At 45.2% G+C, this 60,948-nt stretch overlaps 1 protein-coding gene across 1 annotated transcript; it reads left to right on the top strand.

The window, feature by feature from the left end:
- Window positions 1–41,263: 41,263 nt before the first annotated feature.
- On the top strand, window positions 41,264–46,101 carry LOC146174354 (uncharacterized). Its single transcript, XM_084585383.1, is given in 6 exon segments — window positions 41,264–41,282; window positions 41,738–41,975; window positions 42,353–42,515; window positions 42,696–42,821; window positions 44,412–45,217; window positions 45,219–46,101. Coding segments are annotated over 6 exon segments (2,235 nt in total).
- The last annotated feature ends 14,847 nt before the right edge of the window (window positions 46,102–60,948 follow it).

Consider the following 60,948-nt stretch of genomic DNA (forward strand, 5'->3'; position numbering starts at 1 on the left):
TTTTTAAGAAAACAAAGGCTGTATCTTTTTTCTAGAGTTTCCATGTTTCGATAGCTCGTTTCGAGCGTTTCGCGAGAGAGAACGACTGCCGCGCCTCGATCTCATGACACACTGGCGATTAACGCACAACTAAAGCGGGAATTGAATAATGTGGGCTACCTTGCCTAACCAACTTCACAGCTGATCTTAAGGGCACTCTAACACAATGATTACTGCCAAAATGTTCAATGCGGGCTCAATCGCAGGCGAGCGTAGCCTGCACCACGGCCCAGTATAAACAGCAGAAAGAAAAACTAAAACCAGGAAGAGAGTAGTTTACCGAGCGATGGGTCCATGAGGGAAATAGCAACAACATACAGCGCTTGTAATACATAATATTTGGCGTGTTTCTCAAGCTTTTGCGTTTTTTCTTACTCTGCGTATCAAGCATCCGAGCTCTCGGTCATCGCAACGCTTCCCGCAATGTTTACATACAAGTAAGGTTTAGTTACACGCAATTAGGGTCTTCGCTGCGGCGCTTGCCGTTATTGAAGCTTGGTCGCACTTTTTTCCTTGAAGGCTTCTACTAAAGCTCCATGCTCAGCGAAAATTACGTCCACGGTAGCAGAACACCACCCAAGAGCCGGCGTTGGTAAATTTGCCAGCGATGTCAAACTCCACATGTTAAAATGATTTCAGTGCACAAAATAGCGCGCATAGGCACCCAGAACATTAGTTGCAAGTCGTGAGAGCAGACAACAAGCTAAAATGATCAAGTTGCAATTGTTAGAGCGGTAGCAATGGACTGTAGACTGCAAAACGTGAAGTCCCAATCTTACAAATGCGGGTCATGACATAAAATGCAGAAATTTTTAAAGAAAAACCCAGTTCTCGGCGTGGCCGAGTTGTTTACTGAGCGTGGCGTACTGAGCTAGTGATTGATATGTGCCTAGGGACTGAGTTCGAGGCGCGCTTGGTGCACAGTTTTTTTTTATTTTTTTTTTACTTTTTAAAGTTTTTTTATGTACCTTACTTGTTTCGTTACTTTTTACTTTTTAGTTTTTATCCCACGCCTTTTTTTCTCCGGGCGAATAGTGCCGCCAGTGCAGAGTGTCCCAGTATGCCGCATCCCAGTGCGCCCAGTTTCCAGCGTCATACTGGGACCATAATCAGATATGGCGCTGGGGCGCTGGCACCCAGTGGCACTGGCTTTTGCAATAGGGTTCAAAGCATCGTAGAAGCACGTGTAAAAGTCAAGGCATTCATACATGTCGAAGAGAGTAGTCCAGGGATGCTGATGTCATCTGTGAAGAAGCCAAATGTAACCAATATACAAAGGCGCGTCGCCGATGAATTCTTGCCAGCAGAAACGCACACTTCGGCGGCGCCATGCAGCGACGTTATCACCAACGCAAATAACAGAATCATGAATCCTACCTTCGCAGGCAGACAGCTACAATATAAATGATTAGGGAAAAACGAAAGTGCACTGCCCGCTCCGCTGCATGCATGCAGCTAGCTGTTATCTGACACTAACCAAAGGAAAAAAGAAAAACGCAAAGGGGGAGGCTGTTTGAATCATGTGGAAGATGAACAATACGACACAGAGCCTACCACTCACGCAGTTGTGCAGGTGGTGCCATCTAGAAAGTATAAATGAATGGAGTTACGCAGTTTTCGGGGTTTTTATTGCAAAATCACCTTTATAATCTTGTGCCAAATTCAAGAGGGAGAACAGCGCTTTCACTAGCGACGCAAAAATAATATATACAAATGAAAAGCAGTTCCATATCGAGTTGTTAGCCAAAGCTTCGATATTTTCTACATTACTGTCGTTTACTGCTGCATGCTAGCCTAAGAAAAGGTGACTAAAAATATTAAGTTGATGAAACAAATGTCACTTTCAGCACGATACTGTGCATGAACGCGGAATTCACCAACACTAGCGAAATAAGATATTGTCTGTTATAAAAAAAGGTGAAAAATGGAAAAGGAAGCACTCAATGCACATTAACATAAAAGAACGAAAAAAGGTTATATTGAAAACGATAACAAAGATACCTTGATTACTCACTTTTCGTCCTGCATTTTTATACATTTTCTTCAACCGTCCGCTCTAGTTGACGCCGCACTGCGCTCTCTCCCGCATTTTTTTTTTCAAGTATTCGCGCTAACTGACGACGCACCGCGCACTCTTCGCACATTTCCTCAACGTCTGCCCTCATTGACGAAGCACCGCGAACTGCTGTTCGGAGTCCCGTACTAGAACTATCTCGCACCAAAACATGCCGTATTCGCTGCGCACCCCGCACATTCGAAAAGAAAACACCACAACAAAACTGAGGTAAACACGAACGGCACGGCGCCAGAAACCGAGGCGCCGACTCGTCGGAGGCATGCAAGCGGGGGATTGTCGGTTTACATATTCAAGACGCACAGACGTGGTTCAAGGTAAAGACAGCTGCCGCCCAGGCGGGAATTCCCGGAGCAATAAGTCACCTGATAATAGATCAAATTTTTCTCGTCCAGTTTGGGTTTTAGTCTCAGCCGCTGAGTGATGGTTTTGATATCTTAGTCGCATTTTCTTCATGTGAGAGATAAAGAAAGCTGAAGTAGAAACGCTTTTTAATCATTTTTTTTGTGAGCATTGCCAACTCGGGCTTGTGTTTATCTTGAATGGCCGAAAGGCCCGGGAGCCGTGAAATCCTAGCCAGACCTTTCACATGAATAATGTGGCAATAGTTTACACTTAGTTTAACTTCTGACTGTGTTCTGATGGGTATTTATCAAATAATGGAGCCGCAAATTAAGGAAATTACGGATTTGGTCAGCTCGTCTACGATCGCGAGGTTTCTGAAGAAAAGACCACTGACGGGATGCTTTAACGCTGCCATAAAACTTAATAATTAAAGGCTTTGTGCCCCCCCCCCCACCCCGCCTCCAGATTTTCTCTAATTTTCGATGCTATTTTGCTGAGGTTTTGTTATTTGTCAAGAATGGAAATGAAACCATTTCTCTTGTAGCTTCTACAGGTGCGAAAACAAATCCCTAAGCTAGTAAAAGCGCTGAAAGCTGCTCTGTGACTTCGACAGCTAGGGCGCTCGAATGCCGCTAACGTATCCTGCTTTTCGGTTTTTGTCTACCGTCCACTTTAGTGAGACAAAACTTGAAAAAAAACAACAGTAGTTTCTATATAATTATATGGGCCATAGTACCTGGCCTGTGTATTATTTACTTCTCGAAACAGTAGACCAAATCGATTTTTGAAATTTGGCTCTTCTGAACAAGCAAATGCATCGAAGTTCTCGAGCTGCGTGGTAATTGCCTCTGATACATAGCATTTTATTTAGGCAGATCTACGTGATCGTGGATTAACTGCAAAATTCTTTGCAAAGGTTTTGTGTTTTGTGGTTACCGAATGCACACTAGTTGTATTATAGGTCGCAGGACATTAACTCGCTCATGGCGGCCTCGTTATGATGGAGCTGAAATTTAGAAATTGTGCGGCGCTAGGATAGGTTATAAAACAAGAGGTTATCAAAATAATCTAAAGCTTTTCAGTCGACCATTCCTTAGCAGCTCACTGAAGGCCTGCGCGCGCAGCCGAAAGTCAACTATAGTTGGAAGACTGAGGCGTACGCCTCTTGGTGTGAGGACGTTGCTTTTTTCGACACCGTTCATGCTCTTGTTTCTACTCAAGTCCACTAGACGTCTCGGTTGGGATGTCGTTTGTGGGTTGCTGAAGTTGAAAAAATAAATACACATGCGAAGGCTAATAACTAGAAACATTAGGCGAAATACGTTTGCCTCTCGGGTAATTTAAAGAAACAAGCCCGTAAGCTACACCTACCTTAGCAAAGCTTTGCTATAGTGATCTGTCCGACAGACAAGGAGAAAACCAAATATGGCCGAGGAACATATACCGCACGTCTCAATGGAGGCATTCGTAGCTACTACCGCGTCTTCACAGTTGGCAGTATGCCCAAGAAATAAAAAAATGGAGATCAAAACGAATGCTAAGAATAATAAAATAAACACCTCTTCTCGATGGAATTGCCGCAGATCGATACCGTATATGTATCTAGAACGTTGCATTAATGTTTTTTCCGCCTGGTCATCTCGTCGGTGCTTTTCAATCTCGTGATGATAGGAGTGGCCGAAATGCTCAGGAACATCAAGGAAGTCCGACATACGATATACGCGGACGACATAATGCTGTGGGTGGAAGGGGGCAGCGATTCCCACATCGAATCCACCCTACAGGCGGCCGTTGATGCGATCGAAGACCAACTTGACGGAATGGGGCTCAGATGCTCGCCGAGCAAGTCGGAGCTCATCGTCTACCCGCCCGTCAGGCACCGCAAACCCAAGAGCAGCCCGAGAGAGTACGAGACAATCAAAGTCAAGACCAAAGAGGGAAACGCGATCCCAAGAGTCAACAAGATCAGAGTGTTGGGAATGACGATCGAGACATACGGCAGAAAGGGCGAGGCCGTCACCCGGCTCATTGCGAAAGCGGCGAACGCCACGAGACTACTCAAACGAGTCACCAACAAGAAAAGTGGAATGAGGGAAGAGAGCCTGATCAGACCGATTCACTCGTTCGTCATATGGCCCGTAGCGTACGTGGCGGCCGACCACAAGTGGAAGAAGAGCGAGAGAAACAAGATAGATATACTCATCCGCAGAGCCTACAAGACTGCACTGGGACTGTTCGAAACAACGAGTACCAAACGCCTCCTGCAGATGGGGGTGCACAACACGCTGGAGGAGATAGCGCAGGCTCAACGCCCCGCACAACTCGAAAGACTGTCTACGACTAAGGCCCGCCGGAAAATCCTGAACAGCCTGGGAATTGGATATCAAGGCCTTGAGCAGACGCAGCTCCCCGTCCCAGATGAGATCAGGCGCAACATCAGAGTGGACTCGGTACCGAAGAACATGCACCCGGAGTATAACAAAGGGAGGAGAGCAGCGAGAGCCAAGGCGCTGATAGACCAGCACTCGGCCGACACACACGCACGCTACGTTGACGCGGCTGAGTACGCCAAGGTACACGGCTTCACAACGGTCGTCGTCGACGCGACCGGCAGCGTTCGCACGACCGCCAGCGCGTGATACACCAAGGCAGAGCAAGCGGAGGAGGTGGCCATCGCCCTGGCCATCGCCGACCGCGACTGCCACACAGTGCTATGCGACTCGAGGCAGGCGGTGAGAAATTACGCCAAAGGCAGGATAGCGAAGGAAGCGGTGCGCATATTGCAGGCAACCAAGAACGACGATGGCAGCAGACAAGTGAGAATCAAGTGGTTCCCGGCGCATGCGGGCGAAGCGTCAGACCGCAACGCCAACCACAACGAGACGGCACACGCCGAGGCGCGGTCCGCGCGCCTCGGTCGACTGATCGCTGTGGTTCAGCACCAAAGACCGAATGACCGACTACAGCGAAATAACCAAGGCGTTCCGCCTAGCTCGCAGAACTCTTCCACCGCCTTGCTCGGGGCTCAGTCGAGAGCAAGCCGTTTTATTCAGACAGCTACAGACGGGCTCAATTCCCAGCCCGTCGCTGATGCACAGAATGTATCCCGAGACGCACCCGACAGGCAAATGCAGAGTCTGCCGAACGGAGACGGCCGGCTTCGCACACATTTTGAGGAATTGCAACAAGTACCAGGATGGAGCTAAGTCTGGGAGGATCCCGTCGCGACTGGAAGCAGCCGCAGGGTGCGACAATCAAGAGGAACAACTCTGGGCCGTCCAGCAGGTCATCAAGGCGCTGGCCCGGCAGGGAACCAGCGAGCAGGCTACGGCGAGCGGGGACACAGGCCGCGCGGCTTGTGCCCAGAAGACGACGTAGGCCCCATCCGGAGCGCGCGTTCTACTGCTGGCCCCAAATAAACGTTTTACCAATCCAACAATCTCCGCCTGGCTAGCAGGCACGATAATTCCTTCTGTTTCACAACATATTTGTCACTGCTGGATGAATCCTGCAGCATACCTCAACTGAGCATAAATTTACTTACCCTGATGTTCATAATTGATTGCTTATCGCAAAACTTGTTCTTCAACGTTTTATTTGAGCAACTTGCTGACTATAAACACTGTCAAAGCTGTATTTCAGCCAGTCTAAACACACTCAGAGAAATTGTGTAAGAGGAAAAGCTTGAACCACTCCATCCTCTCCTATACAATTTAGATATCTTTTATATCACAGCTGACATCGGACGTGGATGTATGAACACATCTATCCGATATCAGGTCACAGATTATCATAACGGCTGAATTGGGAAACTGCTCGAACCAGAGAGTAGGGCTGCGGCCAGCGCAGCCGGTAACACACCGAAAATCTTAAGTGCTCGTATTTTTCCTTGGAGCCCCTATTTTATCGTGTGTTAATCATGACATCACACCGTAAGGGTTTTGTGATTGTTCGTCGCTTTTTCTCAAAATGCCGAAATGAATTAGGATTTCAAAGACGTCGTAGTGGAAGACTCCGAAAGTTTCTGCCCCATGGGATTCCATTCAACAGTAGGCGGGCGCCTTAAACTCTTTGCGTCCTCCGTCACAAAAACGGCCTCGGCGGTAGTGATTGAACCTTCGTACTTGTACTCAGCACGCGAGCAGGCTAATCACTGAGCCATCACGCTGTCCACGTTTCAATATCGAACACCAATTTTGAATGCAAATCACGGAATCCTTGTGGATTGTTGGGTAATGTTCTACTTATGATGGGTCCCGAAAGCTATAGCGCGCATGCATATGCTAAAATTCTCGCCGTTCTTCCTAAGGCTCAATAGGCCTCACTCAGTAAGCGATGATACTAGACTCCCATCAACTGAGCATAGGCAGTATAAAAGTTTGGCAGGGGCAATTTACAAGTCTTTTGTGGTCATAGGCCGACAACAACGACTTTTCTTTTGGGAAGTCTATTGGCGAGGTGCGCACAACTCTGAGCAAAGAGAGAGACCACGTGGTCTGAAAAATCTGCACGTCCGTTTTTTCTGACGGTGAAGCGGTCATTTCTGCTTAGGGTACCTTCTTAAATATACTTACGATCTTGCCAAAACAATTTTGTCTGGCAAATTGATTTTATAGAACAGAAACAATTGTAACGGTTAGCGTGGTCTCTCGACTTTTGCTCGAAGATATACGTGTTGGTTCAATGCTGCGTACTGAAGCTGAACGTGAAACCGAAGGACGTTCTTGCTGCTATCAGCTTTTCTCGCCTCCTTGGCGTCCACCTGCCGTCTACGCACAGCGTACGCAAGCCGATAGCGTATGTGAGAAGCGTCAGCACAGTCAGTGGGCCACAGGCAGAGGACGAGTGTGGATGTTGCCTTTGCGGCCACGTCGGGAAAGAATTACAGGCTTCGAGGAGCGCGTTTCATTGTACTGGGCATGCAGCATTCGCGCTCGCAAGATGTCGACGATCACCGAACCTTTTATCGTAGTCCCTGTATGTTGACTCTCCGCGTGCGTTTTTTTTTTTAATTTCATTGCGAAAGCAATACTACTTGCACTTTCAGCATTTGCCGTGGCGCGGTGGTGCCACCATTGACCTTAGTTAACCTCTGTGTGACGTCATGCGTGACATCACGCTGAAGAGAAGGGCGACCGACTCGCGCCATCGCAAGCCGTGGCGGTACCACCACCGGCGTCTAACTTCTTCGCTCTCCGCTAGGACCGCAACAGGTGTTGTGACGTCACACTGAAGAGAAGGGCAACCGACTCGCGCCGTCGCAAGCCGCGGCGGTGCCACCACCAGCGCCTAACTCCTGCGCTCTCCGCTAGGAGCGCGATTGTGGCATTACGCTGAAGAGATTAGGCTCGACTCACGTCGCTAGAAAGCAGTAGCTGTGCCAACCACCAGCGGCTTAAAATTTCTGTCGATGCCGCCTACCCCTAGGGAAGCTCGTCGTAATGCGCTTAAAAGAGAGCGGCGAGCTACAGAGAAAGGGGAAGAGCGTGAAACAATACTCGCTAAGCGACGGGCCCAGTATGCGGCTCGGCGAGAACGTGCGTGCTCTTCAGTGGATGATGGGACTGATTCAATCAGTGTGGTCGACAGTAAAGATGGAGCCAGCTGTAGTCTTAGCAGTAACGAACGTTGGAACTTGACTAAACGGCTGCGACGAGTGTCTCTTGTTTCACTAGTATGTACCTTGGATTTACCAGGACACTTACCATGAGTGCCGAGCATGCCGTTGTAGCCAGTACAGGAACAGCAGTTCTACAGTCTGCATTTCCATCGCCAGCAACCAAGTATATCCTCACAGCCGCAGCGATTATAGTTTCACTACTAGTTGTACATAGAATAGCCAAGTGATCATCACAGCAGCACTAGGTATACAACAAGTTTCACACAAGCACCACAACAGCACGGCTATCACGTAAGCGAGGGCGTAGACTTGGGTATTGCTTTCGCTATTTCCCGGCTTAAGCAACTTGAATCACAGCCATTTTTTTGTCTAGATATATATTCTTGCACACTACTGCCTGTAATATATAAATAGCGATGCTTATTCACTTAATTGGTAGAGTTTGTATTTTTTTCACCTTTTCGGGTTTCGGAGTTTGAACGTTTGTGACATATTACCTATGTAGATTGCGTCACGCATGGTACTTTTTACCTTGTGCTTCTTCTGAAAAGCAGTTAAAAGCATTTTATCACACTCATTGAGTTTTTCTCACTGGCCAACGCACCGCCAAACGTGTACCTTGCGCCCCGCCAAGGGGCGCAGCGATTACGGCGCTCGACTACTGTGCCCAAGGAAGCGGGCTCGTATCCCGGCCACGGCGGCTGCGTTTCGATGGAGGCGAAACGGAGTGGCGTCCATGTGCTGTACGATGTTAGTGCACGTTAAAGAACTACAGGTGGTCGGAGTTTCCGGAGCCCTCCACTACGGCGTCTTTCATAGTCTGAGTCACTCTGGGACGTTAAACGTCAAAAAACCAACTAAACCATTCATGTACCTTGCACGGGCTCACCGACCTTAACGAAGTGAGTATTGCGTAACGCTGACTAAGGTCAGTTGGAAAAATAACCCACATTTTTTTTAGGCCGGAGACGAACCCAAGCGTTATAAGTTCCGAGGTATTCAGCTTAGCCCACTTAGAGTAATAAATACAGCAAGGCTGCATTATTCAATGTCACTGACCCTTTCTTTTCTCGCGACATGGCAGCAAAGCAGGCATTGTTAGCCAGCCTATTTATTGTTCGGCCCAAGCCTAATGACTTTGGGGCTTAGAGCTGAGCACTCTATGCGGGGAATCGTGGGTTAGGCACGGGCATCCTACCTTTTGCCCGAATTGGCTGCTGTTGGTCTGCTCTAGGCTAGACGGGCCATCAAGAGGGCGGGGGGGGGGGGGGGGGATTGCAGAGGTGACGTGTCGCTGCGGCTCATCATATGCGCGCATCAACTTTTCGGGTGGTTGTCTGACGAATATCATGGCGTCTTTGGCATTCATGTCAAGTTTCAAATAAAGTGGAAGGTTGGGAGACGAAGTGACACACGGCGACCAGCCAAAGCAAAGGGTTTGCATATCAGTTCCTTTGCAAATTTCTGCTTTCGGCGGCAGGCCTGAAAATTGACATTTTCTTATTTGATGCCCCGGTGGGTGGCCAGTCTTGATGAAGGGAGAGGTGTGGGGCTCCTACGCTTTTAATATCCATCTAAGCATTGCATGCGAATTTCTACCGGTCATGGTGAGCGTGGAAGCTTTTAAGCTAAGCATGTGCGAAGTGTATAACCATGCGTGTCATGTGGACCTCGAAGCAGTGGTCTTCCGGGAATTCCAGCTGTAATCCTGACATGGGGCTGTCACTGACCCCACTCACACCCCACGTGTTTTCTCTTCTAGGTTGAAGCACTCACACCCTTAATTTCTAATCATAATGGTACGTTGCAGGGAAAATTGATCCTTTATTTAGCTTTGCAGCGGCGTCCGATGTGTCATTTCAAATTGATTTCACATGACCCAAAATAAACCGGCGTTTCTCCACCTTGAATTGTCACGTTCGCAGAGCGGCCATAGCTCTCACGCCAATTCTCTAGGTTAGCAGCCTTCACTCTGCATCCGGGGGGACCCTGCACGTGTGCGCCGTCGCGGAGAGCTCACTGAAAGAGGTGCGCAAGCGTCTGCCGGCATCGCATGCAGAGGATATTGAAGTGAATTTCGCATGTAAAGCCAGTGAATATGACGCCTTCAACAGAGCGCTCTTGTGCTAGAGTGCAAAGCTCGGTACCCACCGCCAAAGCTTTCGTTTCACATTTTGTTCAACAAGTTTGAATCCCTCTATTCTTTTTAAACCAAAATCTTTCTCTACTTTCGTTCAAGCTTAGCCATGTCCATGTGTCTGACTTTGAGTTGAGGGAAACCACAGCAGCAATGGCGTCTCTGAAAATGAGGTAACCGAGCGCGCGCGCATCCCCCTAGTCATGTGACGATGCAACCGGAGCTATGCTTTAACGTTGGTGATTACTCTATCCAGATATTTTCCAATCCTGTTGAAGATGATGAAGCACCGCCATACCAGAGCTAGAGCGCGCATGATTTCGGACAGATACTTCCACTTGTGGCATAAAACAGATTTTTTTTTGGTTCTGCAGCATCTTTTCGTACCGAACCCGGGACGAAACCAGGGATTTTTCATGTTAGTTTAATGCTCTTAGCCGGTGCTAACCGAACGCAAAAGCTGTCGATAATTTAATGGTAGCAGTGTTTATGAATAATCCAAGCGAAACGCCTTGTTACTAACTGCATCTGAGAGGTTGCGAAGGCGGCTGGCCTAATCCGATTATCCAGTGCACAAGCTGCTCACAAGGCTGCCACAGAGAGAACCAAGCCTACAAAGGCGTTGAACTGATAATCTGCGCCCAATCTCCCTTACCTAATGTTTTCGGAAGCTTATGGAGATAATAATACGCGGCCGTCTTTCCCTGCAATTTAAGAATAATGAGTCTTTCGCAGACACAATCTATGTCTTTAGACCACATGTATCAGCCCTGACACCTTGCTCCAACTTCAAAAGTCACCCTCGCCACTTGTAAGGACATTGCGCTGGACTTGAGTGAGGCATTCGACAATGTGAAACGAGGCTTTATCCTCTCCAGAATTAGTCGTATCAACTGGTGGCCGAGGCCGATGTCGGAGACATTTTCACACTGCAATGAACCCTCTACCAGATCGAAAATCTCGGGCATGTTTCTTGCCGTATGGGAACCGAATGTACGCTCCAGAATGCTTTACTGTCGCCTTGTATATCATAGCCATGACGGACCTCAACAAACCCCTGAAGCACGTGGGGGCACCGTACACATTATTCTGATGACATGCACTCTCGGAGGCAACACATAAATCATGAGCGCCATGAAGCAGAGTTACTGTAGATAGCCACTATAGTCGAGGCATATGCTAACGCCTGTGGGCTCCCCTGTTCTCCCTCCAATAAGAACTAATATGTTTTTGGGTCATCGACATCGGTGCCACCTCAATAAAATCCTCCTTGCCTGAAGAACTTGTGCGGGGCTGAATGCGGTCCTTGTCCTGGGCCTCCTTATTCAATCAGTCAATCAATTTTTATTTTCCCGGAAATAAAATATGCCTGGCGAAAAAAGGGGGTGGGAGAAAAATCTGCACAAAAGCAGCTTTACAAAGCTCCAACCATCCCGACAACAATGACAGCACTCAGATTTCAGATTTTTGTTCAGTGTACCAGGAATTATACAAAACGAAAGTAAACAGAAACATATAGTTACACTTATGCCAGTTTATAAATATCTGCGCTATGTCCCCTTTGTAAATGTCGTAATGTATACGTCCTGCTTCGCAAAGCCATTGAGTGTGTGGTGGAGTGTGTATTCAATGCGTTAGCGGCCATAACGAAAGCGATGTTCAATAACCTGTAGTCTTCTCGAGCAAAGATCCAGTCTTTTTATATTGGGGCATTGATTCGTTAGTTTCGTGGTAGCGTAGCTCTCTGTGCAGCAGAAACCCGAATTCAGTGTTGTTCTTGGTTGAAGATGATGAAGATAAACTGGTTGTCTCTTTACTTCGGAGTTTGACGAAGGCTGTGTGACCTAAACGCTTAGATTAAATTAAAGAAAAATTACCCTTCTGAAGAGCATGCGTGAATTCCTGAGCTATCCTTTATTTAGCATCACTCAATCTGTCCTGGAGTTTCTCAGCCCATGTTGTCGATTCAGCCAACACCGCTTGCGAAGTCAGGCTTTAACTATCGCCTCGCCATATACAAAACGCCTCCTTCGGAGGCTGCGTGACCAGACAACCCCAGCGCGTGATGAAGAGCCATTGCTTGCTCCGGGGGGGGGGGGGGGGGGTGCTTGCTGTTGTGCTTAGGCAAGCAACCTGGATTTCAGCCTTCTCCGGCTAGCACCACATATGCAAGCCACAATGCTACATCGCACGACGGAGGCACAATGAGAGAAAGAGTCGGCGAGTTCGTTGTTCAGTCATGCCACAGAATTGCCACACAGTGAGGCAAGCACTGCTTCATTCGCGACAGCAAGCCATAGCACCGCGGCAATTTGAAGCGGATGACGAACGCGCTAGCTGATTTTACTTCTCGGGTCTCCGATAGTGCTGCCACAGGACTTGATAATTTCAGGTGCAATGGTTTCCCGTCATGTTTCTCATTGATGTTTTACAATGTGATGTGGGCCTGATGCCAGGCATCGAATTCGTCCGCTTCTCGTCTGAAGTGTTGTGCGATGTGCATGACGTTAGTTTTCATTAACTTTGGAAAACGGGGCATAAGTGAGGTGTTGTTTCTCGAAACGGTGTTTTTTTTTTTTTTTTTTTTGCACCAACAGCGGAGAAATACACGTGCCAGACCGGCGTTGCGTCAGCGCACGCGCGAGTGTCGAGAACGTTGCAGTGCAGGCCGGCACGAAAGGCGGAGACGTGGCGTGTCAGGAAGCCGAGGTATCGGGAATAGAGAAGAAAGGAACGTCATTCAAGCGTAGAGCATATCACAGTGCGGATAACTGGAGTCAGTTTCGCTTAGAGAAACGTCCAATTAATTACTCATGCAATGCGGAGTGTGTGTAAAGACATCTACAACGTAACGGGAATCGAGCATTGAGGTGGGTAGTTGACGAATACCTGGTCCACGCACCCACTAAAGACCTCTCTTGGATCAAAAACGCAAAGCGGGCTTGATTAGGCTTTCAGCGTGATAGGGCGTCATGGACGGGCCCGGCGCAGGTCTCGAACTTGGTTACGCTGCCACTACAAAGTCCCATGGGCTGCTGACGCAACTTCATCGGCGTCTCCTTCAGGTCTCTCATGCTCATCCTCCCTACTGGCTCTTCGTAGTGCATTCTTGAACGAAGCACCGCCGACTCGACGCAGCTCAGCCAACCATGTTCGCCCTTGTTAGAAGAATACCTACTTTTTTCTGGACATTCTCTATCTAGTGAACATTTTCAATTAACTTTCATTGTTCAGGGCGTTTTTGGTTTGGTTTGCTTTTGGTTTGCGGGGTTTAACGTCTCAAAGTGACTCAGGCTATGAGAGACGCTGTAATGTAGGACTCCGGAAATTTCGACCACCTGGGGTTCTTTAACGTTCACTGACATCGCACAGCATACGGGCGCCTTGCTTTTCGCCTCCATCGAAAAGCTGCCGTGATTTTCTTTAGGTGTACATCTTTTAATGTGATCTTTGCTTTAAATTATAAAAACAACTTTTTTATTTGTTTGTTTGTGATCTTGTTCGCGCCTGAACAGCGTTCCCCTTTGCATGTGCGGACGCGTTCACTAATTTGCGATACCAAGTTGCCAGCGCAGGTTTGTACGATTTATCGAAATCGGTGGCTTTACCAAAATGTTTTTAGTGTTTTGTAAAGTTCAATAAAGGCCTCTAACAGATAGCATTGCAACAAAGCTCACAATGAAAGAATATTGAGTTGAGATTGAGACGCTTAAATTATGTGCCCCATTAAAGCTTTATATTAATCAGCCCAACACCCTTAAGAGCAGAATGCTGGACACTTCAGGAGAAAATATAAAATATTTAACGAGAAAGCCACGGATATCTACAAAATGCCACAGAAATCGGTTTTATTCTTGGACTTCACTAATGACAGTACCCGGAACACCAGAAATTCCGGCCTCTGCACTGACAGTTTTCATTGCACCGGCCAGCCCAGCCACAGCGCTGCAAAAGAAAAGGTGAAACTGTATATAACAGCTTAAATTCGATTGCGTTTTTTCACAGTATCATGTACTTACTGCCATATACCAGACAATATTTGTCCCTAAAAGTGGCTAATAATATATTTTCCAGATAGCTAGACCTTGCAGCAGACAAGGCCGGCCTGATCTCCGGATAGCGGCCTCTGGGCTTTTCAAAATTCGTCCTCAGATGCAAAGCTAACAGGGTGAATTGCGCTTCGTTGAGCAGGACAGCTCGACGGTCTTTGAACTCTCACAAGTGCTAACCTAAACCTTTTCCACGGTAGAGCACACAATAGATTCGAAATCCTTAGACAAGATTCTAAATTTAGACACTCTGTCATAATCCTACAGAGGGCAGCTTCGCGCCACTGGTCTCTGGACCAAGCACGTGAAAGAACTATTTGCTGCTCTCGTACAAAACAGTTACGGTCAAAACGACCATTCACTTCCTAGGTAAAACAAACATGCTTCAGAAATGTTGCAAAAAGTTACGAATCAGCAACTTCTATATTAAGATTTCTAGGGAAATTGTTATTCATTCATCATGGTGTTATTCATTCATCATCAATTGTTATTCAAGCCTCATTCGAATTTGACATTCAACTGCCCTCCAGTTAATCGCCACATAAATATCGAAGCGATCATCGTGGAGCTTTGTCCTATACAGAAAATTTCGAAGCTACGCCTTAGCTTTGAGGTTCCCAGTTTAGAAATCTGCATCGAAATATTTTATTCTCTATTCTTCTGTATAACAGCCGCAAGCTTGCATACTTATCACTTTCCTTCCAAAGCACAGTGATTATTCTGGCAATGAAGCAAACGATGTTTTTTTTGCTTGGTCACAGCAGAAGCCATGGAGCACTGCTCAATCATATTCGTTGTTGCAAAAGATGGGCCCACATGTATATTGTATAATTGTAGCGGCTACAGTCTGCCGCACATTGTTGCAGTTTGTTTTAGTTACTTCTGCACCTCTTTCTTCATATTCGGCGACTTCAAAGTGCGTGCTTACGAGTACGACGGATGTACGAACATCTGTCACACTCGTTAGCATTCATGGTTAAGCCACTGAATCGACCTGGAAACATGGATATGTCAAATACGAATTTGAACACCCGAAGAGCAGGTTTGGTGCTTGTAGCGCCGACTTCCTTTATTTGATAGCAGACACAATACCCCTGTAAAGGTTTCCATTCACTGCAAGGCTAGTGTCTGTTGCCTTTCGCATTGCCACCACGAAGTAAATGTTTCAAATACTTGGTACTGCTTTGTCATATTGAAAAAAATGTTACTTCCAACAAAAACCAAATATTACAATCCCAAAAAAATTTCACCGTCAGCGAGTGCTCGATTAAGCTTTACAGTGCTGAGCTTGTCGTTATGAGAAAAACAAAACATTTCAGGTAAACTGCGGACTACAGAGGACCGAATTTCAATGCCATCTCTTTTAGGATAAAAGTAATTGCTGAGGTGACAGCAGACTGATGTTAACAATTTATCAAGGATAAATAGTTATAACTATTGACTCAAGGAGCGCTTTGTAGTATCTACTAGCCGCAGGTGCTGAGAATTGCGCTTTTGGCTGTAAACAAGCCATCATTAATAAGTAGCAAAGAAGTTTGTACAAGAGGAAAACACGCAAAAAGCATTTTCGTGCTATGTTTTCTATTTGGCAAGACTCTGCTAGCTAGCAGCATATTGAAAGTGCCATATACAGGTACTTGTTTAGAGTACTTGTTCAGATAACGTGCCACAATAGACGGCCATAGATGTTTTGCAGTCATAATACTTAAAAAAAAGATGTTTTCTTGTTTTATCGTTAGAAAACAGAACCGCTGCTGAACTGAGCACTGGCCTGTTGGAGAAAAATTAAAAAGGAACCTTACAGATGATTGAAACAAGTGTGAAAGTGGAGGAAATAAAATAGGTGTGCCTAAAGAACAATAAGCTCTAATTATTGGTAAAAAAAAGTGCTATCTAAAATGAACAAATCTCAACCTGCTAGACAAAGGGGCTGTTGTAGCGCGCATATAAGTGCACCTTGTGTTGGACTCATTGACCTGATAACATGGATATGCGTGATGTAACAATGTAGATGTGGATCCAAAGAACTTACACTTCTCTATGTATAGCTGTCATAGCTGTAATTATTTCGATTGAAATTGCATGTTTTAGTTGCTCTAAATTCATCACTTATCACTTACAAAATTTTATATTGCTTACTGTCTCAACTCAAAATGTCCCTTAGACTGGCACCACGCAATATTTAACAACGTGTCTGCTACTGCCCTATATTCTAGTGCCGCCCAATTATGCAGCCAATGTGTTCTCGGCGTAATATACGGCATAATATTGCAACACACCAGGAATGTTTTCAGAAAAATAGTTCTGACTGGGCCAGAGATTAGCAAACTCAATATTTTTGCATTTTTCGCCCATAAACTAGTGTACCTAATCGGTTGGGTTTGCTAAGGCTAAACCTGGTCTTAATCCTCGAAAGAAACATTAAAACATCAGGTTTTGTAAGGAACACTCTCAAACGGTCTCATTTTTGATCAACCAAACCGAACTGGGCTTAGTATATTGTTGAAAAATAGGTTAGTTGATCACGTCTACGAATACGGTGTCATACTGGAGATACATGGTCCACGTTTTCTTGTCTTACACAACCGGTTTCCTTAGTTATTGGTGCAAGGAGGACTGCCATTCGTGGTAACACAATCATAGAGAGAAAACCCGCATTAATGTGCCTAAAGTGGCACAATCGGGACACCACTTGGAATAATACGCCATACATTATGCGACGTACTCTGAGCTGACTTCGCGTTTAGTACACAGAAACAAGCATAGCTTCCTCAATGCCACATGAACTGATTTCTATCATGTGTTCAAAATATGCCGTGTTTCCTCCGGCTGCACAACTTTGCATGTGCTCTATTTCTTATTGCCTAAAGCCGAAACTAAAATACCTCGCCCATGATTTAGGTATCTCTATAAGCAGAAGCTTCACCCTGCATGCGAAATGCTATATATAAAAGGAATTGGGCAGAACATTTTACGCAAAATATTTTAAAATAAGTGACGGGTGTCTCAGGGCCATGAAAGACGGCTTATTGTTTTTCTCTACTGAGATGTTTATTCTGAAATTCCTGACAGTGTTGGCGCAAACGCTGTCTTATGGTGTCACTAGTCAACTGCCACTTTGCTAACGGTTTCGCCGATCTGCGCGAACCATTTTTGCCATTTGGGCGCACGTGAAATCCTGAACCATAGAGTGACGATGTTATTGGGCAACACAGAAACTAAACATCTATGAAAATTCCAGCTTGCTACTCACTTGTCCGACACAATAGCTGTCATGGGCACCCCGTTGTGGAACATTTGAAAAGCAGCCGTTCACGCTATGTCAGAAAAAAAAAAAACATCAATTCAGTGGCCGTTGTAATGCTCTGAGCAAAGGCAGCTACCGAAATCACGCAGAATTTGAAAACGGTGCGGCGCAGCATGCCGCCTTGAAGAGATGTAAATAAGTTGTGAACTTGTGTGATTCAACGGTAGATTCTAACAGGTGCCACATCCACTACTCTTGGGAAAGATGGAGACCGACTAGCGAGAAGGGTATCCAATGTTTCACAAGGTAACAGCGAGCCTGTCCAATGAACCAATACGACTCAGCGGAAGGGGGAGGAAATGTTTACAGTGGGAGAGTCACAAACGCGGTACTTTATTTTGGTGCTGCAACAAAGTACGTAGCGGGCCATGCATGTCACACGGTATCAGCAATTCACTCTTGCCCTTAGGTACCTTCTGTAGAGGGGCAACCTCACGGCTCCTAGTACAAGCCCGTCACCTACCAGCAACATGTCTCCGAGAAAACATGTGCCAGCCTCTACGACGCCCATGTATTACACTGTAGCCGTGGAGACTTTGAGGGCCAGTCAGTGAAAAGTTTATAATTGCTATTCATAGTTCTTGCTGCAGTGTTGAACATTTATGTATGCTAAGCGAGCGCCGCCAAGCTGTTGAGCAAAAAGAGCAATTTGGCATTTGCGCTCTTCTCTAGAAATCTCAAACTAGAGTACATATTACGCCTACTTTGCATGCTTTGATGAAGTCATAAAGCATGACAGATTCATAGGATGCGTTAATTGATATATCGGAAAAAATTACTTATGAAATCAGTCGCTTTTCTAACTGCCACCACACACCACAAATATATTGTTGCTATATAAATCTGGTGAACTTTGTACTTTTTTGATCCTGCGTTGATTTTCAGGCATTTATATTTTTTATTAGCAGCCAATTTGGAGTAAATTAATTTATTTCCTTAAAACTGCAAAAAAGATTTCAATACTATAGTATTCATCTTTTCACTGACACTTGTTAGTTCACTAGTATAATGCTTCAAGCATTTCCTGTTTAAGAACTTGTATTTTAGAAATAATGACAGATATCTTCTTGTATTCGGTGCTGGTGGGTTCTGTACCAAAGGCCCCATTTAATATAATATAAAGCCCATTGATTCGTTAGTATATTATTTAAAATACCGAAATTTTATACTTGATTTCAAGATTAGATAGGAAAGTCAGTAACAAAATGCTGTCAACAATAAAAGCTAGCGCGAGGTATTTAACTAATGGGAGAAGTCACTTATAAGGAAAGAAGATATTGTTGTGATCGCTATTCCTCAATTCATAGTGCCGTTGTAAGTAGAGAAATATTACCAATCTTGGGCTGAATAGTTAAAAGACATCATCATTGTGGATTTTAAAAGTGCAATATACGTCATTTTAATATTGTGTAATTCCAAAAAGCCAACTCAGCACATTTTACATGCTTTGAGGTTTAATTTAAACCATATTTTTGATTAGAAGATTAAAACGTGGCTTAACTTGACATCGATTGCGTTCACATGCCTGCTATCAGTTGTACCACAAAAGCCAGGCAGTAGATTTTACTGAGGCGTATGGCATAAGAGAGGGTTTCAGCGGCGTATTTGTTTGAATGTCGGCTGATATTGCACACCTCACAAAACGGGCGAGTTATGGTGAATCATAAACTATCAAATTCCTTCTGTTAACACTGTTAAATACAGCACTTTTGGATTTTTTACAGTCCCATATTAATAGTTGGCGGTTGACAATGCTCACATGACATCTTTTTTTTTTAATCCTCAGCTAACACCGCTGCATTGGATATAAAGTTTTTGCCATCTTGCTTCAAATTTGTAGTCATTAATTAGTTTCGCGACTACCACTCAGCTTGTCTGTGCCGTCCTGCTCTTCCTTGCTCTGAGAGAAAAGGTGTGCGAGTTGCGTCTCTGACTGACAGCACTGTTTAGATCTCTCTGTAAGCGGAGTTTCCTACATTGTCCATTTATAGGCAAGCGTTATCCAGAATGTATGAACGACAGCGCCGATGGCACTCGCAGATTCGAATTCTGAAAACTCTGATGTCCACTATAGACTGTACAATTGTGTCTCTGCTGCAGCATATCACGATTCCGAACGCCCATATTTAAAACTTAGTTATCTGCTATTCTAAAACACCTTTTATATTATATCCGTTTTTGATTAAATTCTTTGTTTTGAATTCAAATTGTTGCAAATAAACATGTCATAACTAAGAATTGTCACATACATCTACCTTGCTATAAATCCCGGTAGGTATACCACTTAAACAAGCCTAAAATGTTTTCAAAAACAGAAATGTTAACTCGAATACATATTCTCCATCCATATTCACAAAGCATCATGTGTTCTATTTGGAGACCTGTTCAGGAAGTTGCACATCATGGTCCTATACCCCCAATAAATTATCTGAATACAATCGGTTGTCTCTGATTTAAAGAAACGTTAATAATGTTTCGAGTCGCGAAATTGTGCACGTACCTTACCATTATGCTTTGCGTATAAAGAAGTAAGACAACAGCGTACACCAAATGAGCCTGCATTGCGAACCTTTTTATTGGCACCTTTGTAGTACTCGTGCTGAAACGACAGAAAACAAACGGAAGGCGTAGGTCTCAATTTAAGGGAGTTCGCACCCGGTCAGAGGAAGCCAATATTGTATGCTCAGATTACCAATAGCGAATCCGTAAAATGACTCTCGCTTCCTACTGCGCCGCCAAGGTTTCTCTAGAGGTTCTACTCGGAGAGGAGCGCAAAAGCTTTCCGGATAGTCTGCGCCACGAACCTACATTTTATAAGAGGTAGACATGATGTGATATCCACGGCGTTTTACATAAATTGAAGCTGCTAGTTCCGAAGTGTTTTAAATGGCTATTGTCAAACACTTACCGACAAGTGTAATATTTTCAAATGGTAATTAAGTGTAATTACGTTTACATGGTGTCGACATCAACGTTCGCGATAAAAACACTTGTCGTGATGTTTATGATGTTTTACTTTTCTAGCCCGATGCCTTGCGGCGTGAAACGTAGATCCTTAATAATGGCGCAAAACTGTTCGGGCAAAGTTACTAAATAACAGCACTTACTTTTTTCCAAGGGAAGGAAAGCGTAGCAGGGGGCGGCAGAAAGTTAGGTGGGCGGATGAGATTAAGAAGTTCGCAGGGGTCAAGTGGATGCAGCTAGCACAGAACCGGGTTAAGTGGAGAAATATGGGAGAGGCCTTCGCCCTGCAGTGGGTATAATCAGGCTGATGATGATGATGACTTTTTTCGCTACCTCAGTCGTTGCCCCTTTCACTTTAAAAGCTCTATAGAGATATTTGTCTTAATTGTGCGGCTCGTGGTTTTTATTGCCTGCCCGTGGTCGTTAGATAGGTATTTTTTCATTGGAGTTCCATTACGTAAATTATTTCAGCATCTGTGCACAAGTGTAAACGAAGAATGCCTCTAAAATTGATGTGAATTGTTTGGTGTCGGCTAGAAAGTAAAATAACGTTGGAATTGAGGAAGTGGCTGAATTCATCGCCACTGTTAAGGTAAGCATGAAAAAGGTAATAAAAGAGCACCGTACTTTCACAGACAAGTGATATCAGTAAACATTTGACCTGTGGTATTATATCACAAGGTGAGCAGAAAGCTTTCGTGAGATCTAAACAGGCTTTGAAGATGACCGCTATAAGTAAGGCATGACTGGAAGTGACCATTCCCCATGGTATTGTTAATTAAAGGTATATCGGGATGTTTTAATTTAATACTGTAGTTTTGTTTTGTGCAGTGTTATATTAGCGTGGGGTCATTCATGATTGAGCTCTCTTTGAATTGTACATGTATTGACACCATATAATAGTCGTCTCTAGTATGTGGGTTTCAAAGGTATTTACTGCAAAATAAAAATGCAATACTTAATACAACTGACCTATATTTTTTAACATGCTCGTCCTGCGTCGTTGTTGTGGCTGTGAATATCGGCATCTCATTAGGTGCCCTCCGAATATTTGTTACAGCTATGAACATACCTAACGATCAGTCATGTCTAAATATGGATGTCTTAATGGGCGAGTTACGGTATTTTTTGAACTAGTATTTAATAATTGCGCGTGATTTGTGATGGTGGGTGGTGTAATGACGTCCACACTTATTGTGACAATGTTTGGGATCTCCTCCTATATCTAGTTAGTGCGGCTCGACGGCGCATCGAGGCAACAAGACAGCTGAAATCAGCACCATCTCTGTGTCGCTCTTTATTTTGCTGGGACAGGTTGGAAATAATGGCACGTCGGAGCGAGCGGACACCTTCTCTCGTAATGGGAATGCCCTAAATGGGGATGATCTTGCACAGGCACAAATAGGCATCAACAATCTACTATTCCATGTCCAAAGTCATCCTGGGAAGACGTCGAGTGGCAAGTACCGCTCAAGAATAATATTTAGAATACTCTTTGACGTAGTCGGAGTGTCATGCTACGTTTTGTCGCGCGCGTGTGTACTTTGCCTAAATCTCGCTAGTGTCTTCCAAAAGCTTGAACATTTTTTTGTAATCCTACAGGAGTCTGTTCCCTGGCTGATGCCATATTCTTAATTTTGATGACTACAACTTTTCAAATACGGAACGACCACCAGCACCATATAAGAATTATCACTGGAGGGTGTATATTTACACATAAGCATAGACCATCAAAATGTACAGCAACTAGCGAAGCAGTAAACTTCATCTCGGTCCTTAAAAAAAGGTGGAAAAGGCACATGATGATTTAAGTGAAAACTAAGCAGAACTTTATCGTGACTTTATTATTTATCCGGCAGTATTCGCCTTGCTGGGGACGTCACTCTACTTAGTGGGCCCATAGTGAAAAGATAACGGCTTCCTGTTCCAAAGGCTAAATGATTTGCTACGTTCCAGTAACTCAGGTGGCTAGCTCTTTGGGCTCAAGTATTTACTTAACTCAACAGCCCATCCTATCATTATTTTCGGCAGCAACAGTTGTATAACTTTCTTAAGCATGCAACCTATTGGCCGAACGGAAAACGCTATGCGACCTACACGACCAAAACTGACGTGACCACAAACAAGTTTAATGAACCTTCATTTGCAGCATCCGCTAAAGTTCGATAACACCCCAAACAAACATGAGGTACTGTCATATCAAAACATGCACCTTTTGTAATTTCGATGCTGCCACACTGTTATGGCTCTCCCCAACATGAGCAACTAATGCTTGGATTCAACCTCTCATTGCGCTATCCATAATTATTTATTTATTGTTCACCTTAAAGGGCTCTGTACAGGGGTATTGTATGAGGAAAACAGAATACACAAAATAAACTGAAACTAAAGATATTCATTGACAGAATAATACTTCCGATAGCGTGCGGCCTTGGCAATCAGGCCTTTCCAGTCGGCTGCAGTCTGGTCTAATGAAGGGTGCCGGTGCGCTGTGGTATGTGCGCGACGAGGTAAACGGCTTTGGGATGGCTAGTGCGACGTAGAAATTGGAAGCTGTTTTTTAATCTGTGAGAGGTATAAAACTTGTGGAAGCCGGTCTGAAACTTCTTCGTCGCAGCTCGAGGTAAGCAAGATTATCTTTTGATTTCGTGGTAGTCGCACTGGAGTAATATGAGTAATCTGAGTAGATCAATCTACCAGCGCTGTTTTGGACAGATTCAAGTGCTTTCATCAGATAAGAAATGCGAGGATGCCAAACTGCGCATGCATATTCAAGCTTATGACGAAACAAAGTTATATAGGCGAAAAATGTATTAGACGAAAAGGATAACTGCAAACTATGTTGTAAGCCAAGCCATGGTTAGCTTCGTTCGTAATAACTGTGACATCGGCATATCAGAAAAATTCATGCGAGATTTTAATTCTTAGGTACTTACATGATGATTTGGGATTAATAACTGAACCGCAAAACACATAGACAGGTGGTGGGTAAGAACGTCACCGGTGGAGAGAAAAGAACGAATTTTTTTTTATATTAAAAGTTATTAAGTACTTTTTGCACCAAGATTGAATATTTACAAGGTCGATTTAAAGGGTACGAATATTAAAAATATTGTTAATAGTACGCTAAGTGACACAATCATCTGCCAATAGGCGAATTGTAGATGAAATATTTGAAGTGAAGTCATTTATATAAATTTAAAGTAGTGGGGAACCGGGGAACTGGAAAACGCAGTATTGTTAGCATACTCGAATTCCTGATGGCTAGTTGAAAAGTCAAAGTTTCTGAAGGTTAGTTGCTGAAGATAAGTGAAGTCATAGAACTAAGCATATATGTGCAGATCAAGGTTGATTAAGACGCAAAAGTTTCAACAGCCGTATCTGAAGAACTTTATCGAACGTTTTTTCGAAGTCTAAAATAGGGTTTCAACAGGAATGTTATTATCAAGGCTAAAACTGAGGTTGTTATTGAATAATGCTAGTTGTGTGTCAAACAACCAGCCATTATGAAATTCAAATTGGTTGGTATAAAAGAAGTTATTGGCTGATGGAGATTTTACAATATGCAAGTGTATAATATGTTCCCTGAATTTGAGCAAACACAAGTGAGAGATATAGGTCGATAGTTACAAGGTGATTGCGGGCGGCATTCTTTCGGCACTAGAATGATCTGGTCTACCTTCCAATACTGAGGAACTAAACCTGATGAAAGGACTGTTGGGAAAAACTGGGTGCCAATTGCTATGACAAAAAGGCTAAACTGCCATCAGACACTTTGATCTAGCGTTATATTCTATAAAGGGAAATTTTTCCTAGGAGTGTCTGCGTTCAGGAGGAAGGAAGGCGAAGGATAAGCAGTAAGCAGGAGGAAGGCAGGCAGGTTAACCGGTAAAAGAAACCTGTTTACTATCCTGCACTGGGGCAAGGGGGTTAGTGGATATGAAATTGCTGGGCAAGCGAGGGATGGGTGAAGTTAGTATAGTCAATTCAGCACATCATGTCACATCACATCCTGTCACCGTCATATCACGTAACATAACAGCAAAATCACAGCCTATCGATCAGGCTCGTGCTTTTAATGAAGCGGAGCAGTGCATAGGAGGCCATAACCGCCACCGATCGACGCAGCCACTGACCTAGAATTTTGATTTCAGTCAGTGGCCGTCCATCAGACGCTCCAGCGTACGCAAGAGACACTCTTTCCGCACTGTATTTAGGACACTCACAAAGAATGTGGCCTATAGACTCGTCGCACCCGCAGTTTGCACAACACGAATGGCTATTTGGCATACCTTTCACAAAAGAATAAGAGTGAATGCTACACCAGCCCACAGGCGGCACAGAAAAGTTTCGTCACGTCGGGGTAGTCCAGGTGGAAGCCAGAGCTTCAGGTCAGGGTCCAGGGATTTTAAGCGGAGGTTCGCAAACTGGCCAGAATTCTGCAAGGCGAGCGTGGTCTCCCGCCAAATGCGCGAAGCCCGCCCGCTACGTCTGCCCTGGAAAGGGGGATCAACTCACAAACGCCGTCTTGGCGGGCTGTTCGTGCAACCTCGTCCGCCCGGAGATTGCCCGCTATGCCGCTGTGTCCTAGTAGACATTGGTAGATGATGTCATGTCCTCGATTTATAGCATGATGTTCTCGTATTTCCGCGACTAGTTGCTTATGGGCTCCATTGTAAGGAGCCACTTTTAAGGCTTGCAGGGCTGCTTTTGAATCAATAAAAATAGACCATCGCTAAAAGCTCTGCTGACTGATATGCCTTATTGCGACACGAAAAGTGGTTATCTCTGTGGCTGTTGAAGAAGTCCGGAGAATCGTCCTTTTATGTCTACAGTAGTTCCGGGCAAGGCCATGGAGCCTGAAGAACTCTTAGCATTTGCTTAACCGCCGGTGTAGATGTACAAACTATATGCATGGTGGTCATGGAAGTATTCGAGAGTTACTTGTTTTATTGTGTCGGTAATATCTCGACCTTCTTTCTGATGCAGGGTATTGAAAGAATCACGTGGGGTTGATGCAAGTCGCATTTTGAAGAGAACGGTCTAGATGCGGGTGTAAACTGGGACGGAAGAATAGAGCGACATGCACCAACGGTATCTGTAAACGAGATACACTGCCTGGGAATTGGAAGACCGGCCAAATGATGAGGGGGAACCAGGGAGATGTGTCGGAACTGTGGCCTTAGGGCGTATACTGTTTGGTAGGTAGTTATGTGATGCTCCTGCGCAATTAATATGGTAGCAGCCGTAGAGGTATATTTCTGCAATCCCGTGCAGATTCGCAGAGCTTGAGCTTGAACGCTCTGTAGAATTCTTAGTTGGTTTATCTGACATTTCCAAGTGCAGGTAAGATGTGCAGAAGGAATCCCATAAATAATGCATTGTAAAGCTGGAGCATCGACCGCACTGACGCTCCCCATGACTTTCTATAAATAAAGGCAAGTACGTGAGCAATCGCAGTCAGCCTCTTTTTCATAAATGAAATATGGGGAGTTCATGAAAAATTTCGATCGATGATCACTCCTAGAAAGCAATAACTGCTTTCGTAGGGTCTACTTTACCAATCAATGCGTATGGTGTAAAGTGACATGTTCTTGCGTGTAAATGCAACTAGCGAACACTTTCCGATTGATATCTGTAGACATTAGATGTGGAGGTAGACTGTGACTATACTTGCGCATTTTGAAGCCTCGCGCTAACGTTTTGACGCGTAACTCCTGATGGCCAGATACAGAGGGCGTTTGCATACATCGAAAGTCTCGCCGACTGTGGTATTAAGTCGACAAGGCAGGCAAGAGTAAGATAGAAGAGCGTTGGTCTTAGTACTTCACCCTGCAGAACTCCACGGGAAATGAAACGAGAAGACATTGTGCCATCCTCCGTATGCATAAAGTGAAATCTGTTTGATAAATAACTGCGTATCCAGCAAAAAACGTGACCCCCAAACTCGGCAGCATAAAGAGCTTAAAAATGGCCTAGTGAGTGGTGTTATAATATGCGCCCTTATATCCAGAAACAACGCCGCGGGTAAACGCTTCAAAATTCTTTGACGTTGTACAGATGATAGTCTACCACGTCGTCAATTGAGAGCATCCAAGTCGAAACCCGCACAATATCTCCTGATATACGCGGTGGCGCTCTAGATGCCATTCAAAATATGTAAGCAGCATCCTTTCCAGTACTTTACCGACGCACCTAGCCAGTGTATTTGGACGGTGTGATGTCAAGACCAACGGCGATTTGCCAGGTTTCAGGAGCGCAACTAAACGACTGCACTTCCACTCTTCTGGAACTGTACCCTAACTCCATAACTTGTAATATTCTAAAAGAATGTGTCTAGCGTCTTCTACAAGATTTCCAAGCTCATAGTATTTCACATCGCCTGAACCCGGCGATGATGACCGTCTGCAAGAAGCCAGCGAAGCATCAATTTCCTCCTCATAGGAAGGATGGTCCATCCAATAATTCCGAGAAGCTACAACATCGTTGAAATGTAGCTTTGCCGTTGGGGTCGATTATCCTGCTACTCTAGCGTGGAAATCTTCAGCTACCTCGACCTCACCACGTCTTTTGTAGAGTGTTAGAGATTTGAATGGGTAGAGCTGTTGAGGGGGTGTTCCGAGACCACGAACGACATTTGAGATGCGTGAGAAAGGCTTCGGTGGATCAAGCGTTTCAAAAAATGACCGCCAGCGTTTTTCCTGGTGGGTGCATTCTGCGTTCAGGTACAGTAAACTAGAATACTGCCATTCAGGAACTTAGTACACCAAAACATAATTTCAAGCGCTCTCCGTGTCTCATATGCAAAAAGTAATTTAATCATACAAGAAACCTTTTCGGCAGCCAACACTGTTAGAACAGCTGCCTTCAGACAGCTTTTGATACAAATATGTTCTTAAAATAAAGGCATTCCTAATAACACGCAGCGCAGGTCTCATCTATCTAGTTTTGTCCTAATAACACATCTTATATAGCGTGTTACTGACATCGTTTTAAGTGATCGGTATGGTGTCACCTTGGTGCGCATGGTTTGTCCAGTATTTTTGAGTGAACGTCCAATCCCTGAGACAAATGTTCTGTTTAATATAACTTACCCTCAGACGAATTCTCACGGAGGGTTTTATTATCAAACAAAGAGAAACCTGGTCATGCTTCGTCCGTCTATTTCCTTTCTCTTCGTCAGGAAACGTGTCGTTTCTGCATTTCCGTTAGGCACTTGAAATACTTATCACTCTCGCTGTTCTGCCGCTATGTGGGGCCTCTAATTGCAGAGGGTGCATGGGGCCTCATGTTGCTTTATCAATGCAGCCACTCTGCTCTCCTTCCTGCTACAAATTACAAATGCTCCTTGTCCATTCAACATTTTCTAACTATTTCAAGGAAGTACAGTTACAGGTCCGGTAGACCAAATCACGTAATAGGCGTGGGCGTTAAGGGCGCTGGCATTGCGAGCGAAAGCCAAGAACATGCATTTAGGTCGTTGCAGTTGGTAAGTATAACGCCCACGCACTTCATGGTCGTCGGTTTGCACTACGCCATGGCACCACATCGCGTGGCACAAGCTGTCATATAGGGTATTTCCTTTCAGATGGCAAGATGAGAGAATTACAAAGTCGAAAATTGCTTCCTCTGGTGGCAGGGACAAAACAAATTGTTCTGCGTGGTGCTTTTCTTGCTGAAGTCTTCAGTTGCATCGCGCGTCCTTCGTTAATGTACCTAATAAAGGCCTTGGCCAAGTGCCAGTACAGTGGTAATACTTTCACGTTATTTTAGCTGTCCTAGTAACATTCATTTTCAGCTAATTGGTAAACAGCGTAATGTAATACATAAGAAAGCTTCGCCTGAGAATGCCTAAGGGAACTACCTTATATCACTAGAATCTCAGCACAAGGCTGTTGTTACATGGAGATAGACGACTTATTGTTCTGTACAGCTTACGCTTCTGCTTAAATGTCAGAAGAGACACTGCATATTCGGGGTTGCTTGCCCCTGTCGCAGTAGATGCTTTTATGCTGAGAACGAAGCAATCTTAAGTAGCTAATGCTTTTTTCCGAAATAAAGGCCACTGGTGATACTGCAAAGCATTCAAAGACAGTGGAACTGGTAGTTCTGGTTCATGAATGCCAGCAGATGACTCGAAAGTTTTTTTTTTTTTAGGTGACCTCGCTCTATATATAAAAGCATGCCCATGCACAATAGATAACAGTACCATTATGTGGAACTTAAAATGAACAGTGATCTAAATGAATGTCCTAAACGTTGCAAGCTGGTCTATTTCATACTTTCCCCCACTAATATGTTTTATCTTCGTCCATTTTAAACTGAAAATGACTGCGATAAGGTAGACACCAAGGCACGTACATTCTTGTGGAGAAGATGCGTTCCCAATTGATCCCTCTTAGATCTTTCGAGCAATGCAGTGGATATACCAATATGTTTTGTGGCAGTAGTAAAATAGAATACCCACCTCTCTCTGTTACGTTCAGCTTAAATTTTGCGAAGACATATCGAGGTATGTTGCGAATGCTATCCACTTAGACAGTATAGAGGCCGTTGCGCAGGAGTGCCATCACTTCATAAATTCGCTCCTCCAAAAGCTGCGTTCCATTCGGCTTTCGAAAGAGCAAGCTCCAAAGTCACATCCTATTAATGCCGTTATAACAGCACTGAGAGATTACCATCTATTAAATCAGCGGGCCACTCCACACTATACGGTATTCTTAGAATGTGTTACGGCTACAAAAAAGGCATTTTTTGTTTTGTGGTTTCTCTCAGGGTGCATCCAATGCTCAATGTACTATATAAACAAAATGTATGTTTTTGTGAAAAATATTAACGTAATTTGTAAAAAATCCTCTCAGTAGTTTAGTTGGGCAAATTCAAGGGGCAAGTCCACATTTTCGCTTCTTTGTGAGATAAAATTAGTTTGCTATATAATATATTACCGTAAATGCGGCCATTATTTCTTGCATTTTTAAGCACGAAGTAAATTATAGTGGTAATTTTAGTGAGAAATATTTTTGCATATGTTCTCGTGGGTTTGAAGCATCAAGATTGGAGTAAGAGCGACATCGCTATAGCAAGGAAAGTGTACCATAGGGCGTACATATTTAGCTGTGAGCTTTTTAGGGCAATATATCGTTGCTGCCGTCGCTCATGTCATCAAACAGCGAAAACAACGGCCTTGTTGAATATATTACGAGGGTGAACTTTATAAGAGTTGGATATGATGTGACCATGACATCACAGTTTGTGCTTGTTGTTTGTCTATAAATTAGTGAGGCTCCTTGTTTGCGCAAAATGTTCTTTACAGGGTTCCTAATCTTGTAGTCCTGGCTCAGTGCGCCTTTAAACATTTTAAATATAATGTTCTCATTTTACCATCATATTATGGTCTAGGGATTGAATGAAGATTGCATCAGCAGCCAAATAATAGTAACAACACCTGCTTGATGACCCCATAAAATTATGAGATTAGGTAACATTTAGATCTCGTCAAGTCATGCCTTGTAGCGCGTATCCTATATTCGGCAGGGATACGACCTTCGAAACTTTTATATGCAAGATGCGTGCACTTGCCTTTTTGAAGTATAAGCTATCAAGAAGGTAATATTAGCTATCTAGCCACATCCTCTCTAAGGAAAAAAAATAAAATATTTTTGAGAAAACTCGTTCCATACTTTATGACCCAATCTGCTACATCCCTCTGTCAGTTCCACATGTCTCTCTTCCGGTTAAATGCTAGAATATGTGCCTTAATAGTCCTGTCTAAGTATCAGAATTAAAGTAATATAGGCTTTTTGGTAGAATTTGTGATGCAATATACGAATAAAATGAACAGTATTGTGCTTACCAAACTACTGCGTATCCACTAGTCAAGTTTATATGTAAGAATGAAATCGCTGGATGAATCTTCCTTCCATCATGCTCCGTTTCGCATCTTAAGCAGGTCGGACGCAAACGCAATTAAATGTCAGCATAATGCAGAGGTATACGAGGGCAGAAAAGGACTCTCGCCACACAAGAATGTAACAGAAACAGCTAGTTTGATTCCACCCGAGTATGTATACAGCCTTCGGCTAAACACTCACACAAATGAGCGAGAGAGATAAAGCTGTAGCGGACTTAATTCAGAATGCCTGAACGCTTTTCGAATGGCCGCAGCTTCCACCTTCAATGTTGGGAGTGATAACGGACGGGTGTGTTACCTCGTGGGACCAAACTTTCGTTATGCACCGTATTGCTCACGTTTTCGAGCCAGGGTAAAGGGCAATCACTGCCCAGATAATAGAATAATGCTAGAAATGTCAGTGGATGTTCTTTCTTCATATTGCCCCAGGTTACCGAAGAGTTGCAGTAAAAAGGATCTTAAAATTGCATAGCTAATACAACCGATGTGGAACCCTACGTTCCTGCGAAAATCCTCGAAAAAGCTCCACCTCTTTATTTAAAACAATTTTGGTTACATGCGATCTCGCTCAGATTATTACGCATTCTACAACGGACGCCTTGAATCTCTTCCTTCATACACCCTACTGAACAATAGGTGATTCATTACCGTCTTTTTTTATTAGGGAAAAATACCAGGAATATATTGTATGTAAGTATGCTTTTTATCTGTTTTCCAGGTTGATGTCGTGGTCTACATTTACCGAGAGGTGCTGCTGGCAAGTGTTACTCGGTGGCTAGACGACAAAAGCCCGCTTGTATGGCTTAGGCAGAGGGGGGCTTTACTACATTGTATCCTAGTGTTGCGTTGTTGTATGCAGTGAATTATCATAAAAAAAATTGGTGAGCATTCCTACAACTCGGCTTTAAATCCGGGTACATACGTCCAATAGCTGAGTGCCTTGATCGCTGACCACCGATTCTGAAGCCCTTGCTCGTTATAACCTGATTTATGTAAACCTCCGCCATATCTTTACGTTTTTCACTGTTTCGGTTTTAATGACAAGAGGTCGTCAGCACGACTTCCTCATATAACTTAAAGCTCGACACGACAAGGAATATTTGTTCGTGCTTTACCAAACGATCCATTTAGCACCGATGCAAACTTCTGCTCAGTAACGATCAGTCAAAATTTTGAACTGAATGGATCGCCTGCGCCGCAACATCTTGGTCCACATCTTAATTTAGAGCCGCCGACCGAACGACAGAAATCACCAAACATTAGAAGTAGGAGCTCATGCCCTTAAATTGAGCGACACTGTTGTGCATTGTTCTACCTAAGCTTCGAAGAAATCTGCGTGGTCCATCGCAACCTGCAATGGTATTCACGAATAAAGAGGTGCCGAGAGGTCTGGTGAATCATAGCTCTTGGATTTGAAGGAACCAATCAAAGCAACAGTGCTCTGCAAGTATTGGCAAATGTTAGATGAACCCGAGTTGAATGCATTGTTGAACGTCATATTGTCAAGGGGCGGTCGCAATGCTCATGTCAACCATCCAAAAGGTGGAAGTTGCATTGAAAAGGACTTTTTATTCGTCACCCTTTCGGCCGCAAAGCAACTAAGCAACTAGGCGGACGCGATAGCAGTACGCGCGTTGGCAGCTCGTGGAAATTCGGATAACCGTTGCACCCTTCAGAGCTCAATTAAGGATGCTAAGAAAGTCCTAGATGACGCCTTAAAGAGTGACTAAAACAACATAGAACAGCGTGGAAGCGTGGAAAGTGTTGCTAATAGCCTGAACCAATCAAAATAGATCGCGGCGACTCTTCACCAACCTATAAAATGATAAAGCTGCGTCTCAATGATTTAGAGAACAATGTCTCAATGTATGGTACAATCAGTGATAAATTAGGGTACAATCAGGCTGCACTCTATTGGTTCTCAATATGAAAAAAAAAAGGATTAACGGTGTACGCGGCATGCGGCGGTTCATCTCACTGCCATCGCCTTCAATGTTTTATGCGGCCAATGAATGTTGCCCAAGCAGAACAGAACCATTGACCCTGGCTAGCGCTATATCTTGTGACAAGTGAAAGCCAGGGTAAAAGGTTGTGCTCTTCTAGGGCAACATTCCATGTCCACACAAACACTGACGGCGTCGGTAGTGAGATGAACCGCCGCACGAGGTAACAGCATGAAAAAATGTGCTGCGCTGCTCAAGGCGTGAGCCTTAGAGTTACTCTAAAAAAGATACCGAAGGTAGGAGAAAGCGCACTCGAGGGGTGATGGGGCAAAAGCAACGCGCCGCTCTCTTATGCTGTCGCGTAAGAGATATAGCACGAAAGATGACCTCCTGAATGTTTAAACACATATAAGCCGTTATGGATGCCTCTAATCATTTATTAAAAATGCCGCTTGTATTTTACTCTACAGAGACACTGATAATCTGTGTTCTAGTAAATACAATGAATAACCCAGAACCTTTGAAGGTACATAGCCACATTTATTGCTAATTCGACCAAACCTCTTTTTATAGAAAGCTTCCAATGCGACTGACATTCCAATTTCCATCAACCATCGAAGACTCAGATATTATTTAAAGGTAAAGTAGTACATGGGCGCTGCTTTGCGGCATGAGCTGTCTTCTGCAATGTTATTGGCAATAAAGTGTACAAATATTATCGCTCTAGCTAAGATTTACATCACTTGAGTTTTTGCACTTCATAAGAGTTTGAAAGCATGGGTAAGGAAATGCAAATCTCGGTTTTCATATAATGAGTAGTAGTCATAAAATACTCACAGTAAGGTTTCAAGTGATCAACTGCAATAAAAGCCTTCAGTGTCGGTAGATTTGTGAGTGTGGGGAATTCTCAATCCTAATGTCGTAATTGAAAACATGTTTAAGAGCTGCAACTTATATAGCACGACAAGTATGGAATTTCGTCGAATGCTTTCAGTTTTTTGCTCCTGTCAAAACGTCAGACAGCACAATGCATCGATAAATTTTCATTTCTTGCTTTTTGATTTCTATCTCCTACGAGCAGAAGCGGTCTGCAGGCTCCGTTCAAGACCTCGGGCTTAAAATAAATCTGGCGAAAAAACGAAGCGTTCCTGTAAATACGTCTGCCGAAGTCGTTTTTTCTTCAGAAGCCCTCCTGTAAAGGTATCGTCGGGCTTATCCGAATTTTGTAAGGCATCATGAGCACCCTTTCAATATCGCATGAGCTTCCTAACGCAATAAGCAACGTGGGAAACACATAGTCGCATTTAACTTGTAGCAGAAACGAAGGCTGCGGAAGAGTTGAGATTAAGGGTGCGGTACAAAAGCAGAGAAGCGTCGAATGCCTTTCGGGTAAAAATCACCACGCTGCGGCTGACAGGCGGAAATTCCTCCGCTAATGTCCCTTAGTTTTGTTTTGTCCTAGTATTCAAAAGCGCGCTGAAAAAGCTGGCGTAGGAAAAAAAAAAGAGACGCACTTCAAGAAACGCAAGCATATGCTGCTAACCGCCACGCACGGAACAAATTAGCTGGACCGAAGCGATCCCTCTTTCTTTATTCGAAATGCACTGATGTTGCAAGTATTCCCGCGGGTCTCTCGCAAGAAAAGGATATGAATTGCTTTAATGGCAATAGCATGTGGATGCCCAGGAAAAAAATACGTTAAATACTAGCAAAATGGATGTGAGACTTGCAGATAGGTATAAATCGCGTTGACATTTCAAACGATTGCTCGCGATTTCGCTGTGGGCTAAACCTCTAAGGTTTATAACCAGTCATTTTGTACAGACCATCGCTCTAGGTTATGGTCGGTAGCTATGAATTAACACGGAAAGTTGAGCTAGTTGGTACATATTTTTAAGGAATAACAGCGCGGAGACAAAGGACAAGGAAGAAGCGCAGGTGTTGTCTTCTTCCTTGTCCTTTGTCTCCGCGCTGTTATTCCTTAAAAAAAGCTATGCATTACAGGCTACACCGAGTAAGGGTCTCCCTTCTGCGTAGTCAGTTCCAAGTTTACTTGCTTTTTCATACATTTTTGCTGCAATTTTATCTCCAAGTGCACTACTTGTAACGTTCTAAATATTTTAACATATAGGTTCATTTTGTGATCAATCAGTACTCTTGCCGTAATATTTGTCGTCACAAGCCATCACTGACGGACATCTCTGGTGCGGAAGCCTTCGGAAGTCTTTTCGGCGCGATGTAATATGACGTGGTGTACAGACACGTTTCAAATGTGAGTGGTTCATTTTTGTTACGTCATCTTTTAAGCCACCTACGTATAATTCTGTGTGAGAAAATAAGAGTCCTGCGTTCACCACCGACCCGAATCCAATATTCTTTCCGTCGAGGGTGACGAGGGGTACTGCCCGCGACATTGGGAGCCGCTGCTGCGACGGCCCGTCATCGTACATGGCGAACACCGGCTTTTCAAGTTTCGACAAAAACCACAATATGTGGGAAACACCGCAGGAAAACACCGCCACGGCAAGTCTATTCTAAGCTCACCAGTGCTTATACTTTCCGATCCCAACAAACAACTTCGGTTGGAATGTGATGCGTCAGCGTCGGGTTTAGACTCCGCAATTTTACATCGCGTGAAGAATCTTGACAAGCTCATTGATCTCCGTCCACGCTCGGCAACATCCGCTCAGTGAAATTATTCACAACTCGATAGGGAGGCTCCGGATCTGGTATTCTGAGGGACAAACTTTAAGAACTATCTGCTGCGTCGGGAGTTTGTGCTCCTAACTCACCATTAACGGTCAATAGGATTTCTACGAGAAGATCGACCGGTGTCAATAATGGCCGCGCATGTATTCAAATAGGGGGTCATTCATTAGCCAGTATTGGTACTGCAATAAATGTAGGACTGTTAAGCAAAATACTAATGCCGACGTGCTCACCCCCCTTGCCCGTGTCAACACCAGAGGTGTAACGAAGGAGCTTTACTAGTATACTTACTCTATTGATAGCCTTGGCAGCTCTTACGTACTGGCTAGTATATTACGGGCGCTAAAGGAGGCAGATGGAGACCCTGCACAGTTCGGAACGGAACATTGTGGTTAACTGATTACCTCAACGGCTTTTGCCGTCAACTTTAGCCTTTTTTTGCAGGCGACTAGAGCTGTTAACAGCAGACATCCTTCTCTAATTGGGTATCGGATTCTTGTGCCTCTAACAGCTCGGGGCTCCATTCTGACGGTGCTGCATAAGTTCCATCAAGGCGTATCTGCTATGAAAATATTGGCTTGGACACTTTTCCGTATGTCTTGCTTGATGGTGAGATTAAAAATCTGTTACGTGCTTGCATCCCATGTATAACTGCGCAACTACTGACGCCCCACGAGGCTCCATTCAGTTGTCCAGAAACAAGAAGATTGGGATCCTGGCTTCACATCAATTATGTTGGAATAATCGATGAACGTATATTGCTGATAGCTATCGACTAGTAAGCAAAGTTCATTGAGGCACTCGCTGTCCGGTCGTCGACCACTGAAATCACAACCGCGCGGTTTCGCGACTTGTTCGTTTTGCTGCAAACAGTCCTGTCAGATAACAAGCCTCAATTTTCAAGCCAACAGTTTTTTGCGTTCATGGCTGACAACAGTACGCATCTGCGCAGCGCGCCGACACATCCACAGTGCAATGGCCTTGAGAAGCCCTGTTTGTGCCATACAAGAAGGCCTTTTGAAGCTTTCGGCCTAATCAATCTTGAGACAAGTCAAGCGCGAGGGTTACTCGCCTAAAGACGTATTCCTTTACCGTGCGGCAAATCCCACTTAAAAATTCTGCTCAATTAAAAAATTACAATGGTTCAACGCTGGTGAACCAAATATTGAGCGAAAGCATTAATTGCGTGTGACCGAGCGTTCTTCCCTTTTTCTTTTCCTCAGCCCACATATAAAGCCTCGCTTTAACCAAGCCGTATCAACGTGCCTTAGTGGCCTATAAGGGTAACGTATATCTCAGGGTCCTAGCAGGCTGATTCTGAAATAACCGTCCCATGTGACACGAGAGAGCCACGTTGGAAGCTTCTGCAAGCCCATCTCTCGCTTTTGTGTCACGTGGGGTGTGACGTCACGCGCTGCGCCGTGGCTGCGACCGTGCTACGTTTCTCGCTTGAGTTGGTAACCCTGCTATTACCCTGGAGTCACGTGTGGTGTGATGTCACAGCGTCACGTGGGTGTGGCCGCGCCGCGCTCAAGGCTCGAAACCTAGAGTAGTATTGCTTTCGCAATAAAAGTTTGCTCACGTTTGGACGCATGTCTGCCGCCTACCTCTCAGAATTCTACGTAGACGTCCAGTCTCCCGTGTGGGGATCCAGGGTGGGTGTGTAACTTTGCATTGGGAGGAGGTGGTGTCCAGGGCGACATCAAATGCATTGAAGGCTCCCGGCTGGCCACGACTGACACCCCAGAGGATCAAGGCAGCCGTCTTTTCGACCAAATACGCCTTCAGGCGTCTAGGTCAACCAAGGCGCTAGACTCAAGTGTTAGACTGTGCTCTGTCCCGCACAGACAACCGATCGTCGGGCCACAACGCAAGGTGAACAACGCAGGCCTGAATCTTCAGGGGAAAACGATGCAGTTGCAGTGCCTGCGGAGATCGCCGTCTGCCGAGGAAGATAGAGGTCTCCTTCACCGGTATTGTGCAGGTCTCAAAAACAATCAAGGCCAGTCCGAAGACTGCTACTTTGAGTAAAATGCGAAAATGATATGACGTGGTGTACGGACACGTGTCAAATATGATTGGTTTATATGTGTTACGTCATCTGGCAAGATGCCTACATGTGTCTGCGAAAATAATATTTGCCATCGAAACGGCTCCATCACTGTCTGCCGTAACATTTCCACTTAACCACATTGAAAATTTACTCCTACCTTTGTAAAGACTGAACAAATACGGTCCTTACAACACTTCTAGTATTGGAAACTGAACAAGAGTGTTAAATAGCAAAACACAAATACACGTGCATAACTATCTGCATTGCTCTACGCCGAAATGTTCATTAGAGAATGTATTTGTGTTACAATGGGTGGGTTTTTGTTTAAAAAGAAGCCTCTGTTTCTAAGTAAACATTCCAAGTGAATGCTGCAGGGCACTTTGAATGTGGTAATAAATGGCACCATGGCGAAATCCGCAGGATAACTAACCTGTATGCAACGAGGGATCACATTTAGCGAGATGTTTCCTTTCATTCTGCTGCAACAATAAACGCTAATAATAGTCAGGTTTTTTTTTTATCCACCATCACAAATATGACTGGTTTGATTTCGGATTATCGTTCAACTTAACCTGAAAGAAGACCCTCACTTTTGCATTATTGTATCTAAATAGATATATGTTCGTCCCTAGAATTTTTCCAACATCTCGATTTTGTAAAAAGTGCTTGGCAGTGCTTTTGAGATGTGCCCTATAATGTCTTATCCTAAACTTCGCGATGAAAATTATTTGTTTAGAGCCTTCACTATGTGCGTAGGCTTCAGTGCAATGCACCAGTCTTGGAGGAAGGCACATTGCTGCTATCCAAATCACTAACAATTAACAAAAGGACAATGAAGAAAGCTACTGGCAGGCCCGTTTATATTTCCTTGCAGCTTTCATATCCAGCTGAACAGCTTTGGTTGATGATTGTAGTCGATTGGCTCCCAGACGAGTATCTGAGTTTTTCCGTGATGGCTACGCAATTAGTGCAAATTCAACGTTAGAGATATTTGCAAATCACTTTAACTCACGACATCCCACTAGGACCAAAGCAATCTTTCGAGGAGAGAGTGAGCTTTACAAAGAGTCTGTTCACCTTCCTTAAATTCTGTCAAAGATAAGTGGCCGTGAACTATTTAGATTTCACGCAAACAGGAATAACAACTCGTTACTGCATACGTATGAAAGAAGCCACCATAGAAAAACTTCGCAAATCAGATCGTAAACATTTTCTTTTATGACTACTTTAATGTTTTGGTAAAAATATCATTTTGGTTTACAAATTTTATCTGTCAAGGCTAATAAATAAGATAGTAATTAAAATCAAAAACTTTTCAATAAAATCTCTGATCCCCTTTTATCATCATCATCGTCGTCATCATCGCCGTTGTCAGCATCATCACGACCACCACCACAAGACAGCAGCGACGGCGGCAGCGGCGGTGGCAGCAGCAGTATTACAGTAGTGCAGAGGCTTCTCCAATAATCCTCGTATTAACCCGGTCTTGTGCTCGATGCACCCACTTGACCCCTGCGAACCTGTTAAACTTATCCATCCACCTAATTTTATGCCTTCTCTGCTATGCTTTCCTTCTCTTGGAATCTAGTTTGTTACCCTTAACGGCCATCGGTTATCTTCTCTTCGCACCAAATGTCCTGTCCATGCCCATTTTCTACTTTGTTTCCACTAGAGTGTCGCAAACCCGAATTATATATCTGACCCATTGCGAACGCCTCCTATCTCTCAACGTTACAGCTAGCATTTGTCCTTCTGATGCCCTCTGCGCTGCCTGAACATAATTAGAATCCTTTTCGTTACCCTTCATGTTTCAGCCCCTAGGTGAGTACTGCTATGATTCAACTGCTGTATGTCTTCCATTTGAGCAATGGCAGTCGGCCGCAAGTCAAAATATGCGAGTACTTGCCAAATGCGCTTCATCCAAATCTTAATCTGCATAGCACGGTTATGCGGTTACAAAGTGGCCTAATTGGCATTTCGCCTACCACTTCCAGTGCTTTGCTATCTATTAAGACAAAAACCTTTAAGGTCTCATTGTTGTCAGCAGGAGCTGTCAGCAGAGGCTGTCGGCTAAGGGTATCACGGTTTTTGTGAGCCAGAGTTAAAAATAGATTAATAAACCTAGTCCCCAACGGGATTCAAACCTCCATCCCTTGCATCCTCAAGTGAGCGCATTACAACTGCGCCACGCACCGGAATTTTTTTTATTTATTGCCTGGCTGTCGCTGCGGTAGTTATGTCACGAGGCCAGTCTAACTCAGGCTTATCATGAAATTCATTTATGTACATTGCCTTGTGTGTCCTTTTTTATATTTTGATCGGAGTTTTCTTTCGGGTTTTGTCTTGTGCCAAAGTCATGCGCCACACTCCGGATCATGAAACGCTCTTCATAATTCCCCTTGTCTACCGTGAGTACGATAGCGGGATTCCGCGAGTGACAACTATTGCACCTTTCGTTCACTGTAAATGAATTATAGAACGCCGGCGAACTTTCTTTTGTGCAATGGTTCAATGAAATGCAGGTTGTGGTCTACAAGGGGGGCGCAGGTTGTGGTCTACAAAAGGAGCGCGATTTATCCTCACGACAGGTCATGAGATCACCAGGCGATTCATGCAAATATAAACTGACCACACCGGGCGTCCGATCCAGGCGTCCGTGCGGAGCCTTTCATTCGACGCTGCCTCGAACGCTGCACCCCACATCAAATAGAAGCAGACCCAGATATCTAGAAGGTGTTAGTACAGCAGGCATCAGTGTCGTTTGAAATTATTTACAGGATAAAAAACGCGCAGTATCTGTCAGAATTCTCCTCGCACATATGTACCACGCTGTAAAGGAAGGGAGAGAGATGGAAGTTAAAGAAGAGAGGGAGATAGAGGTGCCATAGTAAAGGGCTATGATCCACCACGCAATAACAATTTTCACCTCATCACGCTTTAGTTGTCCATTGTGCCCTCTAGATTTTTTTCTAGAGCTTGCTCTTTCCCGACACTTTTGAATAATATATTTGTCTTCTGCATATTGATCTCCAAGCCAACAGTTCTACTTTGCCTGTTTGGGTCATCAATTATTAATTGCACTTCTCCTGAGTTGCTTAATAAGGCAATTCCATTTTAAATCGCGGATTAGTAATGTATTCTCCATCAACCCTTATGCCTGGAGGCTCCCATTCCAAGTCTCTTAATACTTCCTTTAAGCAAACTGCGAATATAACTACAGAGGTCGTGTCTCCTTGCATAATACATTTATTTATCAAAATTGGGCTATTTTATTTATGAAGAATGAGAGAGGCCCTCGCCCTGCAGTGGGTATAGTCAGTCTGAAGATGATGATGATTTATGGAGAACTGTGGTTGCACTGAAGCCATTATAGGTATCTTCCAGTATTTTAACATACGCTCCTCTACACCCCGATTTCGCAATGCCTCTGATTGCCGAGCATTCTACTGAGAGGACGTGCTTTTTTATTCAATGGATGGTTGTTTAAAGGCTGGTTATATTCCGACCATTTTGCTAGAACCTGGATGATATTATGGATAAGATCGATAGTAGAGTACCCTTACCGAAATCCTGCTCGATCTTTTGCTTGTTTGAAGTCTAATGTGGTCTTGTCGCCGTTTGCCATCGACTCATTGCTATGTAATCTGATTGGTATGAAAATTTTTATGTCCTTAGTGTACACTTTATTGCAATTTGTTCTTCCATAATTAAGGTACCATTGAAGACACAAATCATTCCGTATACATGGTTGCCATTCTTCCTAGCATGATAATCTCCCAGCTGCTTTCCCGCTTTTCATAGTTTTGAAAGCTTTCTGAGCCTAGACTTTCGTCACTTGCAGAACGTCTGACTCTTTACACCATTACCAATCTGCGGATTTAAGTCTGCGTCTTCAGAAACTTTTGCGGGGACCGACGCTGGAAGTCTGCAGGACTACCGGGATAACAAATCAACGGCAAGTGAACTGACTTTTGTGCTCACATCACGATCTTCAGTTCGCCAGCTTGACGACCAAGCTAAGCCTAACGTCGACTCCGGCCGCCGACACCCGTAGGGTGCCGGCGAGGCAAGTCACCGGCCTCTTGTGGCCCAGGACTGCGCTCGGAGGCCGACATGGAAGTTACCGTTGAAGGTGAGACGCTATCGCCGGAGGACTTTTCTATCCAAGCCGGATGGTTAACGATTGATAAGTCAAAACGCAGCGCTCGTAAGAGCGACAGCCATGAGCCAGGGGAACGCCAGGATGGCGTTCCGAAAGAAGGAAGACGGTAAGATGGTCATCGAGGGGCTGCCAACTCAGCTAAGACGGAGGGCAGGAAGATGGTAATGCGTTCGGTGGAAACGCAGCACATTCTTCTTCCCCCCGGACTACATAAAGCCGTCATTAGACCGAAAGGAGGACTTCGAACGCTCTCAGCATGCAAAACTGTGACGGTCTCTGACATCGTCAAGTCGGCGGCAGGTATTGCGGCGTCTGACGCAAGAGATGATATCGTCCTTCTGAATCAGAAGCAAAACATCATTCTGGTAGGCACCGACAACTCTGAACGGGTGCGGAAGTATATGAATATTATGCATCTCACTTAGGGACGGAAAACCTTGAAACGTTTGCATATCTTGTGACGCCGCATGGACACGGCAAAGGAGTCATTCACGGAGTTCCGCTGACCCACACGATTGAACGGGTGCGTGAGAACCTGACCAGCAAGTACAACCCTGAGATTGTCGGGGTTAGAAGATTAGGAAAAGACTCCGGCTCTATTCTGCTGCTCTTCGCAGATGAAAATGTGCCATATTGGATCTATTACGCGAGCACCCCCTTTCGGTGCCTATTATATAAGAAAAAATACGAAGTGTGTTTCAAGTGAGGCCAGCTCGGACATCGCGCCGATGTCTGCCCGAACGCAGGCGTGGTCAAATGTCGAGGATGTGGCATGGACAACTCAACGCCAGACCACTCGTGTGAACTTAAATGTGCTCTTTGTGGCAAGGGACATGAACTGGGACACAAAAATTGCCGTGAGATGTATAGGATTCCTTACATAGTCAAAAACGCCAGTGGGAGAAGAAGACCCAAGACAAGACGGCAAATTGATCAGAAAATGCATCCAACCGGCGGAGCCGACCTAGGACCAATGAGGATGAGGGCTATCGCGGCCGCTCGGTCTCCTTCCCTCGTCTCGAGTCACGGGGCCATTCCAGCTCTAGGGACAGTTCCGGCTCCAGGGGCCGTTCAGGATCCAAGACCCACTCTGGTTCCAGGACCGGGTCCCAGTCCAGGGGCCGCTTGAGCTCCCGAAGGCGATCACCGTCGGTGTCTTTAGCCAAAAACAAGACGGCAGCCGACCATAAAGGGGTGAGCTGGGTAGGTAGATCCTCCCAAAATATTTCGGATAAGGGGGCAGATGAGCTCCTCCAATTGAGAAAGGTAATTGAGACCCTTACTGACACCGTAAGGAAATTTACTAAAAAAACAGAACAGTTAGAGAAGAAAAATTTAGAACTCCGGAAGATGGACCAATCCCGGCTTACTCAACAACCAAAGATAACGCATGCACTGGTGGAGGCGGCGGCCGGTGTCAGTGATGCCTCGGTGGCGTCACCATCGGTTCCCCCGCCTACAAAAAAGAGCACGTGTGACAACACTCAGCCCGAGCTCACGCTCGCAGAGGTATGCAGGAGGCTAGAGGACAAAATTGACGCCCAGGTTCAGGCCCCAGATAACAAAATTGAGGCACAAATTCAGTCGATTTTTAACGTTGTTCAGGAAATCACTACAGAAACCAAAAGGCTAGGAAACGAGCTGTTAGCTATGAATGCGTGGCGGCAGGCCGTAGAGAATAAGACAGACGCTTTTACGATAACCCTTCAAAAACTTCAAAGTGGCAGGCAACATAAGGACAATAGATATACGCTCTGGCAGTGGAACTGTCGGGGTACCGCCGGAAGCGAGCAGTTCTTCAACACCTCCTCATTGGTAAAGACTGCCCGGACGTGATCGCTCTTCAGGAAACTGAGGGGATTTAAAAATTATCAGGCTATCAATCTATTAATACCTCTGGCGAGAAGGCGGGAGTTACCACCCTCGTCAAAAGGAACATAACGGCTATTGCGCATGACACGGGGATCAGTCACGTAGAGCACGTCCTTCTAGAACTCATTCCGAATAATAAAATTAAGACCAGCCTATTTGTGCTGAATATATACAGCAGTCCAAAACAAAGAAAGACTCGCTTCGGGTCGCTTCTTCAAAAAACTCTATGCATTGCTAACAAACAAGCGGTGGTGGTAATGGGGGACTTCAACGCCCATCACGCTGCTTGGGGGTACCAGAGAGAATGTGTCAAGGGTAGAGAGCTCTGGCTCGATATGCAACAAGGGGCCTTCACCCTACTTACGGACCCTCCGCCTCCCACTAGAACGGGAAATAGCGTCAGTACGGACACATCTCCGGACCTCACCCTTGTTAAGAACGTCGGCAGCGCAAACTGGGTTAACACTCAAGATAATTTAGGCAGTGATCACTTTATTTTGGTAACGGTAATTACTGCTGGGCCCTATAAACTCCCAGGCTGACATCACTCACTCGTCGAGTGGGACGCCTTCCGAAAAATCTGGGAACAGAGTGCTAACACCACAGAAATTGATGACATTGAGGAGTGGATAAGGCAGCTCCAATTGGACGCTCGTAAAGCGACCAAGACTGTGGCGGAAGACTCAGGCCTAGAAACGATGGACACCCGCCTCCTCCATTTGTGGCAAGCCAAAACCAGTATGGAAAAGCGACTTAAAAGTCAAAAGTGGAATCGTAACCTTCGCAGAAGGATATCAAGGCACAACAAAGAGATAGAGGAATATGCGCTCAAACTTTCTAGGCAAAACTGGGAATCGCTATGCGACAAAATGGACGGGAATATAAGTCTGGCCCGCACATGAAGTTTACTCAGATACCTCCTAGACCCTGACGGATGTAAAACGGCCCAGAGGCAAAACCTCCAAAAGAGCCAGCATAAAAATGAGGGCACAGAGCAAGAGCTGCTCGATGAGATTCGATCTAAGTACATAGGGGACACCGAGAAGGTACCTCTGCAAGGTTACTGTGGGATACCCAACGATCGCTTGGACGAACCCATTAAAGAATCCGAAGTCGAGCAGAGCTTGTATATTAAATACTAATTCAGCTCCCGGGCCGGATGGGGTAAGCAACAAATTGCTCAGAAATCTCGACAACTCTACAACAGCACTCACTGCCTACATGCAGAAATGTTGGGAGGCGGGTGAGATTCCTAAGCAGTGGAAGTCGGCTAAAGTGGTACTTATTCCTAAACCGGGGAAATCTCTGTCGATCGAGAATCTAAAGCCTATATCCCTAACCTCCTGTGCAGGGAAATTGATGGAGCATGTAGTGCAGACACGTCTCAGCAACTACATGGAAGACCACCATCTTTATTCTATCTCCATAGTGGGATTCAGGTCTCATCTCTCAACGCAGGACGTGATGCTGCAACTAAAACATAAAATTCTGGACTCACAAACGCGGGACACGAAGGTCATCCTGGGTCTTGACCTGGCGAAGGATTTCGATAACGTCACGCACAAGGCGATTCTGGATAATCTCAGCCTCCTGGGAGTTGGCCCGAAGACCTACAACTATGTTAAAAATTTCCTTTCCGACAGAGTGGCCCAAATTAACTTCGGGGAAAGTAAATCAGACTACATAGAGCTAGGTAGCGAGGGGACCCCGCAGGTATCTGTACTGTCCCCGCTTCTATTCAAAGTGGCCATGATCGGGCTTCCTAGCAAACTAGGATCGATTGAAGGTCTCAGTCATTGCATGCATGCGGATGACATTACTATGTGGATTGGCAAAGGAACCGACGGTCAAATAGAGGAAACTCTCCAAATGGCCATAGGAGAAGTTGAAAAGTACGTAAATGATAGGGGACTTAGGTGCTCCCCGCAAAAACTGGAAATGCTTTTTTACCAACCAAAGAGGAAATCACGGTCGGATCCCCCGCGGATATCTCTTAAGGCTCAGGGACTCGATATCCCGACGGTGGACAGGATTAGTTTTAGGGCTGTAGATTCAAAACAACGGTTTCAATGGAGAAACAATAAAAAAGTTGGAGATATGCGCGCAACAGACTATACGGCTCATCCGCAGAATCGCAAATAGGCGCTTTGGCATGAAAGAAACGAATCTAATCAGATTAGTTCAAGCCTTTGTAATAAGTAAGATTGCTTACGTAGCTCCTTTCCTTAATCTGAAGGCAGCGAAGAAGTCCAAGCTGGAAGGGATTGTTCGCAGAAGTGTCAAGCAGGCGCTGGGTTTAACAATTCGGAGCCCCACCGCAAAACTTTTAGAACTAAATCTTCACAACACACTGGATGAAATTGTGGAAGGCGTGACAATCGCGCAGTACGGAAGGCTGTCGGGAAGCGTTACAGGAAGGAAAATCCTAGCGAAACTAGGAATAAATTACGAGAGGCAGCGAGGTCCGAAAGTGGACATGCTTAACACCGTGCGCGATAGGCTGATGATCCCACCAATACCGAAAAACATGCACCCCGTCCACCACAAGGATCGCAGAGAGAAACGGGCCGAGAACCTCGACAAATGTTTCAAAAACTATCCGATAGACGACGTGGCCTACGTAGATGCAGCTAATTGCGGGAAGGGGAGAATGGTGACAGCGGTAGCTAGCGCCGAGACATATCTCCGAGCCGGCGCCTCGATCGCGACGGGCAGTCCCGAAATTGCAGAAGAAGCCGCCATCGCACTTGCAACAGTGGGCACGGATGCGTCAACGACAGTCAGTGACTCAGTCAGTGACGAACTTTGCCAAGGGGAGGGTCTCCCCTCTGACGAACGGAATCCTGCGCACTGCAATGGACAACCACAAAATTCGCAAAGTCTGGACACCTGCACACGCATCCCTAGCTGGAAATGAAGCAGCTCACGAACTGGCTCGAGGTCTTGCTTTCCGGGCCAGTGGCCATTCCGAGGGCTTCACAAACAGGGATCGGCTTGTGTGTTACACAGAGATCACACAACATTATAGGCTTAACCGAACGAAGTACCCCGCCGCTGATAAATCATTGACAAAGAGTCAGGCCACCTCTTGGCGCCGTCTCCAAACTTATACGTTTCCGAACCCGGTTATGTGTAGTCGTCATTATCCGGGACAATATTCAAACGAGTGTAAGCAATGTAAGGCCAAAGAGGATCTCAGCCATATTCTCTGGAGATGCCCTTTTGCCCCCCCTGGAGGGACAAAAAATAAAGTCACTTGAACAATGGGAGGCTCTCCTACTCAGCTCCGATCCGGAGACTCAAACAAAAGTCGTCCAACTGGCCGAAGACGCCGCCAGGAGCCAAGACCTTCTGGCCGTCGTTTAGGCGAGGGGCCTATATGGCCTTCAGACTGTTGGCAATAAATGTTTTACAATCCAATGTATAGGCCAGTATAGAACACATCGGCCATTTTGACTATCTTGTCCATATTCGTGATGACATTGCCCTCCTTGTCCCTTGCTTGTGACCGTTTTCTTCCTCACCGCCTTAATGCTGCTAACGGTTTTGAATGGATGCTCATTTTTTCTCACGTTATAATTCTATATGTCAGCTACATTACACGTATTTATTAGCTTTGAAATCTCTGCCACTGCTATTCTGTATGCTGAGTTGAAACATTTAATAATTCGATTTTATTTATTTCAAACCTTTAGCCTCCTTCGATAGTTTCCAGGTATCCTATCTATCCTACTGCCTACTTCTACCACGTACTTATTATTGTTATCTCAAGTTATTGTTAATTGCTTAAAGGCTAAGGTCTTCATCCACGATTAAAGCTGAATATTAATTCTGTAGTTAGATCGTGAATTTTTACCTCCCCCTGACGGTTAATTCATTCATGGGCTCCTTTCGTATCAAACGGTTTCGTCCCCCCTTCAGATTTAGAATACCCTGAGACTACCATCTTGTGGTCAGAGAGGCACCTTTAAGATTGCCTCTAAATCCTGCGTAATTCCTGTGTTAGAATACAGTGCGCAGTCAACTTCATTTTTAGTCTATCCATTGGAGGTTTTTTATGCCCACTTCATGTTCTTCAGTTTGCTGAAGAAGGTATTTATGAATGTAAGCTGTAACCTTTTTCGCGAAAAAATGGGTTCTGTGCGGCGTTTTATATTTTTTTTGTCTGCTTAAGAATAATATGATATTTCGCCGTCCAAGAAAACAATGTGTTGTCCGTAATTGGCCGTGTTCATCATGAGGTCATTATCATGCTACCAGGCCGGCGCAGGCGATATTCTTTGCGTGTTGCTTCCGGTGGCTTGATAGCTTTATTTAAATTTGAACTTGAACTTTACGTTTTGTATTAAAAGCTACTCAGCTCTAGGTTTTCAAGCTGTCGGCATTGCACCGTGTGCAGTTGCCTAGCCACTGTCAAGTGGTATAGGCCTAGACCTGGGCCAGGAGTTAGAGAAGGAAAGACGAAGAAAAAGAAAAAGAAAAAGAACGAAAAGAAGAAGAAGAAGAAGGAGCAAAAGAAAAGGAGGAAGAAGACAAATAACTTGGTAGTTGGTAGAGGCGAACGACAACAGCAAGTTTTTTGGACAGAAGGTTCGTTCTAACGTTGTAACGGCAGCACATTAAATCCAGGTGTCGGCAGAAAAATTCGTTGCAACACTCCAGGTGTCGCAGGTCTATCACTAGGTTCAAGCAATGCTGAAACATACACAATTTGCATTGCATAATTGTAGATATTGTGAAAGAAGGCTAGGTTGAGACGGCAAGGTCGTGACGGCAAGGCCAGCGATGCCTTGTCTAGCGCTTTAATCCGATGACAAAATCCAGGCGCGTGCCGGAGCCGGCGCCGCGGGACGATGATGATGGTATGTACAAATGAAAGAGGAAGACAATGGCATGTACAAATTAAAAAACATCCACGGAAAGCTCACACAATCTGCCCAGGGGGTCGGAAGCGACCAGCCTGGCCGCTCCTAAGTGATGCATCGCGGCGCACAAACGGTTTCAGGCGAGACACATGAACAATTTCAGTTCCACGGTGGCGTCGATCAGCTGGGGGATCAACAGGCGTCACTTTGTAGTTCACTGGGGAAGTTTGGCTTATGATCTCATAGGGACCTACGTAGCGGTGGTGGAATTTGTCACTAAGTCCAGAGGTGCGCAATGGTGTGTAAAGCAGTACTTCGTCACCAGGACGAAATGAGACCACTCGATGTGTAGAATCATAGCGAGTCTTGCGGACTTCCTGGCACGCTGCCGTGTTGAGTCTGGCAAGATGACGGCATCTGGCCACACGAGATAAAAAATGGGTACGTACTGATGTGGAGTAGTCGGGCGTAGAGAAGAAGGAAGCGTCGAAAATTGTAGTGGGAGGACGGCCATAAACAAGGAAAAATGGAGAGTAACCGGTAGTTGTACTGCTGTATTATAGGCGAATGTGACGAATGGTAGAATAGTGTCCCAACTTCGATGATCTGGTGTGATGTACATTGATATCATGTCCGACAAGGTGCGATGAAATCGCTCAGTCAGACCATTAGTCTTGGGATGGTAGCTTGAGGTTGTCTTATGAAGGGTGGATGAGGCGTGAAGAACTTCGGCAACGACTTTTGATAAGAAGGCTGTACCGCGGTCACTTAGGAGCACCCGAGGAGCGCCATGTCGTAATACAATTGATCGCAAAAAGAAATTTGCTACTTCTTCAGCGGAACCAGTCGGTACAGGTGCTGTCTCAGCGTAACGTGTGAGGTGGTCGACAGCTGTTATAGTCCAATGGTTACCCCCATAGGAGAGAGGTAGGGGACCATATAAGTCGATGCCGACTACGTCGAATGGCGTGGTGGGACAAGGAAGAGGTTGTAGAAGGCCAGCGGGCGAAGAAGTCAGCCGTTTGCGACGTTGGCACAAAGGGCAGGATGCGACGTATTTGGCAACGGTGAAGATAAGCCAGGCCAAAAGAATCGTTTTCTCACGCGGTCATAGGTTTTGTCAAAACCAAGGTGACCTGCGGTAGCGTCATCGTGGAGAGCCGCCAGTATACGTGGGCGACGCACACGCGGCGCGACTGGGATCCAGCGAGTTCCATCAGGGCAATACAGGTAGCGGAGTAGGATGTCATCTTCGAGCTTGAAATTGCGAAGCTGTCGGCGAAGCATAGCATTGGGCGGGTCCGAAGCGCCGATAAGGCGGACGATGATAGGACGGCAGTAGGCATCGGCTAATTGCTGTGAGCGGAGAGCGTGCTTGTTCTCAGAGTCGTCAAAACAAACGGTTGTGATATACGTCGGGCAAATAGATGGTCGGATCTGGTCAGAGGTGGAAATGAATTGTGAAGAAAAGCAGCAAGCGGATTCCGAAAGGGGACAGCGATAGAGAGCGTCGGCGTCTTGGTGTTGGCGACCAGATTTATAAGTGACGTCGAAATGGTATTCTTGCAGGCGTAGAATCCAGCGACCAAGTCGGCCTGTCAAGTTTTTGAGTGAAGACAACCAGCAAAGAGCATGGTGGTCGGTCACAACTGTGAATTGCCGACCGTATAGGTAAGGGCGAAATTTTTGGACAGCCCAGACGACAGCAAGACACTCCTGCTCGGTGATGGTGTAGTTTTTCTCAGCTGGAGTGAGAGTCCAACTGGCAAAGGCAATCACTTTCTCACGCGATGTTGCATCACGCTGCAGTACAGCGCCAAGACCGTGACCACTGGCATCGGTGTGCAGGATAGTTGGAGCGCTGTCACTAAAGTGGCCAAGAACAGGATCTGATGTGAGGGCGTGCTTGAGGTCATTAAAAGCAGTTTCGCACTGCTCAGTCCACACTAAAGGGCTGCGTGCTTTAAGTAGCTCATGAAGTGGTGCAGCAATAGTTGCAAAATGCCCTATTAAACGCCGGAAGTAGGACGCGAGGCCGAGGAAACTGCGCAAATCTGTAATCCGTCGTGGACGAGCAAAGTTCAAGACCGCGATTATTTTTTCAGGATCTGGGCGAATGCCGTCATGGCTGACCAGATGTCCCAATATTCTAATATCCTTCTGTGCAAAGTGGCACTTCTTGGTGTTGAGCTGAAGGCCTGCCGAAGCGAGACAGGTGAGGACTTAATTCAGGCGCGTGAGATGGTCATTAAAGGTTGCCGAAAAAACAATGTCGTCCAAGTAACACAAACAGGTTCTCCATTTGAGGCCACGAAGTACAGTGTCGATCATTCTTTCAAATATCGCTGGTGCGTTACAAAGTCCGAAAGGCATAACATAAAATTCGTAAAGACCATCGGGTGTTGCGAAAGCGGCTTTTTCTTTGTCGTCCTCGTGCATAGGTATTTGTCAATACCCTGAGCGAAGGTCCAAGGTCGAGAAATATGCGGAGCCTTGGAGGGAGTCAAGGGCGTCATCAATTCGCGGCATCGGATATACATCTTTGCGGGTAATTTTGTTGAGTGCGCGGTAATCAACACAAAAGCGTACCGAGCCGTCCTTTTTTTAACTAGCACTTCTGGGGAGGACCATGGGCTTGTTGAAGGACGAATTATAGTGCGATGAAGCATGTCATTTACATTTTCTTCAATTACTTTTCGTTCAGAGAGGGAAACCCGATAAGGCCGTCGTCGAACGATAGAGTTACCTTCAGTAATGATGCGATGGTGCGCAACACTAGTCCGTCCCAGTGCTGTGGAAGTGGCATCAAAAATGGCTTGGTGGTGTCGAAGCAATGTCAGCAGTTCTTGGCGTTGGTTCGGCGTGAGTTTAGGATTAATAGTCTTTGCGAGAACAGAAAGAGAGACGTCTTACGAAACACTTTGCTGAGGCGGAGGGGCGGTGAGCACCATCAGGGAAAAAGGTTGAACATCCACCATACAATTCAGAGAAGTTCCTTTTGGGAGCACGAGGGATTCACGGGAAGTGTTAGTGGCCACTACTGTCGCTGAGCCGTTGTGGAACCGGACAAGACTTGACGGGAAGGCGATGCCGCGTGCAGGATGACTTATATGATGGTGCTATGAGTACGTCCCCGTCAGTGATGTGGTCAGAAACAACAGTAAGTAGTTTTTCGCACTGAGGAGGCAAAACAGTATCAGCAGCGACAACGAGGGGATGATGTCATTCAGAAAAGTCAGATGAAAAATCGCTGTCTGTCATATGGATAACACGGTCACCACAAGAAATTAACGCTGAAGCGGTTGACAAAAATCCCATCCGAAAATCATGAGATGCGCACAAGGTGAGAGCACAGCAAACTGCACATGATGGCGGATGCCGTCGATAACAACTCGTACGGTGCACTTCGCTGAAGTGCGAAAAGGGACGTTATTGGCTCCACGAAGTTGAGGCCCATCATATGGGGTTGACACTTTTCGCAAACGGTAGCACAAATCAGCGTGGATGACAGAAATTGGAGCCCCTGTATCAATCAAAGTTTCAACCGGTATACCTTCAGCGATAACACCAATAACGTTATACGGGCGATCAGGAGGACTTTTAGTAAGTTCGCAGCGTGCAGTTTGACCTCCGGAAACTGCAACACTTGGTTTTCCGGATGGCGGACAGGGAGACCGGTTGCGGGGCGGAGAGGGGAAACTGAGCGGCGGTATGGGGATGTGGACCGGCGTCGGGATACATGGTTCCCACGAGGCTCAGAGGAAGATACTGGAGGTGGGGAGGATCGTCGAGGTGGGCTTGGAATAGACCGGCGTTGATAATATGAGGTTGAAGGCATGTCGCGTTCGAAGGTGTCGTAACAACGGCGCTCGTTCTTAAGGCGGTGACGACAGAAGCGGGATATATGTCCTCTAATACCACAGTAATAGCAGACTGGTCGGGGGGGGACGCCAAGGTGCGTAATTGGGTTGTGTCGGTTGAGCCATCGCCATTGCATTGATGTGATTGTATGTTGGTGCCGGTCGGGGTGGGGGATCCAAAGAAGGGGGGGATGCAGCGACGTGCGCGTAGGTCGGCGCTGGGCGGATTGCAGAAGGTTCGGAGGTCATAGGGCGGCTGATGGTAGCTAACTCTTCTTTAATCATGTTGCGGAGAACGGCGTCATTAGAAGGTGCGGAAGAATGATCGCCCCCATGTCGACAGAAAGGATTGAGGGCTTGAAGCTCCTCGCGGATGATTGCTCGAATCATTGCCCGCAGATCAAGGTCAGCAGAGGTCGGACCAGTTGCGAAGCCGGGCTGTAGTCGAGAGGACTGCAGCTGGTCGAGGCGTTGACAGGTCGTAATAATTGAATCGACACTTGAAGGATTCTGGGCAACTAAGGTGTGATATGCCATAGCACTGATCCCTTTTAAGACGTGGTGCACACGTTCAGGTTCCGTCATGGTGGGACTAATGCGCCGACAAAGTGCAAGAACAGCCTCTATGTAAGACGCATATGATTCGTCGGGACCTTGAAGGCGGGAAGCGAGCTTGTTTCTCGCGATCTCAGTCCGAACTGCCGGGTCGGCGAAGTATTGTCGGAATTGCTGTTTGAAAGTGGTCCAGTTAGTAGTGTGGGGTTCGCGATTAATGAACCAGTTTCTGGCGACCTCGATTAGATAGAACGAAACATTGAGAAATTTTAAAGCATCGTTCCAGCGGTTATAGGCACTGCAGCGTTCATATGTGTCGAGCCAGTCGTCCACGTCTTCGTCACGACGACCAGCGAACAGCGGTGGGTCGCGTTGACGTGTGGGCAGAGTCGGAGGCGTCGGTGCAGCTGAGGTAGAGGGTCCGGGCAGGTCGGGTCGATACACAATATATTAGTGTATCGAAGTCGAATACTGTAAGTGGGACTCCTTATCTGTACTTACGAAAACAATCACTGAAATAAAAAACAGAAATCACAGCATGGCAGGGCAATATAACAATTCACTCTGAACAATAGATAAAGAATTTTTGCAGTAAAAACCTGAAACTGTACAACAAAGAAAAGAACAAAAATTACTTTTGATCATGGGTATAGAACCAGACTGTTTTACATATAACGGAAATGCGTTCCAGATTGAGGTTGCACAAAAATTAGTTTGAATAGTTGTTTGAACTGTTCGTCGTTGGAAAAGGTATAGGTTACTATTCACTAAAACAAACCATGTGTCATTGAGGAAGGAAGTTGATTATGGGTGAGTGAAGCGAAAGGCAAGTTCATGTTGTGAAATTTAGACTAAAATGCCAGGCGACTATTTATTAAAGTCAATATTGGATAATGTTCTTACATTTACTTAGCGATGTCAAAGCGTGACATTTGCTCTTGGGATATGCGACTGAATACCTTCTCACCTAATGCTGAAGATTCTGAAGGGGCTCTGCAAAATGCTTCGATGAAAGCAATAGCGATGCTGGATGAACTGTCGCAGATTGCATTGTCAGTGCGGATCCGTGTAATGAAAGGATTAGTAGGTGAAATATTTAAAATGAGTATATCATCTTCCATTGCCTTTTGATGTCACCGACGCATGCATTCTCGTTTTCATAATAATTTCGCTTAACAACCTTAAGTAGTTTCGTAAGGGTGTACCATAACACTTGCACCATGCAAGTAAATTAAGACTCCACGGCTGATTTTTCGTCTTTTTATACATTTTTTCACAGACATCTGAGAAGGTTAAATGTGATCCAAGAGTTCTGTGGGCTGTTATAGTTATTGTTATTACAATTTATTATGGATGAGTCACTGACGGCAGTTGACAAAATGTCAGAGAAACAGCGAAATGCTCCACCACGATCACATCCATATAATATTGGCGAGCCGTCAGCACTGCAACGTGATCTAGAAGTAGCCGAATGTTTAGAATGCTTTCCGTACACTTAGGAGAACAGTTTTTTTGCATCAGCTTAGGTTTTACAAAAATTAGGTAGTGATCTGTGATCGTCGATTCAATGATAACAGCATCAGGGCGATTTGAAAAGTACCGAATGCATGGTCTATATGAGTGAGCCTTGTTCTTCAGAGGGACATCTGTTTGGAGACATTATGAGGCACTCGAACCCGTAACCACTGAGGCAGTTACTGGATATATGAGTTTCAAGGAGGTTAAATTGATATCACCAAAACAATCAATTTTTTAGTAGATAAATAATAAAGTGTTTTTGAAAGTTTTTTACAGGAATCAGCAACCGATGATGACGAGTGATATATGCAGCCAATTTATTAGACAATTTTTGCCTTGCCAATGGTTTAATTCACTAAGCTCTAGCCACACTGATTCGCAGTTTGTAATATTTAACGAGAAGTCCTTGTGTCTATGATTCTTTAGATGAGCAGAGATGATTATGGTAACCCCTCCGTGATTACTAGTAGTGCGATGATAATACTCAGCTATTTAGGAGGGAAATAAACATAAATATTGATCGCTGCTACTGAGCAAGGTCTCCTTGTGCACGTTACTGAAAATTTGTGCTGGATGGATGATTACAGACTTAACAATCCTGAAAATATTTTCAAAAATTTCGCGCCAAAATGTTAACAATAAAAGAAAGGATGAGAACTTTATATCTTAAGTTTCGAAGGCAAAAAATATGTAGCTATTGTGAAAAGAAATAAATGTATATGGAAGAAATTAATGTTAGGACAACAAGACAAACTCAAATAATGACCCACACATCAGCCTCGGAAGAAACACGTAATATGCGCCAGTCCTCAAATTTTCTCAGATTCCTTTAGCATCCTTCGGTTCAGAGGAACCTCCATCGTTTTCTCTTCTTCGGGGTTATAGCCTTGGCAAAAAGACTCTTGTCTGGAATGAAATGTTCACTGACGTAGATGGGCATATCCTGCCCTGAAAATTTGAGCTTATCCGCAGCCATCCGGGCTCTGCGCGCTTTCCAGATAAACTCGCATTGTTTACAGCGGGACCAAAAACGCGCGATGATATTGGAGGGACCATATTTTACACGAAACCGTTGAATGATGTCAATATCAACGGCCGATAGTTTGATTTCAACTTTTTCTGCAATTCAGGCTAGAATGGCGGAACAATCTTCCCGTTTTGTTGGAGGACACCTCTAATTTCCATATTATTCAGTCTACTGAACTGTTCGAGGTCAGCTACCCACTTTCTTAGGGTTTCAGTTTTGCTATTCAAGGCTTTACCTGCCGTCAAGAGATCGCTTTTATGCGAGGGTAGCCTCAGTGATGTCATCTATTGTCTGTAAGCTAGCTCCCGTGTTACCAACCTCAATTCGCAGGTCACTGACATCGATGCTAGCATTTTTCAGGTTCATTTCCAACTTTAAAACGATATTATTGATAAGCTCGTTCACCCTTACTTCGAAGTTGATTTCTAACGCATAAATTCTTTTATCCAATTCAGAGCGGAAAGGCATGGTGCGGGAATACAGTTATGTAAAAAGGAGGCAGCAGCAGCAGCAGCATTTGCAGTACAGAAACGCAGTGATAAATAAACGGAAATGCACAAACCTGCCCAGCATAGAAAGGAGGGCTTAGGAACGATGCTCCACTGCAAGCGCTGCTGTTGCTATGAAGAGGAAGCGGTCCGAGAGTCAAGTTATTATAGCAAGTGCCGCCAGTGCAGGTGCAGCGGAGGCTGGTGAGGACGTTGATGCACGAGGGTGACGTGAGTATACCGACGGCAGATTATGAATCGAAGATCAAGGAGACAATCCTGGGTGATAGGACAGTTGGGCAGACTCCAATGCCAACTTGCGCAACGTAAAAGGATCGCATAGGAACGATATTTCATTGCAACCGCTACCGCTGCTGTCCGCCGCTGTTGCTGCTGCTTTTGTTAATTATTCGAGCAATGTGAAACACCTCGGACACTTAGCGTACGCTTTGGAGCAACCAGCACTTCCAAAAAATGTGCTACGAAAGACGATGTAGAGTGCATCGACAGAGAACGGGAAGTCGCTACATTTGCTCGAGTCAGAAATTAGCCCCCGAGCGTGAAAAGCGCACGAACTGGCCCGCTTTCACACTGCCCTTTACACATTAAATCACGTTGCGATATTGATAAATGGAATATTATTTTATAAGGTGCAATCTTACTCAACAGCGGGTTTACTCAAGCTTTCAGTGTCATCCATGGGCGCAACGACAAACGGACACTTATTAAAGGAGCTGGCCCTCCCGTCTTTGCAGCATCATTTCCGCGGTGCCCTGTTCACGTTGAGCATGGCCCGGCTTCAGCCGCATCATGAAATCAGGCAAGTTCACCGCACCTACAGCACCAGATGAAGCGAGCTTACCGGAATGGTGTCAGCAGCCAGCGCTGTGGTCGGTTGGTCTAGCCTAGCCACTCAATGTCACCTTTACGCCTATATTATATTGCGTCGGTGCAACAGCAGACGGTTGGGATTGAGCAGCGTTGTAGCAAACGGACTAATGTTTAGAACTGTCTACTGTAAATCAATTGGTCTCGCAATGAAATGAAGATATCACTTATTATGGCGCCGCCTTAACAGGGGAGCTAATGTGTACAAGATCAAAATAAGCGACGACGCACCAGCGACTGCCGCTGTAAAGCTGGGAAGAGAAACTTGCTTGAATGGCAGTTATCCTACTAGCATCTCGAAATGGGTTAGCGATCCTCAATAAGGGTCAATTTTTGACATTCTGTTATTCTTTGGCCTTATAATCTTAACAATAAATGTGATCACGCTTCTTGCCGCTAGTGCAAGGTAGCCGCGGACAACTTGCGGAAGGCACGACCTACGCGGCATGAGGAGGCAGTGTGCGTTCAGACGATGCTTCTCCTGGCAGCGGGGCATTCCAGACACTGGTTTATAGATGACTATTGCAAATGCAGTTTCGTTCTGCCGATCACGCATTTCATTTGCTGTAGCTAATTGGTAATTGTTGACGTATCCGAGAATGGCGGCGAGCTGTGTAACAACAGTGATCCACAAATCTCGTTTCAAACTGTGTATACTCGGTAAATTGTAACGATGGTGAAGCCTGCCGCGCAACAATAATATTTACCTAATTAGGAGCAGGAACATTCACGAACGTCACCGGACATTAGTTGCGCTGATTGAATTGGAACCCCAGGTGGCCGCGACCGCGGCCAAGATTCAGTTATCATCATCGGCGCGAAAATTGTAAATGCAAAACACAGTTGATTCCAAAGGCAATACTGTTTTTTGCTTTTCATGATGGAGATCCATTGCGCGGAAAGTTTCTTATCTTCTGGAAAACTGTAAAGCACGAAACATGTCGCATGAACCACCAACGTTCGTACAATGGAGAGCCGTGCCGATAGCCACTAGTCGCTTCACGCACTCACAAGAATGTATGTTTTTAATAACACAAAGAAACGAATTTGCAAACATCGAACGACTTTTCACAACCGAGCATAATATGCTCACTAGTCGATGGGCTTCGAAGCCCACAACTGCACAACAGCTGCCTATCTGCTGGTTGACATCGTGTAATCTTTCAACAGGGGAAACCTTCAGCAGAGAATGACCTAACTTGAGAAAATAAGCATCACCAACAGAAGGTTGCGCTGATCTGTTGATCACTAAAGCACGGGATGGAGGAAAGCAGAGCGCAAAACACGCGGAAGGCTAGACCGGCCTGCCGGCATTCCGCAATTGACATCACATCTGCATGTTCTTCAGATTCGCCGCCCCTACCCTCCGCTATCGGCAGCAATGAAGGCGTGACCATGGCACGTTTTTAACGACCGATTTCAGTTTTTCTTATTGACAGATTTAAGAAACAAATTGACACGCGTGATAAACAAAACGTCTTCTTTTCAACTACCGAATTTTATGTAATTTAAAAACTGTTTCAGCTTCTCTTCAAGTCGTTGCGCTCTGCAAAGTCAAATAGTAACTCCTTCCTGCTATTCCTGAACCAATGTCATAGTCACCCATTCTAGCCATCTTTTTCCCTTACAAGGGCGCAGGGCGGTACAATTCCAATTTCTACTGCTTAATAAGCCTAATTTCGATTTCCACCATGGTGAACAGAGGGTTCCCCTTCTCATTAAGGTTACTGAACGGCTCTATATTACCAGCTCTATGCTTATTGACCAGAAACCCTACTCCAATTACTCGCCTTTGCGGTGAACCTTGATAACACAATAACTGCCCGCCGTTCAGTGCCCCGTTTGGCTTTCTAAGGTCACTGAGCTCTATGACATCATCTTTTATGCCCGCTAGTTCCTCGAAGTGTACTTCTAAAGTTGTGTCCCTAGCTAGATGTTTAGCGTTAATAGTTCCCACGCTCATATTCCAATGGCGGAAAGTCCGGGGCCAGAGATTCTTGGCACCCTTTGCCGCGTTGCAGGTCTGACTGCCTTCGTGGTCAGTTTGTTCGCAGTCGCTTGGTACTGATGACCAGGGCTTCGTTATAGCATTCATAGGAGGCTGTGGCAAATTGCTACACCAGGATGGCCAAAATCTGTTCTGGTTTTCAAATGCGTGTCCAGTGCTTTTAGCGGAAGCGGGTCTCACAGCAGGACTGTTTATGCAATTCCATTTACACGCTGATAATTTTAATCCGATGGGGAATCGCTCGTCACAAGGATACGAACCATGGTCCTCGTGCAAGAGGACCGTGGTTCGTATCCCTGTGACGAGCGGTGTTCTACCTCTACGCTGCGGTCATCCGCAACCCTCATCCGAATTTATCCTGCTGTGCTCTCCAGCTGACCTTCTCCATTTAAACCCTAAACTGAATATAACCTCAATATAACCTAGTGTGGATAGCGTTTATTAGCAGCGTACAGGTCTATTGCGATGCAGAGGGCGTCCTCTCATATTTAGAGTATTAGAGCAATATTGAATGATAGAAAAGGAGCTCTGATTTCACTGTTTTATGCCCCCTATGCTATCCTGACTACGAGTGCAGTGCCGATTGTAAGCTTTGATCGTAATGTTCCCGCCAATTGACATACTTCATAAGGAAGACAACAGTTAGCGAAACTAAGAGAGAAGCTTAGGGTACTTTGTACACACGGGACAAATCCATACTTTCCTTTTTCATTATGTACATTGTTATGCTGGTTAAGTACATTGTTATGCTGTTAAAATAGAGACAGTGAATTTTACCTCGATTGATGGATATATATGAACGCAGCTAATCTTCTAATTGGTGTCACAATATATAGTACACATAGTTAGCTTTAGACTAATTGGCCAGGGTAATTCAATCACGATGTGACACTACTTTCCTGATTACCAAATGTTACTTTACTGGCAGTTTCGAGTGGGGAACGGTCCTTTCTGAGAGTAAAATTGATCAAAGCAACAACGAAAGCAACCAAGGAGCCGCTCCTGGCTCGTTTACGTACCTGACGCGAAATGGCATGCGCATTTTAGTATTTGTCCTGACTGCTGTCAATGCCACGTCTGTTGATGCGTGCAAGCCATCCTAGCCGGCGACATTCCTTGAGCTCCTGAGTACTGTCGCATTCGTGGAAGCGTACCTGTGGTATTTTTAAATACCCGCAGTCGTCTTGTCCGCCTTTCAAGTTTTCCAATTTAGTCTGCCTTTGGTTGTTACAGCCCACATTCGCACAGTCAATCATCACCTTTGGAAACTATTGGCACAACCCACTCTATGTTAGATTGCTGCGGTCTACAGGAATATGGCGGGGTACACAAGAATACCTAGAATACCTAATACTTTTCTTTCTTAAACTTTACCAGCATGATTCCTCGCACCTCAGCATGTCTGATGGTAATGCCGACAAGAATCCACTTGTCCTAATCAGTATGCAGAGGTCTAGCACGACGCACTTAGCATTGCGTGTCAGTCTTCAGCATCGAATTATTCGGTGTTTGCCCAAAGACGTTTGTCAAGTGCTAGCACTATGGGTGTGAACGTCACGATGTAATTTGCCTTCACTAGTTTTTCTTAATTTCTGCTATGGAAAGGTACTCAGCCAGAAGCACTGTGGGCATTGGAACTGCAGTTGAATGTGAATGAAAAGAATAATGATTTTCGCTTCTGGTACTGATAACGAGCAATCCCCGTCTTCAAAGACCTCAGTAGTTGAACTGAAAATTATCATCGCTGGTTATCGCGATAATCTGTTTTACCCCTGACGGCCTTTATTTTGGTGGAGTTCTTCACTCTGCATAGAAGAAAAGTGTTATTAATATCAGGGTATTTATAGTGCTTGATCTGCAGCCATATCCCCGTTAATAGGACTTTTTTTCAATGCTGAAAGTGGTTCTATTGCCAGACATCCACACAAAAAAAATAAAAGTGTCCAAGGGCTTACAGCCCGATTTTTTCAGGGCCTTGTGATTGTAGAACCACATATACCACGCTGGCCCACTTGTTTACCAAGCCAACTTTCCAATGACCTGCAGGCACGTCAGTGGTGTCGCTCTTCGGCCCCCGGTCCCTTGCGATGGACGGCACGTACCTAGTCCGGCGAGCCCCGCTTGCCCGGCTGCGATGGCCCCCTCCACCAGCGAGCTCGAGAAGATGCAGGTACAAGTCGAGGGTGAGACCTTCGATTGAACAGATTATAGCCCGAATGTATGGGTGAACATCTTGAAGTACCTATTATTCATCAAACGGATTGCAGAAGCGAAATTATAATTTCGCCGACGAGACTATTTGCTCACCGATCAAGGAGAATGCCTTATCGCATCCCGCATACCAGCCAAAAGGAGCTCGCGATGTTCTTTATCGCAATCGGCGGATGACACAGCTTCCGCGACAGGCATATAAAGCTCTGTTCAGGTCCCACGGTGTACTTTATCTGCTGGAACTGCAACCAAACGCCTTTCTTGGCAGCGTGTGTGCCGCTGTCGACATCCTACCCAACAACCAGCTGCAACTCCACATCTGTCCCAGCAATATCCGCACAGTA

Source organism: Amblyomma maculatum, chromosome 11, assembly GCF_055883805.1.
Source record: "Amblyomma maculatum isolate TAMU_Amacu chromosome 11, ASM5588380v1, whole genome shotgun sequence".
In the NCBI taxonomy this organism is placed as follows: Eukaryota; Metazoa; Arthropoda; class Arachnida; order Ixodida; family Ixodidae; genus Amblyomma; species Amblyomma maculatum.